Source organism: Gymnodraco acuticeps, unplaced genomic scaffold (genome assembly GCF_902827175.1).
Source record: "Gymnodraco acuticeps unplaced genomic scaffold, fGymAcu1.1, whole genome shotgun sequence".
In the NCBI taxonomy this organism is placed as follows: Eukaryota; Metazoa; Chordata; class Actinopteri; order Perciformes; family Bathydraconidae; genus Gymnodraco; species Gymnodraco acuticeps.
Window position 1 is genome coordinate 333,533 of NW_022991348.1, and position 72,089 is coordinate 405,621.

The 72,089-nt window shown below is 42.5% G+C and overlaps 3 protein-coding genes across 7 annotated transcripts in view; 2 read left to right on the plus strand and 1 right to left on the minus strand.

Annotated features, from left to right (window-relative positions):
• Positions 1 to 10,810: 10,810 nt before the first annotated feature.
• Positions 10,811 to 20,655, minus strand: LOC117562718 (cyclin-T2-like). Of its 4 annotated transcripts, XM_034240600.1 has the most exons (9): positions 20,436 to 20,653; positions 19,550 to 19,631; positions 19,333 to 19,461; positions 18,397 to 18,457; positions 18,233 to 18,295; positions 18,011 to 18,056; positions 16,411 to 16,574; positions 12,820 to 12,890; positions 10,811 to 12,730 (listed from the first exon to the last, which is right to left on the minus strand). In XM_034240600.1, exons 1-9 carry the CDS (start codon positions 20,591 to 20,593, stop codon positions 11,735 to 11,737), a joined length of 1,770 nt encoding a protein of 589 aa, XP_034096491.1. In that variant the 5' UTR covers positions 20,594 to 20,653; the 3' UTR covers positions 10,811 to 11,734. The 4 variants fall into 4 exon arrangements, 2 of the variants coding, with proteins under 2 accessions (XP_034096491.1, XP_034096493.1); XR_004571607.1 differs by having other exon boundaries at positions 12,666 to 12,730; positions 16,411 to 18,056; positions 20,436 to 20,655; XR_004571608.1 differs by lacking the exon at positions 10,811 to 12,730 and having other exon boundaries at positions 17,680 to 18,056; positions 20,436 to 20,655.
• A 1,547-nt stretch (positions 20,656 to 22,202) lies between these two features.
• On the plus strand, positions 22,203 to 51,047 carry LOC117562719 (transmembrane protein 163-like). The gene is made up of 8 exons (XM_034240603.1): positions 22,203 to 22,510; positions 23,710 to 23,829; positions 34,088 to 34,131; positions 34,237 to 34,328; positions 39,163 to 39,259; positions 44,712 to 44,823; positions 48,191 to 48,332; positions 48,820 to 51,047. Exons 1-8 carry the CDS (start codon positions 22,330 to 22,332, stop codon positions 48,878 to 48,880), a joined length of 849 nt encoding a protein of 282 aa, XP_034096494.1. The 5' UTR covers positions 22,203 to 22,329; the 3' UTR covers positions 48,881 to 51,047.
• Positions 51,048 to 61,871: 10,824 nt separating this feature from the next.
• Positions 61,872 to 72,089, plus strand: part of LOC117562712 (chloride intracellular channel protein 5-like) — a 15,422-nt gene continuing 5,204 nt past the window's right edge. The window contains exons 1-5 of one of the 2 annotated variants that reach the window (XM_034240594.1): positions 61,872 to 62,391; positions 69,297 to 69,406; positions 69,808 to 69,933; positions 70,003 to 70,109; positions 71,287 to 71,468. In XM_034240594.1, coding sequence (XP_034096485.1) covers positions 61,912 to 62,391; positions 69,297 to 69,406; positions 69,808 to 69,933; positions 70,003 to 70,109; positions 71,287 to 71,468 — 1,005 coding nt within the window. In that variant the 5' untranslated portion in view covers positions 61,872 to 61,911. Of the gene's footprint in view, positions 62,392 to 67,509; positions 67,680 to 69,296; positions 69,407 to 69,807; positions 69,934 to 70,002; positions 70,110 to 71,286; positions 71,469 to 72,089 lie in introns of those variants that run through there. The other variant, XM_034240595.1, reaches the window with a different exon arrangement.

Genomic DNA, 72,089 nt, shown 5'->3' on the forward strand with positions numbered 1-72,089 from the left:
GATTGGCTGTTCAGCTTAGCGAATCAGTGCATGAGAAGCGAAACGGAAGTGAGGGACCCAAAGAAACGATTAAGAAGGCAAATCTGAGATTTCATTGAACTCCAGCTCTCGACAGGTTCTGGAAAGCCCCGTGAGCTTCTCGCTGTAGAGTGAAAATGGAACGCACATGCTATTTGTTGTTTGTTTATCCAATCCAACTTTATTTATATAGCACTTTAAAACCTTCAGACCAAAGTGCTGTACAGAGATAAGCTCACAAAACATAAAATAAATACATTTAAAATACAAGATACAAACACAAAACAAACCAGAATAAACGTAATAATTAAAAATATATATATATATCACGCAGTCTGTTCTTCTTCTCTCGGTTATCACGCAGTCTGTTCTTCTTCTTCTCTCGGTTATCACGCAGTCTGTTCTTCTTCTTCTCTCGGTTATCACGCAGTCTGTTCTTCTTCTTCTCTCGGTTATCACGCAGTCTGTTCTTCTTCTCTCGGTTATCACGCAGTCTGTTCTTCTTCTCTCGGTTATCACGCAGTCTGTTCTTCTCTCGGTTATCACGCAGTCTGTTCTTCTTCTTCTCTCGGTTATCACGCAGTCTGTTCTTCTTCTCTCGGTTATCACAGAGGCCCAATCCCAAACCACTCCCTCGACCCTACCCCTCCGTGATGGAGTGAACTCCGTCTGTAGCCACACTCGCAGCTCAACGAGGCTCCCTCCTGTCAGATGGAGGGAGTAAATACAGCAGCAAGCTTTGGGACGGCCTCCCCTCTCTCCGGCAGAAACAGGAAATGCCGTAACTGTATGTAACAACGGTTTCAAATCAGCATCTCTTAGACAAAAAGTTTAAATGAATAACTCAAATAAAACTCCAAACATCTTTCATTGTGTTTCAAAGCTCTTTTAGTTTTAAACCTGATGTTTATAAGCTTCTTAGTTTTTGCAACGGTCTGTAAATATACACAACTTTATAATAAAATGCACACATTTACCTTTTTCTAGACTAAACACAGGTATGATCATAAGTTAAAAACATATGAGGTCATCATGAGGTTGTTAACACCGCAGTTTATCAGTGGATGTTTGCTGGAACTAGGCTACTTGTAAACAGCGTGTTTCCTGACGGACGGACACAGCGTGACTCCGGTCAGGTAGAGACCGGTCTCAAGTCAGCACCGCTGCAGACTCGCTGTTTGAGGGCTTGATAGCCCACTCCCCCTCCACACTCGTTGCTTTGGAACAGCCCTCAATATGGCGGACCCTCCGCGTGAACGCGCAAACGGAGGGGTAGGGTGTAGGGGGCGGTTTGGGAATGGGCCGCAGTCTGTTTTTCTTCTTCTCTCGGTTATCACGCAGTCTGTCTTCCGGTTGTTGCCTCTTTTGAATGACGAATACACACTACCGCCGCCTGCTGGTAAGGAGAGTTATTGCCACTCACGCATGCGCAGTTCGTACGTGCAACGTGCCGTCGGCTGAAGTCTTTGCGGTGTGTTCCAGTGCGACTGTTGGCCAAGACGCAGAGACGTGAGGCGACGTTCCATCGTGTTCTTTGTTGTCAGTTTGGTGTGTAAGGACTTTAAAACAGCTCACCTTCTTGCACATGTTGCAAATCACCGTACATCTACAGATGAACCGGCTTTTAAAGCATGTAAGAGTGGAGCAAAATTAGCTCTTCCATCCACCTTGAAAGGTTGTGTCCAACCTGGTTGAATGTCCCTCGGTGGATAGTGGTGGACAGATTGGCTTTGGACTCGGCAACAATTGATCTGCTTCTTGGTGGTGATCCAGATCTGGGATTTCTGCCACTAGATGATTAACACCTTGTAGTTGTTATAATAAAAACGAGCAACAACAAAGACTTTATTCCAAAAGTTTGGGATAAGTTTGTAGAGGCCAAGATAAACTTGAGTGAGAGATTTCTTTGTAACTCGGAGTTGTTCAGCGTTGGCGGAGGTTCTCGTGTTGTTATACTTAGACAATTAGCCCGACCAATTGAGGAAGTAAGGAGACACTTTTTCTTTCGTCAAAGTTGTGTTGGCATTTACATTCAGCCAAGGCTTTTTAAAGCTGTATAGTAAGGGGTTCACTCCATTTCATTAACTATTAATACACTGATGAGTTGGGGTAATTACTGACCACAAAGAAGGTGCCATGTCCTTCCTTTTGGATATTATTAAGTGTATGGTGGCAAAGAAATCTCCAATTGATGAAGGTCATCCTCAAATTAGTTTGGAAATCTTCTCCCTAGATGTTGGTAATGAACATTTAATCAGTCTTTCATCATATATGTAAATCTAACCTCATGCTAAACCAATTATACCTGTGTCACAAGTATCCATTTAAATGTATTGATAAGTACAATTGGCTTTTTGAGTGGGTTGCATTTGGCCACTCAACCATGGGCATCTTCACGCCCACACCATCTTTCTCGTATATTCAGTTATGCCAGTTTCTCAATTACTGTGCGAGTGGGCTGGTGCAAGTTGGCTATAAAAAAATTCACCATCATCCCACACAGAATAATTCTATGTGATGATATAAATCTGGTTTAATTATGCGATGGCGGGCGGGTTTGCCAGGCGTGATGAAAGGAGCGAGGTGTTCAGATATACCTGGAGAAGCGAGTTGGATGATTTAACACACGGCAGGAGCTTCAGAGTTAATCCTTAGAGTGTCAAAACTGAGTCAATTCGGAGCCAGTGTTTATATAATTCAACTTTTCTACCCAGGTAGTTTTGAACTCATGATGTCCTAGATTCATATCAGGTGTTTCAGGGAACAAGCAGCACTGCTAGCTGCACATAACTCATATATGATGGGATGTTCAGTGTGTGATAGCAGCTGGAAGTTATGATCCGTTTTGTCATGGGACAAATGAGGGTCTCACTTTAGGATTTATGGCCCCTTGAGAGGTAAATACAGTCTGAATGTGGCAATTCTCGGGAACATAACCCCCGTATACCTATAACTTGTGCTTTTTATGCTTTATTTGTTGTACAGATCTATGAAACGTAGTATTTTTACACTTAGAGGACATCAGGGCTGCAGAAACCATGGATATAGACTGGAAACCCACGTGGTTTGACTGCACCTTGTGAATAAAATGCAACAAAATGGTGTGTACTTAAAGGATTGGCACCTTGCTCAAATCGTTATGATTTCTTGTAGGCCACTTAGGATAAAAGCGTCAGCCAATTGAAATGAAATTAGATATAACATTGTGGGTTTTTGGCCTATGTTTGCAGCCGTTTCTCTCTTTTTCGGACATATTTGGTGCTAATTTGAGACGAAAAGGCAAAAGAGCATAATATCCAACGTCAATAACTATTCCTTTAACCCCAATTTATTTCCCACACATCGTTAACCATACTGCCGTTGCCTTGAGCAGATTTTGTAGGACGCGTTCACATAACTAATACTTCCTTTTTTTACACAAAGATAAAATATCCAATATATTTTTCTCCTGAAAGAGATTAATTTGTGTACTTTTCTTGTTTAATTAGTCAACAGCTGCACATTGTTCTCCGACAACAATGGAGAAACAAACAGTCTATTATTTGATCCATTCATAGTTCACTGTTCACACATTTTAATAACGTCTCCAGGGAACTCATCAACATAAATAATGATAAGGCATCCTTTATAAACAGGTTTAAATTAGTGTACGACACACACACAGAGGTGTTCCAGGCACGTCCAGCTGGGAAGAGACCAAGGGGTAGACCTAGGACCAGGTGGAGGGATGATATCTCTTCGCTGGCCTGGGAGCGCCTTGGGATCCCCCAGTCAGAGCTGGTTGATGAGGGCGAAAGGAACGTTTGGGGCTCTCTGCTGGAACTGATACCCCGAGACCCGACCACGGATAAGCGGGAGAAGATGGATGGACACACACACACACACACACACACATTTGTTTCTTAAGCTATTCCCAGTGTCACATGTACCGTATCGTGTACTGGAGCGAGGTATTGATTATTTGTCAAATTAATGAGATTCAAAGAGAGCAAATGAAGATAATACCATGACAGGTACTCTTTGATATTTCTCTCACACACGAACACACATACACAGGATTAGCTTTGTTACACCCCCAAAAGCACACACACCTCCGCTGTTGAGGACATCTCGATAGAAGATTACAGATGTTTGGCTTCATTATCTCACTGTCGGTGCTTTAATGCTTGTCATCGCGTTAAGGTACCGCAGATGAAGAATGAAAACATTATATAAGGGCAGTCATACATATGAACCCATTTAGTATTTGGACTGATTTTGATACGTCCTGCGCTCGTCTGGCGTTTCAAATACATCGTTTTTAATGTCCATTTAACCATTGTGTAACATATTTCATGAATCTGCAGTAGTTCTCGAAGCATTATCAAATCTTACAACACTATTTTCATCTGTGCTTCTTCACCTTAAGATATCAATAAACCCTTGGCAGCACCCCCGCCGCTTCACCCTGCCGCTGCGAACACAGAAAACCAGATTTATATGCTCTGTCGACCCAAATCCAGCTTTGGAAAGCCTCGACTCCTACCTTTCCAATTCAGCTTTCTATATAACCAACTCATCCTCCTCCTCAAACTCCCACTCGGCCGCATAATCCATAACGTTTTGTTTCGCTGTTACGCCGATGACACCCCGCTGTATCTCCCACAGAAACCTGGTGATCTAAATAGCTGTTTCTATGATGTTAGAGTACAGGACATCCTAGAGCTTGGGGGTATTAAGTTGTTTCGACTCGCAGTCCTTCCATAAGAGCATCGTTGTAAGCACACGGGGAAAGTTCAGGTCAAGAAAATCAGTTTGAAAGGACGAACCAACTAGTCATTTTCATGAGTGGAAAAGCTTTGGAAAGTGAATCACCAGCAGGTTAACCTAGCTTAGCTTAAAGTCTGTCAACGAGTAAAAAGCTAGTTGTTTTACTTGGGTTTCTCTTATATAACATGATAGTTATTGACACTACGAGGTGCTTGTTGGCAGCTGTTCTAGACGTGATAGTGAAGCTAACTTTCTATATCAGTTTAACACATTTGTGTCGGCATTTGACCAAAACATTTTGGACACGATAAGGATGATTAATATTAATCTAATAATCCAAATTCAATTCGCTGATGGCCAAAGCTATAGCCGAGTATAAATCCATTAGGGGCCGAAAATAATTATTAGGGCAGGTATTTCCTTGGTGTTGTGATTGCGGGGTCATTATGCTCAGCCTAATGAAACAAACCAGCAGAGAGCCTCCATCTCCACTGTAGCCGTTATCATCGCCCTTCAGAGAATATGAAAAGGAAAACACTTCAGCGGTGGGCTAATTAAAACCGGAGAGGTCTGGATGAGAAGGCCAAACAACCCACACAGGTGGCGGCGTGTGTGTGTGTGTGTGTGTTGTGTGTGTGTGTGTGTGTGTGTGTGTGTGTGTGTGTGTGTGTGTGTGTGTGTGTGTGTGTGTGTGTGTGTGTGTGTGTGTGTGTGTGTGTGTGTGTGTGTGTGTGTGTGTGTGTGTGTGTGTGTGTGTGTGTGTGTGTGTGTGTGTGTGGGGGTATACGATTGTTAGAGGTGCTTTCCATTCATTTTAATGGCTTCAGCCTCCACTGCTGTCGCTTCTTTCTGCAGACCGCTGACATCAGCTCTCATCTGACAGGACCCTACTCAAATAGGCCATCGGTGCACCATAATTAGTTCAAATGTCGAAGCCGGTGAATTATTGATGATTGGGGACGAGCTGGGAGGAAGACATTTCACATCAACTGTGTGTGTGTGTTCTTTTAGCCGTTTCTTTTTAAAGGACAGCTGGTGCTCTGCAGTTCCCGCCACAAACACGAGTCTCTGGTGTTCAGGCCGCGAGAGGATGCATTTGAATCAGGGCGGAGAGATATACTGGGGTAATAAAGGGAATAATTACTGAGAGAAACTGAGATATAATGTCTTGTTTTTCACAGAGAACAGCTGGGTAAAGAGAGCACTACAGCTTCTTGTTTTTACCATGTGAAAAAGGGATATCTTAGCACTTGTTAGGAACAAAAAGTCAACCCAAGCACGAAGACAGAGGCTAATTTATGCTCCTGCCAGTCATTGGAGATAATTGCGCCACCATGGCATAATAGCAGCCGAGGCCCAGTCATTTCCCCCCTCCGGCTCTATCTCAGGTACTTCGAGGGCTTTGCATCAGCTCCCGATTTTTCAAGAGAGACCTCTCAGACAGGAATGACAATGGACTTTCAATGGCTTATAATTATGCCACTTTCCTGCACAATTTCCTGGGCATCATTTGCATTAAGACTCATAAGTGTCCCATATGCTGCTGCTCTGCAAAGGCCTTTTTGATCAACCCCAGCACTGTGACATTTCCTGCGATGTCTCCAAACCCCTCGTTGTCCAACAGTTATCCAAAACTGTTAATTAGATGGATCAAGTCCAGAGTGTGTGGCGAGACGTGTGGTTTTGGTGACTGAGGTTCACAGAGTGCTGAGAGGCACCTTGGATTCATGGCATAACCTTTTTTTTTCAAGGTTATTCAACACGGCGTCCTGTTTGTTTTTAGAAAAAAAAAATCATCCTAAAAGCAGAGAAAGGATGCTGGATGTTTGTGTAGCTGCTGGTCTGATTGGCTGGCATTAAACGGCCAAAGGTAATACTGCCATCTAGTGTCCATAAGGTGCTAAACAGCTGGTAATCAGAGCATCATGATATGAAAAGGGCTGCATTTAGAAACCTGTAATTCTGTGACAAACGGCTGAAAATACTCTCTTCCCAAACTGAAAACATCTCTCCTTGTTGTGCATCCTTGATGGAAAAATAAGTCATGAGTCATGATTTTAAAGTTAATTATGTACTTTAACTCGCTGCCTTATCCGCTGAAACAACAGCCTTTGTGTCTTGGACCTTTGCATTTGCACGTCTATATATATGTTCCTGTCTTTTGATTTGTAATTAGAGCTTGGCTGGTGTTTTCCTTTCAGATGGCTCTTAATTCTGGGATTTGTTGCTCACAAAAGCCCCGCACATATCTCTTCCCCTCTGCGGATTTTGCGAGCAGTAGGCGTCTCTTATTCAGCTCGAGAGGTTGCTGAAAATAAATCATCACCCTCCCACCAGTGTGCGAGAATGTCCAGATGGTTGCATTTTCACTGACGTTCTCCCGCTGAATTTCCCCATTGTATTCCACGCTAAAATTAGAAGGTAATACTTGGTGAAAGCGCTGCGTTTGCTCTGAGGGTGCTAGTTAATTATCAGGAACGGGATTTATGTTCTACCCACGAATGAACCACCAATGCTGCATTGTGTGAGAGAGTATAAAGTTAAAAGATGAACCTTGAAAAGCCACTTGAGGTTTGGTAGAGGGACCGAACGGCAGGTTTCACTGGCAAACATCTTCGCCGCGTGTTTGTTCATTAAGCAAGAAGAAAGTGCCCTCGAGGTACGTTCGCTAATAAATGAAAAGGATTACGTAATTGCTGCAATTATCAAGACACAAAGGAAGCTGGGATGCAGTGGTGGAAGTAGAAAAACTAGACTGTTAAAATACTCTGTTACAAGTAAGACCTGTACCCTGCATATCTCACCTTTAATTATATTTGAATTTGTGTTTACTCGTTGATTTCCGAGGTGAGAGAAGTACTCAGATCTTGTAGTAAAAGGGAGAAGTACTCAGATCTTGTAGTAAAGTGAGAAGTACTCAGATCTTGTAGTAAAAGTGAGAAGTACTCAGATCTTGTAGTAAAAGTGAGAAGTACTCAGATCTTGTACTTGAGTAAAGTAGAAGTACTCAGATCTTGTACTTGAGTAAAAGTAGAAATACTCAGATCTTGTACTTGAGTAAAAGTAGAAGTACTCAGATCTTGTACTTGAGTAAAAGTAGCAAGTACTCAGATCTTGTACTTGAGTAAAAGTAGAAATACTCAGATCTTGTACTTGAGTAAAAGTAGAAAGTACTCAGATCTTCGTACTTGAGTAAAAGTAGAAATACTCAGATCTTGTACTTGAGTAAAAGTACTCAGATCTTGTACTTGAGTAAAAGTAGAAGTACTCAGATCTTGTTCTTGAGTAAAAGTAGAAGTACTCAGATCTTACTTGAGTAAAAGTAGAAGTACTCAGATCTTGTACTTGAGTAAAAGTAGAAGTACCAGAGTGTAGGAATACTCTGTTACAGTAAAAGTCCTGCATTCAAAATGTTCCTCAAGTAAAAGTAGAAAAGTATTCTCATCAAAATATCGTGAAAGTAGCGACAGTAAAAGTATTCGTTGTGCAGATTGGTCCATTTCAGAATAATATATATGATATGTTTTATAATGATTGATCATGAAAGTGTTCTCAAAGCTGGTGAAGGTGCAGCTAGTTTGAATGGCTTTGTATACTGCAGGGTAGCTGGTGGATTTACTCCAGGTGGAACTAAAGTCTGATTCAACACTTGATTATATTTCACATCATTCATCCACATCTGTAAAGTAACTAAAAGTCACTATTAACCTCTGAATTGTAGTGGGGTACAAGTACCTCAAAATTGTACAGTACTTGAGTAAATGTACTTAGTTACTTCACACCACTGGTTAATATATATTGTGTATTACCTAACAATCAGACTCTGAGAAGATGTCAAATAAATATATTAGAGTATAAAGTAGCATAAAATGAAAATACTCAATTAATGTAGCCTCGAAGTTTTCTTACACACATTTCTAGAGTAAATGTACATTATACGACTAACCCAAACTAAATTAAGTATTCTGCTCACGCCAAAGCCCAATGTATGCCTCATTACTCCCATTAACGTTAGGGACACAGCAGCACCGCCTCCATTCACACTCCATTAGAGCTGTTTTAAGCATGGCCTGCACTGAAAGCTGGACATGTAATGTAATCATCATTGTTAGTATCCTAAACAATGACTATATGTAAGCATAGAGGCGGCAGGGATTGACCAGTGTGTGTTCAGTCTTGAGGAGAATTTTCTGTGGCGGCGTTTGACAAGTGATTGTTTTATCTTAAAACGCAGCGAGGGCTTACATTCAACGGGGAATACATCCAATGTTATGAGGCTGGGATTAAACCATCTGCATGATTTGGCACTTATTTTCATTTCTGCTTGCGACGTGAGCTTTCCAGGCCAAAATTAAGGGCTTAAGGTTTTATTTTTTTGCACTGAGGAATGCGTTTTTTTAAGGGGAAACTCGAGTGGAGTACTTCATGAGATCTGACAGGCATGCAAATCGGTAGCTTTTTGAGGCAACAAAATATAAATAAAACCCCCCAGGGATGAGGGATATCTTCTTGTAGATATGATATGGAGGATCATACTGTACCAGGGACTTGTTTGGCATGTTTAGGTTAATTGTCTCATCGCTGTGTTAAAAGCAGAATAATATTATGTAAGAAATGTCAGTTTGCTTTGACAAAAAACTAACAAACTCAAGGTCCCATGTCATGGCCATTTCTACTGATCATATCTCCGTTGTTGAGGTCAACTAGAATACATTTAAATTGTGCAATGTTCCAAAATCACATTGGTTCCTCACAGCATCTCTGTATAGCATGTGTATTCACTCTCTGTCCTAAACGGCTTGTTGGAGCTCCTGCCCCCCCCCCCCCCTCCCTGTGAGCCCAGTGTGCTCTGATTGGTCGGGACGTTGCGAGGCTCGTTGCTGCTGCGAGGAGCGGACAGGTTTTCGGGTCGGCGATACAGCGAGAACAAGCGAAACTCATCCTGAGCACACAAACACTCACAGCCGAAGTAAAAACAATAAGTGTGGCTTGATATTGAGAAAGAAAAGGTTTCTAACGCTGTGAGAATAGAACTGCGGAGAGCATTCCTCCATCATCCCAACTCGTCTATTACCAACCAGGGAGCTCTATGCAAGTCAATGGGACTCCCTGTTAGTTAGCCAAGGGACCCTGGTGTGGGAGGTGCTCCAAGGATTGGTCCATTTGAGCCAATCCGGTCATTTGTTGTTGATCTGGGAGTTCACACGTCACAGAACCCAGGAAGCAAACAATGGAAGAAGATAAATGTCCAACGAGGCGTTCTGGGGCAGCACAGACAGGTCTTCTCTGTGTTAGAGTTTTACTCGCTACAGGGTGCACTTTGAGGGTTTGTGACTGCAGACCGTTTACATGCAGAAACACCTTCATAACAACAAGGGGACGGGTGATAACAGGAACAGCATGACATGGGACCGTTAACTAGCTTTTTGGAGCTTTACACGACTTCCCCTGCACATGGTATGCATTGGAAAAAGCTCAGTTGTCATCTCAGGTTTTATTTATCTATTGTGATCTTACAGAGGAAGAAAACAGGTTGTAGTTCAAAGCCCTGGGAAAAGCTAGTATGTAGACATTGAGTGTTGTCTTAAAGCTATAACGCCTGAAAACAGGTCAGCAACCATGTTGACGCTTTTAATAAGAATACAAATAAAATGAGGTTATTGGTTCCAGCTTATAGCATGGTACACTGAATATCTAAGGGTTTTTAAGAGATGTTTCCTAATTGTTGGACATTTTACAGATTTATTTGATCTTAATCCATTAATGGAGTATAATCTGTGGGTCATTAGAGAATTAAATTAACCGTCATTTGCAGCCCTATAACTTTAAACCGAGACAAAATATATAAAAGCAATAAAAAACAAATTCTCCCATTGTCTACAGGCGGTGTGTGGCGCAGTGGATGTGCGTGTAGGTGGTCACAGGTTCAAACCCCGATTGTACACAGTATTGAGTATGTAAGTCTAACAAGTATCATGTAATGTCTACAAGTGTTTTGTTTGCCCTCCCCAAACAGACAGAATCCATGTTTTTGAAACAGAAGTCACTTTTACACCTTTATTTGGGCTCCCAATACACAAATCGAGGATATGTTCATCAATACAGAGTCTGCTTTAGATCCCGTGACACACTGAATGAGGAAGGTCTGGACTGATGCAATAACTAGTCCTATTTACACATTCTTATTTTAGAGATTTTCTGGAAGTTAATAACATTTATCATACTGTATAGCGATTGACAAGGTACAATCACAAGGCCCTTTCTGTCATTTTTAGTCTGTATATCTTAAATGCACTTTCACAGCAGCTGTAACGTAAACTTCATTTGTGGCTCTATAATGAGTCTGCACATTAAGTTCAGGTGCGGCCTTAGGAGTCCCGATAAACAGCAAATAGACATGTTTGTTTTTCGTTTATTTTTTTGAGCTATTGATGCACTCTTTGAAAAGTAAGCAGACCATGTTTTCGCAGACGGTGGAAACTGGGGGAGAGACAGACACACGAGGTGCTGCCGCCGTCGTCAGCAAACGGACGAGGAGATACATCTCCACAGGTACAGGGAACAAACCCAAACAGAGGAAGATTCGTTCTTATATCAAAAAAGTTCAAGACCTGAGATTTTCAGTGGAACAAAACGTCTTCAACATACGGGAAAGGAAAGAAAGGACCGTTTGTAAACTGTCACGATGGCTGCGAACACTAGCTTCCCTTGTGTGACTTAGAAACATGCACGAAAATCATAATGTCAGCTCGCGTTAAAAGAATGTTTAAAATTTCAGCCGTAATTCTTTAAAACTTTTTTTTTTTGCAAGCTAGTAGTACACAGCTCTATGCATAAGATTTTACTTTTTCATCAGTGTGTAGACACGACTGAGGGAGATGCAGATAACTTAAGACAAATAAATTCTTTAAAATTTCTATTAAACATGGCAATACCTTATTCTAGACAACACTGCGGACTCCGAGGGTTACAAGTTCATTCCTTGGGCACTTAGTAAAGAGTCCAGCATGTCGAAAGTGTCTTTGTAGTCGGTGTGTTGGCCGTTTGTGGTCAGCATGCCGTTGGTGCCGTCGTGGCCGTGATGCTCCATCATCCTCTGGCCTCCTTCTGACGAGAAATGGGCCGAACCTGCTTTGGAGCTCCGGCTCTTGGACGAATGGTGGTGGTGGTTTCCGGCTTCAGAGTGAGGTCTTTTACGGGAGGAAGAGGAGGCCCCGTCAGGAGCTCTTATCGATAACGAGGCGCTGTCTATTGTCCCCCGGGCGTTCCCACTGAGGGCGTAAGGATTCGAGTGGCCGTGTTTCGAGTGGCGGTGATGCTCTTTGTGCTTGTCTTTACCGCCTGGCTCCGAGCCGCCGTGACGCTCCGACGAAACTTTGATTCTCATCTTGAGCTCTTCGCCCGTTGCCGAGCCGTTTTCCGCTAAAGAGTGAGGCAGCCGAGCCTTTTTCGAGCTGCTCTTCTCTCTCCTGCCGTCGCCCGACTGCCCCGCCTGCTGGGAGCGCTTCTTGTGGTGGTGCGAGGAGGTTTGGGGAGGTATGTACATGTCCGTGTTCGACTCGTCCTTTACGCCGTTCTGCGAGGTCACGTCCGTCGCCGCGTGTTTCTCTCGGTACTTTTCCAGAGTCAACACTTTCTGCGGCCGTGAAAAAGTGGCAGCGTTTGCATTGAGCGGCTGCTGTTTGCTGCTGGAGCCGCCGGCAGCTTTGTGTTCGTGTTTCACCAGCGTGAAGTCCGGCTCGGGGAAGTTGTCGTATCCGCAGCTCTTTGACTCGTCGCTCAGCGGCTGGTAGGAGGCGTAGGAGGCTGCGATGTTGTTGAGGGACGGCATGTCTGAAGAGTCTGAGGAAGTGGAGGGGAAGAAGGAGTTGCTGACCCCGGGAAGGCCATCTAAGGACGTCCCCTGGTACACACTGTCCACAGAAGAGCCATCCGACTTTGGCTTCTTAGCTGCTTGAATAGCCTGTAAAAAAACAAAGAATTCAACATGAGATACTGAAGGTAAATACTCCAAGCCGTCAAATGGCGTTACGTTAAGTATTAATGGCGCACCCTCCAGTTTCGTATCCTCTTCAGTTTGCTGGGCGTCTTTTCAAGGATCTGAAGAAACTCGTGTGTGAGCTCTGGAAAAGAAGAAATAAGACATGTCATGTCTCCTTGATGCAACACATGAACCTTTGGGGCCTCAGTCGTAGTGTGTCTATTAAAATGCTGTCTTTTTGGCCTTTGTATTGATTCAGTTTGAAGTATCCGGTATTTTTTGCACAGCTAAATAAACCTGCACTAATATGATTATATTACAATAATATCTCAATCTTTATTTGTTTTATACAATAGGAGTAAAATAATAAAACAATAATTAAGATAAAAAGCACAATAACTAGAAACATAGAAATGTCATGTTCAACTAGTATTAAAAGCAGAGGTGGGAACTAGTGGAGTACAAATACTTTGTTACTGTACTTAAGTACATGTTTCTGGTATCAGTACTTTACTCCGCGATGACTTTTTACTTTTACTTAGATTTTGAACTCAAATACCTGTACTTTCTACTTCTTACATGTTGAACCCAAATACCTGTACTTTCTACTTCTTACATGTTGAACCCAAATACCTGTACTTTCTACTTCTTACATGTTGAATACAAATACCTGTACTTTCTACTTCTTACATGTTGAACTCAAATACCTGTACTTTCTACTTCTCACATGTTGAACTCAAATACCTGTACTTTCTACTTCTCACATGTTGAACTCAAATACCTGTACTTTCTACTTCTTACATGTTGAACCCAAATAGCTGTACTTTCTACTTCTCACATGTTGAACCCAAATACCTGTACTTTCTACTTCTCACATGTTGAACCCAAATACCTGTACTTTCTACTTCTTACATGTTGAACTCAAATACCTGTACTTTCTACTTCTCACATGTTGAACCCAAATACCTGTACTTTCTACTTCTCACATGTTGAACTCAAATACCTGTACTTTCTACTTCTTACATGTTGAACACAAATACCTGTACTTTCTACTTCTTACATGTTGAATACAAATACCTGTACTTTCTACTTCTTACATGTTGAACTCAAATACCTGTACTTTCTACTTCTTACATGTTGAACTCAAATACCTGTACTTTCTACTTCTTACATGTTGAACCCAAATAGCTGTACTTTCTACTTCTCACATGTTGAACCCAAATACCTGTACTTTCTACTTCTTACATGTTGAACACAAATACCTGTACTTTCTACTTCTTACATGTTGAACACAAATACCTGTACTTTCTACTTCTTACATGTTGAACTCAAATACCTGTACTTTCTACTTCTTACATGTTGAACTCAAATACCTGTACTTTCTACTTCTCACATGTTGAACTCAAATACCTGTACTTTCTACTTCTCACATGTTGAACTCAAATACCTGTACTTTCTACTTCTCACATGTTGAACTCAAATACCTGTACTTTCTACTTCTTACATGTTGAACCCAAATACCTGTACTTTCTACTTCTCACATGTTGAACCCAAATACCTGTACTTTCTACTTCTTACATGTTGAACTCAAATACCTGTACTTTCTACTTCTTACATGTTGAACCCAAATACCTGTACTTTCTACTTCTCACATGTTGAACTCAAATACCTGTACTTTCTACTTCTTACATGTTGAACACAAATACCTGTACTTTCTACTTCTCACATGTTGAACACAAATACCTGTACTTTCTACTTCTCACATGTTGAACTCAAATACCTGTACTTTATACTTCTTACATGTTGAACTCAAATACCTGTACTTTCTACTTCTTACATGTTGAACCCAAATACCTGTACTTTATACTTCTTACATGTTGAACTCAAATACCTGTACTTTCTACTTCTCACATGTTGAACTCAAATACCTGTACTTTATACTTCTTACATGTTGAACTCAAATACCTGTACTTTATACTTCTCACATGTTGAACTCAAATACCTGTACTTTCTACTTCTTACATGTTGAACTCAAATACCTGTACTTTCTACTTCTTACATGTTGAACTCAAATACCTGTACTTTATACTTCTCACATGTTGAACTCAAATACCTGTACTTTCTACTTCTTACATGTTGAACTCAAATACCTGTACTTTCTACTTCTCACATGTTGAACTCAAATACCTGTACTTTATACTTCTCACATGTTGAACTCAAATACCTGTACTTTCTACTTCTCACATGTTGAACTCAAATACCTGTACTTTCTACTTCTTACATGTTGAACTCAAATACCTGTACTTTCTACTTCTCACATGTTGAACTCAAATACCTGTACTTTCTACTTCTTACATGTTGAACTCAAATACCTGTACTTTCTACTTCTCACATGTTGAACACAAATACCTGTACTTTCTACTTCTTACATGTTGAACTCAAATACCTGTACTTTCTACTTCTTACATGTTAAACACAAATACCTGTACTTTCTACTTCTTACATGTTGAACTCAAATACCTGTACTTTCTACTTCTCACATGTTAAACACAAATACCTGTACTTTCTACTTCTTACATGTTGAACCCAAATACCTGTACTTTCTACTTCTTACATGTTGAACTCAAATACCTGTACTTTCTACTTCTCACATGTTGAACACAAATACCTGTACTTTCTACTTCTCACATGTTGAACCCAAATACCTGTACTTTCTACTTCTCACACTTTGAACCCAAATACCTGTACTTTCTACTTCTCACATGTTGAACTCAAATACCTGTACTTTCTACTTCTTACATGTTGAACTCAAATACCTGTACTTTCTACTTCTTACATGTTGAACCCAAATACCTGTACTTTCTACTTCTCACATGTTGAACCCAAATACCTGTACTTTCTACTTCTTACATGTTGAACACAAATACCTGTACTTTCTACTTCTTACATGTTGAACCCAAATACCTGTACTTTCTACTTCTTACATGTTGAACTCAAATACCTGTACTTTCTACTTCTTACATGTTGAACTCAAATACTTGTACTTTCTACTTCTTACATGTTGAACTCAAATACCTGTACTTTCTACTTCTCACATGTTGAACACAAATACCTGTACTTTCTACTTCTTACATGTTGAACACAAATACCTGTACTTTCTACTTCTTACATGTTGAACACAAATACCTGTACTTTCTACTTCTTACATGTTGAACACTAATACCTGTACTTTCTACTTCTCTCATTTTCCAAACAGCTGGTTCCTTTAGTCTGAATGTGTGTTTGATGCGTGATCATTATTCTTTAGAGTCATTGCGTGCCTATTGATTTGAACACGATCCGTGTATCCATCATTTCCTGGTCTTCTCTAAAGAAGAGGGACCAATGGAAACGTTGTCATGTTGCCGTTGTTCAGCATGGAAACATTCATTAGCTAACAATGACATTATTGTTCTATTAATATAAAGGGAGGTCAGGTACTCTTTAAAACAGCTGCTAGTTATGGGTACTTTTTACTGAAGTACATTTCAAAGTTCTTTACTTTCACCAGAGTATTTTTAAACACGAGTATCTGTACTTCTACTTGAGTAAAGGATGTGTGTACTTCTGCCAGCTCTGATTAAAAGCCAGTGCAAAGATAATGCACATCATGCGGCTCTTACCGTCCAGCAGCTGGAGCGTGACGCTGCGATCCACGTACTCCCACCAGTGTTTGCTGTCTGTGGACACGGGGATCTCCCAGTTGGACCACTTGCAGGCCAGGTGGATGCAGACGCAGGCGACCACAGTGGGTCTGTACTGCAGGCAGAAGGTGGTGAGATGCAAACTGCAGAGGAGACAAAGACACGAGAGAGATGTACGACCGTCAGCTGCTGGTATTTCACACTAAACACACTTCATACATTCAAATAGAAGTTTAAAGCATACTGGCCATCTTATGTTCACGTCTCATACACACACCCTTACCTTATAGTACTGGAACATAAGATATTTCTATTTTTGCTAAGATATGTTCTTAAATGTAAGTATAAGACATCATATTTTGAAACTGTATAAATTGTGTTTTAAAAACAGTGTTTCTCAATCTCTTAATGAGCAACTATTACATGAAATCTCTAATGACATCAACGGGACTTCACAACAACACACACCAAGACTGAGAAACACTGACGTTGGAAGCCAAAGACAAACGATTAAGGCTTTTAAAGTTTTCTACGGTTAATTTTCTCTGCACCCTGAATCCCAAACGAGACTGCAAACCGGCTCGTATGTACTGAAGCGAAACCAGTGACAAAGGAAGTTAAAATAAGACTTAAAAACGCCCGATTTCTTGCTCTTATTACCAACAAGACGGCATCCGCCTAAGCAAAAGTGCACTCTTTGCCGCAATGCAGAAATGATATGTAATTATAGGATGTGAAATAGTGTTATAACTCAAAAGTTAAGAATCATATTCAATGGTTTTCTCTTATTGCATAGCTTAGTCGTAGATCTCGTTTACTTTGAAGCAATTTGGCTTTGTATAATTGGCCATAATTCCATTGTTGTTAATAATACACAATATAATGTCCCCCAATTACCGATAACTATCATGCATCCTTTACTTTAATACTGTCATTATCAACTATTTGGGGTTATTACAATCACTGCCACTTAGTCTAGACTTCAGTATCTGTGCATGAACTAAAGGATTCTTTCTACCCTCATCTGTGGGGGGAACCTCAGAGCAGCTAACCCCTCGTTAGTCACCAAAATATCCAAATATTTCTGCCTCTTCAAAAGACAACAACCCTACGTTACACATGCACACCTATGTTAGATCTGGTCATACAAACCGCACAGTTTGCAGTATAGTTTGGTGTTAGCGCTTTTAGGGTAGGGTAAAAAAATGTGCACAAAACATGTATAAAGAACTGTAAAACTATACTTACCAAAGCACTCTATAAGTTTAAGAATCTTTAGTGGCAATCTATATTCAGGCTACCACTTGAGAGTTCTCTTTTAGACATATGCACTCCGTACCAAACAACCTTGAGAGGTAGACAGCACCACTACACTCCACATTGTGCATTCAACCCCTATGTGCCAACACGGAGCCCTCGTACAATACACCGCACACAGCAGCCCGGACAGGTACTTCCCCACATTGGGGTTTCCCGAAATCCAGGCGCAAAAAGGGCGTTGGACACAGGAAGGGGGGCCCTGCAGGACAGGAAGCTATAGTGTGCCATTACAGTGCAATAATGGGAACAGGATAATAACCTGTTGGTAGCCATGAAATAGGAAGTCTGTGCCAAATCCTTGCTTGCTGTAAGACAAGAAGAAAGTGTGTTTTTAGAAAATGAGACGATACTTTGAGATAGCATTTTAAATTAGCATTCATTTAACCGAGCTCAGAAAAAGTGGCACCAAGTCACAACATGGTGTTAAAACAGAAGACAATGTACAGGTATTTTAAACAGGGATACATATGAGAAGGTTTACCTCGCACTAGCTGGGAACACCTCACAACATCAGTGTGTGGATGATCAACTGTTATTTCAAAACCTGCAATGAATAAAAGATGTTTAATGAGGAGGATCAGCACAACGTCAGCACAAATGTGCAACTAAAAGAATATTTCATGTCGAATATAAGCTAGCACTCACCCAGGGTTTGCAGCACTATTGTTTCCAGTGCTACAAGCTCTTGTGTCTGTTGCTGGAATGCCTAAAAAAGACCAATCGATGCACAATTTTAAATCTGTTTACCGCCACATTTATACTGATGATTCAACCTGAGATCAGCATTCCTATCAAATGAAAGCACTGCAGGCGGCCGGTAACTGTAGAGCACATGTGTCAAACTCAAGGCCCGGGGGCCAAATCAGGCCCGTGGTGGATTTAATTTCGGCCCACAAGATAATGTCTAATTCCTATTAGATCTGGCCCGCCGGTATATTGCTCTCACACCTTCACTCCATCCTGAGGGTCTCCTCAGCTCAGAGCCTGACCCCAAACATTGATGACCTTGCACCCAAGATGAGATGCCAAGTATCTGAGCTAGCATCACAGAGCAGCTCACTGAGTTCAATGGATGTTTCCTTCTGCACTTTCTCTCAGGACAACAGGGCATGTTTGGTTTTTTCCAAATAGTTTTGTTGAAGCTGTTGGCCTGTGGAAAAATGTACTCATAAGATATGACTCTGGAAAAGCTGCAGATAGAGCCATGAGAAATGAATGCAACTGATTATTTAATGTTGTTTTTATAGGCAATCATTGAAGCTTCGTTAGTTCCAGGTTGAATATGTGCAATAAGTTCATTTCAATACGTTCTGCAACATTGAACCAGTCCGGCCCTCGACTAGTCCGGCCCCACTGTGTATTTGAGTTCGACACCCCTGCTGTAAAGGGTGGAGGAAGGGTGCTTAAAGAGCGATATTTAATACTGATTATTATATAAAACGCAGCAACGTGAAGCTTGAAAATGATAATCTATACAGATAATGATGTTGTTACTGCTCGACTGAAGCTTTCCAAAGCTTCACAAAAACACTTTACGAGTTACTAACAATTGCATGAATGTTTACTCCGTGGTTTACTTACGTTGCTCTTAGGGTCTAGGGCAGGCTCTTGAGGGTTAATGTAGGCATGGGCTATTTTAATGACATGCTCCAGCTTTCTGGGCTGTTCCTCAACTTTAGCTGCCAGGAACAGCGTAGTCTGAGAAATAACCTAAACAGAAGAAGAAAGAAAAACCTCAGTTTTCATCGGCGGCACCAGCAGTATCTATAGCATCAGCAAACACTGCAGTCGTACTTACATTTCTATGGAATTTGCTGAAGGAGTGAATCATATAAAATCTGTGCATATATACTATAGCAGTGTTGATAATCAATTGGGAGCTGGGTGTGCGGTTAAGGAATGACACATGGATGATAATAAGGGCTACCAGTATTAGTAATCATGCAATATCACTTATGTGCAATATATATATATGACTTTATAATTATGATGTGTACTGCCGGTTATCTCTTAGTTAAGACTATTCAACTTCTGTAACACAATCTGTAATAACTGTGTAATATTATGTTCTCTATCAGACTACTTCTACGTGCTAATTTTAATTTAAAATACTGTTACTTGCTGGTGTCCACCTGGATTGTTAGTTTTGTAAATTGTGTTCATACCTCTTAATTAATATTGTGCCTTTTTACTTTTGCTGAAATAATTGTCTACATCTTGACGAATAACAGCTTTTTTCTATATAAATGGTTGTTTTCTTACTTACTTGAAATCCTCTTTACCTGTGTGTGTGTGTATGTGTGTGTGTGTGTGTGTGTGCATCATATACACCAAAACAAATCCCTTGTATGTAAAGCTACTTGGCATTAAAGCTCATTCTGATTAAAGATACCATAAGACACAAAGCTAACAATGGACTGCAGTAAGAAGAGACACAACAATAGCTAAGCTAACTAGCAGGCAGGCCTTCACGTTTCCTGCAGGCTGAATATAAACACATTGCAATCCGATGTAAACAACCCTTAAGACATCTGTAAGTAAAAGATTTTCCGTCTGTTCTGGTTGTCAAAAAAAGCGACTTTTAACACGTGTTGCGGTTTGGGTGTTTCTTGAAGCTAATGCTAACAGGAGCTAACACCAGTGGGCCGGTTAGCCTGGAGGTTTTTTTTTTTTTGGAAGGATACACGTTGAGTCTCTGGCCGATATCTTGGATTAAATTGGCCGCTTGTTGCCGGTAAGAGAGCTCCCGGTCGCCCTCGATTCCGGTGCGTCGGGACGGCGTGTTGTCCAGCTGCTCCCGGGAGAAGATCCATTTGGTGGAGGGTCCCCGGTGCACCGCCATTACGCTCCCGCAGCCAAGACGGTGCTAGCATCGGGAGGGAGTGAGGGGGCACCGGAAAGACGAGATGGGTTTTACCGGTGGACTGCTTTCTGCACAGCGCACCCCGGATGCTGGAGGTGCAAAGAGCATCGAGTGTTTTTATTCAAGAACAACAGAAATCAGAACCAAAAACAGCAGTAAAGTGCACAGTGATGTTTAGTGATACATCTGACATTATGTCCACTAACAACAGTATAAGGCAGTATAGATATTACAAACAGCAGTGTAGAACATTAAAGCCAGGTGAGATCCGGTGTAGTATAATGCAGAATAAAAGTTGTGGACAGTTTTAGTCATTTTCACTATAGCAATAAGAGCTGAAATATCTAGTTTAGCGACTAGAGTTCACTAGTGCTCGGCCCCTTAGAAATAAGAGGTTATTCTAATCATATTGCATTCTTATCTTATTATTAACAGTGCATGTTTATTGTTGGCACACCGTCTCTCTATAATTGCAGATTGCGTGTTGACATATATTGCAAATATTTGAACAATATAATTAAGACTATCCAGCCCCAAGTTGTGATTTTTATGCATTACAGTATGTTGTTGGATAAGGCTTCCTAAACACGTCTTTATTAATCTCATCATATTTGACCTATGCAAGCATGTACAATGTGTTGCCTCATGGTGGAGCATCTTCTGCTCTGCATTGCTCTCTTTCTGCCACTAAAGGGAAGCAGAGAACACAAATCAAGTACACTCTGCAACAAGTGATCTAACAAAACAAGGAACCTGTTAAGTTTACATAGTGTATAAGCAGTCTAAATGAACTACATGCAACCAATAGTCTGTCATTAAATAAATAGATCTAAGTAAATGCATTGGGAGAAGTCATTTTTACGCAGAGAAAACAAATGTCTGCTTATAAATGAGTTATTCCTCTTAGAAACCCTTTATGGTGAACACATCAATGCAGGACTGTTGTGTGATGATGAGGAGGAGGAGGATGATGATAACTCCTCTTCACCCTCTGGGGTCAACAGGTAATTAGAGTCCAGGTGTTGGTATTTCACGACATCTCGAATTTACCCAGAAGGGACGCTTTGGAATTGTTGTGAATATTTTTCTATGGCGTTTCCAAACAGAGAGCATCAGGGTTGTCAGCACAACGCCTTCAAAATAAACAGATGGATAATGACTGTAATACAAATAAGGCATAATTGAATGTAAACACATCGCATTAGCTATAAACATGTCTTAACCTGTATTTCAGCCCACCAATACAAATAATGGCTATTAAATAAAAATGACTTACAAGTTAAAGTTATGCATTTAAAATATGCAGCATCAGCCTAAATGACTGTTGTTGTAATGTAATGAAAAAGGAGGTGGATACTTTAGTGAAGTTCCCAATTTGCAGCCTACAACCGCGTTTTCGGTTAAATGAAAATAAAAGTCTGCACTTTTTGTCTCATAAATACGGTGCTGACAATGCAAGCCTTTACATTATGTCCAAATCCAAAGAGCATGAACGCTTTAAATTCCTTCAGGTGCACAACACTGCTTTGTTTTGAAACAACCATCTGTTAATTTCCGGTTTTGCTTCACCTCACAGTATGCAGTTTTTGCGCATCTGGACCTGGCGTCTCCCTCCCCTCTCTGTCTCTGAGTGTCTCCCCCGTTGAAAGCCTGTACTTCTCGCCAAGGTGAAACATTTTTGGCGTGCGTAATTGGAACCGCAACGTGCCCAGAAGATGACGGACTCCACACCGGCAGAATCCACTGCCGTTTCGGACCCGGTTGTTGTGGAGAACGGGCAGTGCGAGAAGGAGGAATCCCCGGAGCAGCAGCAGCCGCAGACAGACACTGAAAGTCGGGGAGAGGGTCTCAAGATGGACCAGGAGATGAAGATAACAGACAGCTTGGACGACGGAGGTAGGCGGTGGGATACATGTTAAAAAATAATGGTGGAAGAAGTAATATTATTATTGTCAAAATACTTCTGTGAAGCTGACCGTTGAGCGGCCCGACCAAGCAAGGAGGCAGAGGCAGAGAATTCAAATATAACCCGGTGTGGGCATTTATTCGTCGCTGTGGTACAGGATACACAGCCTCAATATTGATGCCCAGGTGAACACAGTCACCAGCCACAAGGATCTCACCCACACTACCAGCCTTCACCAAACACAGAGCCTAAATACACACCCACTAATCAGCTATTAGACACAGGTGAGGGGGGGGGGGGGGGGGGGGGGAGACAACACAGGGCACCAGGTGAACATAATCAGGAGTAACAGAAAGAACGGGAGGGGGAACTATTTTCAAAAGTTAAAGTCGTGTACTCAAAATCTTACTCAAGTAAAAGTATTAGCATCAATATATTTGTATTTGTGGCAATTCTAGATCATATTTTTGCATCAATAGCTTTTTACTGTTGTAGAAAAACACAGTTGGGATTGATTTTGTATGAATTAATTACAATTATTTTGTGACTTAAATAGTTAGTCCACTAGTTACATTTTTTAGAGGTAACATTATAGGACATAGTTACTGGATTTTCTCTGGAAAAAGGAAAATAACTTGTGTTTTACTTGCACACAAATCATTTAGTAGTGTAATAAAATAATAATTATCGACTGATTTGGCTGTTACCCCTTGCACCAAAATCAATGTTTAGCTGAGGAATGTGATATGTCTTGACAACTTTTGAATGCATTGCCACGAAGTCTGGTTCAGATATTTCCCTCGGGGTGTTTATGATCCCGTAACTTAATGACAGTACCATCATCTCCTGCTGTACTTTGTGTTAAGTGCAGATTAGCTAAATCATAGCATAGCATATAAACTCTATAGTGATATATATTTCATAAATATATGATGACTCACAATCCCTCTTACATATGATTTAAGTCAGTTTAATGCTTATCAGTTCGGTATTAGGGAAGAGGAAAATATTATGTGATGACGTTGAATATTGTCATAATGATATTACCTGTGATAAACTATATATTAACGTTTACTACCAATACTGCTTTCTGCAAAAATACAACACTCTTTCATAATATTAAATACATGTGTTTATTGCACAAGTAGACGTCGTAATCCCTCTCTGAGTTATGTGTTGTTGTCTGCAGGTCTTCTGGAGAGCAGCATGCGTCTGAAGCCTCATGAAGCTCAGAGTTATCGTAAGAAAGCTCTCTGGGTGTCCTGGGTCTCCATCGTGATCACACTCATCCTGGCCGTCGTCTCTTTCAGTGAGTAACGCTCCCTCAGGTCAAACACTGAGGCCTGCTGCTCGGTTCTTCAGCTGAAGGTCAGGTTTGTTATTTACCGTGGCATCTGAAAGGCTGATTAAACAACTGCACTTAAAACACGCTGCTTTGACGTCCTTCAAACTCCCATGGCTTCCACTTCAAATGACAACTTCTCTCAGTCAACAAAGCCACAGGAAGCGTTGGTGCCATAGGCGGATTTTGCGGGGGGCAGGGGGGGCATTGCCCCCCTAATGGCTGAAATATGTTACAGCATTACTACTTCTAAAACTGTTCCAATACAAATATTTCATATATCAATATTTTAATAGATGTAATATAATGATTGTTACAATACAAATCTGAATAATATCATATTTTGTTTGAAATAATTTCATTTTTGAGCAGTCGCATTGTTGGGGATTTGGAGGGATAACTGGTCCGCTTTTCAAATCTCCGCGCGTTCCTATCAAGCTGGTTATAATACAGGAAGGAATCCATATCTACAAAGTAACCGTTAACAATAATCTACTTTAATGGCAATATGACAATGCAATACAATCATTACAATACAACATGATATATTACAGTTATATTGTAATGCTTAAGGAGTAATGCCGGCTTACTCCTGCCCTGGTTCGCGTGCTGCGGAGATTCTTTCGCTCGGGGCAGCATGTGAAGAGAGACCGAACGCCAGGGATCCACCGGATATATACCAGAGTAAGAAGGAGGGGTTTGGTGTTAGGTCAGCTGGTCATCTTTTCAGGTCTTCTCATTGGGAGACGCAACGCTGGCCAGCAGGAAACCAAACAGGCTCACCTTACAACCAAAAGTCTCAAGGCCTGCATACCTACACCTCCCCCACATCTTCCTTTGTCCTCAAAAACACATGTCAAAAGGCCCCAAATGCAGCTCACAGTTGTACCCAAATTATTCTCATTTTAAGCTTATCCATAGTTTGCTAACATGAATAAATACAAATATAACTCTACAGCATGTTGTGACGTGTGTGTGTGTGTGTGTGTGTGACGTATGAGGTTAAGGACACAAGTCCCCTCGCTTTTTCTTTTACATACAAGTGATTCAGCTATTGTATTACAATTAGATATGCAGCGATTTTTAAAACGTCCAATTTCTGGGACGTTTAAGGCGTCAACTTCTCCACTAAGTAGGACACTGGTTAATAATATTGTAGCGTGTTCAAGTAACCAAGGGATATAGTAGTTATCAAATAAGTATAAGATGTGCACAGTTATGATACGTTTTACAGATGTAATGCACTGTTGTTGGGGGGAGAGACCGCCCCTTCCATATGAGTGTGTGTGTACGGCGGGCATGAGGCGTACATGAGGCGTGCATGACGAGACGAGTTGTGTTCGTATGTGGAAAAGTCATACTCAGTGCGGTGAACGCTGGTTGTATTGATACTGTATCCGTAGCACCCCACGCAATAGTTGGGACTGTGTACTGACGTCAGTAAAAAAGGTTTGCCCCCCCAAGCGCACATGTCAAACTCCACCTATGGACTTGGTGCTGTTCAAGAGTGTGAACTTGACCTTGAGTTTTATTTCTGTCGGAGGAAGAAGAAGTCCTGGTTTCTGCATAGATAAGATGAGTCATTCATTGAGAGGAGAAAGGGAAGAATTGTGACGTTTTTCTTTTTCATATCTCTGCATGTCAAAGGCTTGAAGTAGATCAAACTCAGGCTACATGTTGTTTTTCCCTTTGTTGACACTTGACACACTTGAATCTGTGTCAGATATCTTTGATAAATAGGCAAAATGTTACTTTGGATGAGGATTATTTTACGATATTCTCTAGGCCTTGTCTTGTTTATTCACATGACGATGCTTCTTCCTCTGCAGGGAATACTGAGCAGGGCTTTGACAGATGGATTTGCTCAGAGTAGCTGCAGTGAAGCCTCACTATTTTGCAGAGATTCCTGTAAAGATAGCATGTCAATCAATCAATCAATCAATCAATCAATCAATCAATCACTCAATCAATCAATCAATGTTTATTTATAGCCCAATATCACAAATGTTACATTTGTCTCAGTGGACTTCACAGTTTGTACAGAATATCAGTATGACAATACGACACCCTCTGTCCTTAGACCCTCTGTCCTCAGACCCTCTGTCCTTAGACCCTCTGTCCTTAGACCCTCTGTCCTCAGACCCTCTGTCCTTAGACCCTCTGTCCTTAGACCCTCTGTCCTCAGACCCTCTGTCCTTAGACCCTCTGTCCTTAGACCCTCTGTCCTCAGACCCTCTGTCCTCAGACCCTCTGTCTGTAGACCCTCTGTCCTTTGACCCTCTGTCTGTAGACCCTCTATCCTCAGACCCTTTGTCCTTAGACCCTCTGTCCTTTGACCCTCTGTCCTCAGACCCTCTGTCCTCAGACCCTCTGTCCTTAGCCCCTCTGTCCTCATACCCTCTGTCCTTTGACCCTCTGTCTGTAGACCCTCTGTCCTCAGACCCTCTGTCCTTAGCCCCTCTGTCCTCAGACCCTCTGTCCTTTGACCCTTGCATGTTGTTCTTCATATGGACTAATATATAGATTGCAAACATGTCTCTTTTCTGAACATATTTGTATGCATCAGAGTCAGACATTTATATCCACATCATGCCCGCTCTCACTCATAAATGAAACATGGCACTGCTTGCAAATGAGCTGCAGAAATAAGCAGAGGTAGAGTTGAACGAGGCTGAGGAAGCAGCAGCAGCAGTTCTAGTTAACAGTGTCTTTACTCAACACACACACAGTTGTTTCACTTCGATTCTGACACTCGGGAGAAAAACAGTTAGTGAGAAATACCAGTGGTTCAATAAATGAATCAGAGGCTTGTTTGAGAAGGAAATTAAGAATAGGAATTGGATTGGTTGACCTGGTGGGTTAGAGTCAGTGCAGCGAGTTGTTGGAGTGAAGTCATCTTGTTTTTAGAAATCAGCCCCTCTTCCTGAGTTCAGTACATGTTGTTTCAAACGTTTTGCCCACTTCCTGTCTCTGATAAAGTCGAAGCAGGTCTGTCTCAGCTTCCTTTTCTGTATGTATGTTCAACTGTGTGTTTAATTAACCCCTTAAGACCCAAGGCTTTTGGCAGGACCCTCCTACATGCAACTTACTAGACATACAATAGTGGAAGAGACTTAATGGTGCAAATATACAGTTGTGTGTACTTCACAGAGCTATAAGTAGACCTACAAAAATATATTGGTTAGTTGTTGAACATTAGAATTACCTCCAACTATTTTAATAATCAATTAATTGGTTTGGTTCATTTTTAAGAAGGAAAAACTCAATATTCTCTGATTTCAGCTTCTCTAATGTAAATGTAATGTTTTTTCTGTACTCAATTATAACATTAAACTGGATGTCTTAATGTTGTGGACTAAAAAAGGTGTTTGGACGGTAATTGACATGTTTCTATACCCAACAACTTGTCAACTAGATGACCTTATCGTTGCTGTGCAGATTCTACTTCTTATTCACTTCCTGTGTAATATTGTAGTGAGCAATATTTATTAGCAAACAAGCAACGACAAACCTCCTGTTTGGCAACATGCTAGCGAATCCCATTGCAAATAAGAACATTTCAATGTGCACAGAGTGTGAGAGTCCTGTTGTGAACCAGCTGTTGGCACACTGTAAGGAGCTTTTGCATTAGGGGACATTGTAAACTGAGTAAACACAGTAAGACATCATTCAAAGGAAGAAACGAATGGACTCAGGCGGTAGAAAGTACACAGAGAAGGCAAAGATTAAAACCATTACTCCGTCATTGATGTCCTGAATAAAAACAAGGTATGGGTTTGACTCTTAATGGCTATATATGTGTTAAAAAGAATATGAAAAGTGCCTTTATGCTATCTAGAGCAGAGCAGTAGAAGAAAATCACCAGCATCTATTTTCATAATGGGTTAATCGTTCATTTTTCTAGCACAAACATCAGAAAATGCCTTAATATATGATATTAAAGGGAGTAATGTTGGGACAATCCAAGATAATTAAAGACCTTGTATTTTGAAAAACAGATGTGGACATTTTCTACAATTTTCTGACCAAACGATTAGTTTAGAATATAATTAACAGGTTAATCAGCAATGACAATAAGTGCTATGTGTAGCCCTAATGGCCTCATTAAACTATCAAAAAGGACAAGCCGGAAATGTTCTATCTATAAATCACTGATCACTTTCATTTTATTATTAAAGGAAATGGAGCATTATTTGCCTTCTTGCTGAGAGTTAGATAAGAACATTGATACCACTCTCATGTCTCTACACTACAAGCTATCAACGTCAAAACAACAAGTTATGAAACATATCTTCATGATGAATTATCTTAAGCTGCTCCCTGTTCGCTCTGCATGATGCCAGCATTAAAGCTACACATCTTGTAGAACATCTGCATTACTCAAACATGGCAAAGATGCCTTCTTTAGCACACACAGAGAGAGAGAGTGTGTGTGTGTGTGTGAATGGGATTGAGGGCAGGCAGGTGCAGCTTATCACATAGATGTTACAGTGGGAAAAATAGCATGTGTATGTCACAGGAGAGAGAGGTGATACTGTTGCTTTGAAAGAGCCCTGGTCTGGATAGGCAGCACATTCACTGTTGCTTTGAGTTAGAGGATAGGATCAACACTTTTCTCTAAGCTTTAGCTGTTTGATGTCCTTTAATTCAGCCTGAACTGGACAGTCTATTTGTATCAGGAGGCTGTGGCTAAGTGGATAGTACGATGGACTTTGAATCAGGGGATAGCAAGTTTGAATCCCACTGCATGTCGTTGTGTCCCTGAGACACTTCACCCCAAATTGCTCCTGTGGGGATTGTCAACAGTACTGAATGTATGTAAGTCCATCCATCCATCCATCTTCTCAGTTCCAGCAGAGAGCCCCAAACGTTCCTTTCCCTGGCCACATCAACCAGCTCTGACTGGGGGGTCCCAAGGCGCCCAGATATAATCCCTCCACCTGGTCCTAGGTCTACCCCTTGGTCTCTTCCCAGCTGGACGTTCCTGGAACAACTCCCTAGGGAGGTGCCCAGGTGGCATCCTAACTAGGTGCCCGAACCACCTCAACTGGCTCCTTTCGACGCGGAGGAGGTTCAACTCCGAGTCCCTCCCTGATGACCGAACTTCTCACCTTATCCCTAAGGGAGACGCCAGCCACCCTGCGGAGAAAACCCATCTCGGCCGCTTGTATCCGCGTTCTCGTTCTTTCGGTCATGACCCATCCTTCATGACCATAGGTCGGGGCTTTTACTTTCAATATCATTTGATGCCAATACTTTTGTACTTTTACTTAAGTAACATTTTGAATGCAGGACTTTTACTGTAACAGAGTATTCCTACACTCTGGTACTTCTTCTTTTACTCAAGTACAATATCTGAGTACTTCTAAAAAAAAAAAAACATCTCGGCCGTCATGATCCATCCTTCATGACCATAGGTGAGGGGAGGAAGGAAAATGGCCCGGTAGACAGAGAGCTTTGCCTTCTGGCTCAGCTCTCTTTTCGTCACAACGGTGCGGTAAAGCAACTGCAGTACCGCTCCCGCTGCTCCGATTCTCCGGCCCATCTCACGCTCCATTGTTCCCTCACTCGAGAACAAGACCCCGAGATACTTGAACTCCTTCACTTGGGGTAAGGACTCATTCCCTACTTGGAGTGGACAGTCCATCGGTTTCCTGCTGAGAACCATGGCCTCAGATTTGGAGGTGCTGATCCTCATCCCAGCCGCTTCACACTCGGTTGCGAACCGATCCAGTGAGTGCTGAAGGTCGCAGACCGATGAAGCCATTAGAACCACATCATCTGCAAAAAGCAGTGGTGCAATCCTTATACAACTTGAAGTGGTTACCTGTTACAAATACTTGGGTATCTGGCTTGATGACTGTCTCACTTTTAAACTTCATGTCAATAACCTGCTTAAAAAGCTGAGGGTTAGACTAGGTTTCTTCTACAGGAATAAGTCCTGTTTCTCGCTTGAGGCCAGGAAAAGGCTAGTCACTGTGACCTTTTTACCTGTGCTGGATTATGGTGATTTGTTATATATGAATGCACCTGCCAATTACCTGAGCAAGTTAGATGCTGCGTATCACAGTGCACTGAGATTTTTGACAAATTGTAAAGCACTTACGCATCACTGTACCCTGTATACCAAGGCGGTTATGCCATCACTTACTGTACGGAGGCTCAGTCACTGGTACTTTTTCATTTACAAAGCCATGTTGGATAAACTACCATCTTATATCTGCTCCCTGATCTCTCTGCGAATTGAAAGTACTTATTGCCTGAGATCGCATGCTGTGGTTTTATTAAATGTGCCAAGTGCTAGGACTGTCTTAGGGAAGAAAGCTTTTAGATGTGCAGCTCCACTAACATGGAACAGTCTGCAAAAAGAATGGAGAATTACCAAGCTAGTACCACTACATGTTTTTAAAGCTCGGTTGGATGCTACTCAATCAGATGCTGTTGGTACCTGTACTTGTGGTTAAATATGTCAATTGTAATCCCTGTACATTTTGCTGTATGATGTCCTTTTGTTGTTCTGTTGTTTATGTCTTCTTGTGGAACCTACTGCTGCAGGTCTCCCTTGAAAAAGAGATCATTGATCTCAATGGGATTTTACCTGGATAAATAAAGGTTTTGAATTGAATTAGTCCACCGAACTGCAGACCCCCTCCCCCACGACTACGCCTCGAAATCCGATCCATGTATATTACAAACAGGATTGGTGACAAAGCGCAGCCCTGGCGGAGGCCAACCCTCACTGTATGTTAGTCACTTTGGATAAAAGTAATGTAATGTACCAAATTGAAGCAGATTAGACTTTGCCTTTATGTGACCCACAGTGTCACCTCCATCCAGCTCATGATCATTTGTCTGCAGAGTAGAATCAAATCAAATCAAGTTTTAATTATATAGCACATTTATAAACGATTTTTGGTGGAGCCAAAGTGCTGTACATATAATAAAAAATAGCCTACAGTAGAGACACTTTACAGCAAATACAACAGCACAGATTGTTCAGAATATCAGTATGAGAAAAACGACACCCTCTGTCCTTAGACCCTCTGTCCTTAGACCCTCACATCGTACAAGGAAAAACTTCCAGAGAAAACCCACAGTTTAAAGGGAACATGGGAGAAACCTCAGGGAGAGCAACAGAGGAGGGATCCCTCTCCCAGGACGGACAGAAGTGCATTAGATGCCGTGTGTAAATCTAAATAATACATTTGACAGCATATAGACCGAATGTTAGGAAATGCATGTGTCTGTAATAAGAAGATGAATCCACGAGGATGTCAGCTACAATCCTGAGGAAGCCATCAGGGAAGCAGCATGACGAGACCCAAGGCAGGACCGCAGAGACAGGTTCAGCCACGACCCGAAGTCCACGACTTAATCCAGAACTCAGGATAGAGGATCCAAGACACAGGACTACAGCAAGAGGATCAGCCTCGACTCCGGATCTCGGCGTAGATATAGACACAAAACAAGACAACATTTGGCTGGGTTAATCGGAACAAGAGAATACACAGACACAGACAGAGAGACGGAAGAACAAGCACTCCCTTAGGATAGGTTGAGGGCAAAGGGTAGCCAGTAAGAGAGTAAGAAACATAGGTGGAGAGGCACACTCAGGGAACAAGGTCCCCACTGGAGCCTTAGTTGGAAATTGATGCGAGATAGAGGTACGCTGTGTCTAGAAAGTTGTTATGTATGTAATTCAGCCCCCTCTCTGCAGCTTACAAAACAAGGTGTTGTTACAGCAGCAGAGTGAGACCAACAGCATCCGTCCACCAAGTGTACAAAAAAATATGGTTGACAGTGATTTGCATAATGCAGCTCCAGAAACAGCCAATGAACAGGCAGAGCTCAGATGGTGTTTTATCTTCTGTACTCCTGCGTTTCTTGTCAGATGAGACAAGGAGGGGAGACGGAGGAGATCTCATGTGTGTGTGTGTGTGTGTGTGTGTGTGTGTGTGTGTGTGTGTGTGTGTGTGTGTGTGTGTGTGTGTGTGTGTGTGTGTGTGTGTGTGTGTGTGTGTGTGTGTGTGTGTGTGTGTGTGTGTGTGTGTGTGTGTGTGTGTGTGTGTGTGTGTGTGTGTGTGTGTGTGTGTGTGTGTGTGTGTGTGTGTGAGATAGCCCGCTGCGATGCTAGAGCGTCTCTGCTGACACCCACCAAGCTTTCTTGGGAGCCAATTAGCCGTCGCTGGGCTCCGCTTTGAAGAGCCGCAGCAGATTCATTTACACACAACTTCTTGTCTCTGCTCCTAATGAAGGAGCTAGGAGAAAGGGGAAGGAAAGAGGGGATGAGAGAGGAGCAGCATACATTTCTAGATTATCTAACCACCAGCTTATGATGTTTACGTGCAGATCGGTGAGGTTTCCATGCAAAATTGGACCTCTAACAACGGAAACGTTTCATAACATTGCATGAAATAACTTCCAAAATAAAAGCTATCAAGTCACTGTGTGGCTCTCAGATGATTATAGCAGATAGTTTTGTATTTTACTTTGAAATGTCATCCTTTTTTACCTTTCTGTAAGGTCTATATACATACATACATGCTCAGTTAATGACGTGTCAAAGCCCTTCATGTGTGAACAGAAAAAGAGAGCCTCATCGCGTCACGCAGCATCCTTGTTATGTCAACGTAGCCGATGCGTGAGATCTGGTTCCTCCCTTGTCTGTTACCGCACTGAAATAACGTCTTGTATGTTAAAGCAGGGATCAACTGTGCCTCGATGTGTCAGACTTATTGCTTTCTCTGCAGATCTCTCATATTACAAAACAAAGCTCACAATCTCATCTGTATTCAAGGGTTGTTCATGTGAGCTGGAGTGTTCTCGAAAGCACGAGCAGAGGCAGCATTCATCTGTTTTCATTTTGGTCTGGGGAAGTGGATGATTGCACCTTGGCTGATTGTCGGTAAAACAATAAAGAAAGAAGAGGGAAAGGAGATATTGGGAGGCTTGAGAAGGAGGGGAAATGAGCTAGGAAGTGGATACAGCTATGATGCTGCTATTGTTGCATCTGAAATAATATTGAGAAGTGAAAGGGAAGTGTTTGTGCATGCAGGCTGAGGCGAGTCTCTGGCCCCTAGTGAGCGCCGCTAAAAATAAACCCGTGAGGAGAGGATTCCTCCCCTCCATCTATGCATGCTCAGTGTTTGCTTTCATCATATTATCACTTAGCCACAATTAAAACACTCAGTCAATAAAATGCATCCTCTTCAGCCTGTCTGATTGGCAGGTTTGCAGCAATAACGATATGATCTGATCCATCACTGCAGTATGAATGAGGGGTCTGTCAGCTGTACCATGACATCCTGATCCTGGTGTCAGTACTAGTATCTTATATCTTAAAGGTGGGGTAGGTAAGTTTGAGAAACCGGCTCGAGAAACACTTTTTGTTATATGGAATGCTCTTAACATCCCGATAGCAATGAATATCTGAAGTGCTTTGACAATAATCCATAAAGAAATGTCATCGGCTAAAGTAACTGGACGGCCTATCTGCCTGTCAGCCTGCCATCTGGGCACAAATGTATCTCGTGCCCTCATTGATCATGTGCGCGTTCGTGTGTGTTGGAGGAGGGGCTCTGTAAGGAAGTGGCAGATTTTCTCCGGTCGTGTATTTTCAAATTCTAGCGATCTCGAGCCGGTGTTCCGGATTAACTGGTTCCCCGATCAACTGGTTTACAGAGGTGGGGGGCGTGGCCTTCGACTGAAATACACATTTCGATCGCTTCTTCTGTCGTTTACATAAATCTTTTGGTATATTTGGCTCGGTAGGACGCGTCCGGATATCTCCATCGTAACCACAACCTCACACACTGGTACTGAATGTGCATCAAAGTCTTCCTACCGAGCCAAATATACCAAAAGATTTATGTAAACGACAGAAGAAGCGATCGAAATGTGTATTTCAGTCGAAGGCCACGCCCCCCACCTCTGTAAACCAGTTGATCGGGGAACCAGTTAATCCGGAACACCGGTTTCTCAAATTTACATACCCCACCTTTAATGTCTGCATGTGGGGATATATACCTGGGACCAGACTACAGTTTGTAACATAAAAAGATGACTGAAAATGCATGACTTTTTATAGGAAGAAGTGGTGATTAAAGTTGGGAAGATGTGTATATGTTCCCCCTCTTAAAATGCAGCTTTTTCTACTATTAATATGTTTTGATTGAACCCAAACTGCCTACTTTTGTTTAACAGTGTGTCTTTATTTTCTTCCCAGCTGTGTCCATCATGCGCCACAGTGCTTCTGCTTTTGCATTTGCTGTAAGTCAACTTTAAATTCTCCTCTTCACTTTAGTTACTCACACTTTAAGTTGTAGGGTAAAATAAGATAATCTGAAACGGTTTTATTTTGTTTTCTCTCTGCAGTTTGATGCCTCCCTGGATGTGTTGTCCTCTGCTATAGTACTGTGGCGGTACAGCAACCCGTCAGCGGTCCACTCTGCACACCGCGAATACCTGTGAGTCCAAAATAATACCTGTTACTATTTTGTGTATCCTTCATAGACTGTCCAGGTAACCCATCGGTTTGCTAACTACCATTTGTACATGTATGTCTAAAATGTTGCGTTTTCGCCGTCAACTCCTTGTTTTCTGTAATCTAGGGTCGAGCTAAGACCCTATGACCCTGACATTATCAGGCAGCCAAAAGCTTAAATTGATTTCGTTTTTCGGCACTGGACATAACTGGTACCTACATAATTTGTATTTGAGGGATAAAACCCCGTTGTAATAAAGAGTTAATTACTTAATGGCTTGCCTGCACCGGCACCTACATCAAAACTGACTAAATATGTAATTCATCTTGCAGAATGTCATACAAATATATTTTAAATACATGTCCAAGGAGTAAATATATTGTGTTGACAGCTGTCTTTCTGTATATTGTGAATTCTGTGTCTTAAAATCCAATTTAAAGACTACTTGCAGACCATGCAGTTGTTTTAGGCTTGACCATATGGTTTCATTACACCTGTGATGATAATACATCCGATATACGTGATGTAATAGTGTGTGTGTGTGTGTGTGTGTGTGTGTGTGTGTGTGTGTGTGTGTGTGTGTGTGTGTGTGTGTGTGTGTGTGTGTGTGTGTGTGTGTGTGTTGTGTGTGTGTGTGTGTGTGTGATGCTGTAGAGGGGTGTATTACTGCAAGCAGGCGAAGCAGATGAAGGAAAGCACTTCACTTTTGTTTTTGGCAATTTTTTTATAACTGAAATTACTTTGACAGCAATAAAAAAAACAACAGCATCTGTTACTGAATGAATCACATGAAACTTACTGTCAGAGCATCTGGTAGATTCAAACAGTGAGTCACACACACACACACACACACACACACACACACACACACACACACACACACACACACACACAATAGCGTCATCTGTGTGTTTGTCCTACAGCTAGTGAGAGGAGTACTGACAACCAGAGAATCAATATTATTTTTATTTTTTTTGTCTGCATTTGATGGGGGGGGGGGATATGGCTCAATATGGATGCTCAGGTACAGAACGGTTGCCATGGTAACAAGCTCAAGGTTGTCAAAAGAAGAAGAATTGGGAACGAGTGAACCCAATTAAACCTTTCGAAACAAAAGCACCGTGATACAAAAGGTGGCATTTAAATATAAAGGGGCTCTATTCTGCATATGTTAAGGTATATCATTATGTAGTGTCTCTACTTTAAAGAGTCCTCTCCTGCTGATGTTCAGGTGTATATCAGTATGTAGAGTCTCTACTTTAAAGAGTCCTCTCCTGCTGATGTTCAGGTGTATATCAGTATGGAGAGTCTCAACTTTAAAGAGTCCTCTCCTGCTGATGTTCAGGTGTATATCAGTATGTAGTGTCTCTACTTTAAAGAGTCCTCTCCTGCTGATGTTCAGGTGTATATCAGTATGTAGTGTCTCTACTTTAAAGAGTCCTCTCCTGCTGATGTTCAGGTGTATATCAGTATGTAGTGTCTCTACTTTAAAGAGTCCTCTCCTGCTGATGTTCAGGTGTATATCAGTATGTAGTGTCTCTACTTTAAAGAGTCCTCTCCTGCTGATGTTCAGGTGTATATCAGTATGTAGTGTCTCTACTTTAAAGAGTCCTCTCCTGCTGATGTTCAGGTGTATATCAGTATGTAGTGTCTCTACTTTAAAGAGTCCTCTCCTGCTGATGTTCAGGTGTATATCATTATGTAGAGTCTCTACTTTAAAGAGTCCTCTCCTGCTGATGTTCAGGTGTATATCAGTATGTAGAGTCTCTACTTTAAAGAGTCCTCTCCTGCTGATGTTCAGGTGTATATCAGTATGGAGAGTCTCAACTTTAAAGAGTCCTCTCCTGCTGATGTTCAGGTGTATATCAGTATGTAGTGTCTCTACTTTAAAGAGTCCTCTCCTGCTGATGTTCAGGTGTATATCATTATGTAGAGTCTCTGCTTTAAAGAGTCCTCTCCTGCTGATGTCCAGGTGTATATCATTATGTAGAGTCTCTACTTTAAAGAGTCCTCTCCTGCTGATGTTCAGGTGTATATCATTATGTAGAGTCTCTACTTTAAAGAGTCCTCTCCTGCTGATGTTCAGGTGTATATCAGTATGTAGTGTCTCTGCTTTAAAGAGTCCTCTCCTGCTGATGTTCAGGTGTATATCAGTATGTAGAGTCTCTACTTTAAAGAGTCCTCTCCTGCTGATGTTCAGGTGTATATCAGTATGTAGAGTCTCTACTTTAAAGAGTCCTCTCCTGCTGATGTTCAGGTGTATATCATTATGTAGAGTCTCTACTTTAAAGAGTCCTCTCCTATTGATGTTCAGGTGTATATCATTATGTAGAGTCTCTACTTTAAAGAGTCCTCTCCTGCTGATGTCCAGGTGTATATCATTATGTAGAGTCTCTACTTTAAAGAGTCCTCTCCTATTGATGTTCAGAGGTGTATATCATTATGTAGAGTCTCTACTTTAAAGAGTCCTCTCCTGCTGATGTCCAGGTGTATATCATTATGTAGAGTCTCTACTTTAAAGAGTCCTCTCCTGCTGATGTTCAGGGTGTATATCATTATGTAGAGTCTCTACTTTAAAGAGTCCTCTCCTGCTGATGTTCAGGTGTATATCAGTATGTAGTGTCTCTGCTTTAAAGAGTCCTCTCCTGCTGATGTTCAGGTGTATATCAGTATGTAGTGTCTCTACTTTAAAGAGTCCTCTCCTGCTGATGTTCAGGTGTATATCATTATGTAGAGTCTCTACTTTAAAGAGTCCTCTCCTGCTGATGTCCAGGTGTATATCATTATGTAGAGTCTCTACTTTAAAGAGTCCTCTCCTGCTGATGTTCAGGTGTATATCATTATGTAGAGTCTCTACTTTAAAGAGTCCTCTCCTGCTGATGTTCAGGTGTATATCAGTATGTAGTGTCTCTGCTTTAAAGAGTCCTCTCCTGCTGATGTTCAGGTGTATATCAGTATGTAGAGTCTCTACTTTAAAGAGTCCTCTCCTGCTGATGTTCAGGTGTATATCATTATGTAGAGTCTCTACTTTAAAGAGTCCTCTCCTATTGATGTTCAGGTGTATATCAGTATGTAGTGTCTCTGCTTTAAAGAGTCCTCTCCTGCTGATGTTCAGGTGTATATCAGTATGTAGTGTCTCTGCTTTAAAGAGTCCTCTCCTGCTGATGTTCAGGTGTATATCAGTATGTATTGTCTCTACTTTAAAGAGTCCTCTCCTGCTGATGTTCAGGTGTATATCAGTATGTAGTGTCTCTACTTTAAAGAGTCCTCTCACTGATTAGTTGGCCGGCTCTGTTGTGATTGGTCAACCGCTTAGAGATGTCCCGCCCCTTAGCATGTAACGTACAATGTGTTGGAGCGCTAGCCAGTGGCGGTTCTAGACCAATTTGACTGGGGGGCCAGTTATTTTCTGAGGGGGGCACAATAAATGCAGGACGAAAAAGAGAACTAGACAGTATGAAGTAATTGCGCATAAGAAAACAATGCAATACAGTTATTGGTATTTGTTTCAGTACACTTATTTATTTCAGATAGATCTTATAGTTATTACTGTTAGCTTCAGCTTAAGTTAGCACTAACACATTTAACATTTTAAAAAAAATGTCATTGTTAGGGGGGCCACAGGGGGGTCAGAGGTCAGTGTTAGGGGGGCACTGGCCCCCCCTGCCCCCCCTAGAACCGCCCCTGGCGCTAGCCAATAGAAGCGTGAGTGTTACATAGTGATTTAATCTGGAAATGTTAGGTGTTTCCTTAGTTACTTCATCCGGTCAAAAACAACGACCCGGACTTCTGCTCCAGCTGTTTTAAGTCGTGTGTGTGTGTGTGTGTGTGTGTGTGTGTGTGTGTGTGTGTGTGTGTGTGTGTGTGTGTGTGTGTGTGTGTGTGTGTGTGTGTGTGTGTGTGTGTGTGTGTGTGTGTGTGTGTGTGTGTGTGTGTGTGTGTGTGTGTGTGTGTGTGTGTGTGTGTGTGTGTGTGTGTGTGTGTGTGTGTGTGTGTGTGTGTGTGTGTGTGTCCTCGGGATCTGGTTAATTGGGCAAAGGTTTTTAAAAGGACATCTGCTGTTTCCCAGTAAATCAGTCACAGTGTGTATCTTACATTGACAGTGATGGAAACAGCAGGCACTGATTTTCTACCCCCCTTAGAATAAGAATAAGAGTGACTTACAATAATAATCCTTATATTTATTATAGCGCTTTATCAATGAATCTCAAAGCGCTTTACAAATACACATTACACATACAGATCATACATACATGTAATGGTCATCTACTGTGGACAATACCCACAGGAGCAAGTTCAGGTGACGTGTCTTGCCCAAGGACACATACGTGTAGGACAGTGCTTCTCAAAGTGTGTTCGCCCCCTAGTGGTCCGTGAGTATATTGGTAAAATTTCACATTTGAAATAAATAAATAAATGTAAGTTTTCCGCACTCTCGCGGGAATATTTCCGCAATGGAGTGAGGTTAAGTTTCACTTTAAATTGCATGATATAGCCCAGATAAACACCGTCATCACACATGTTGGTACCATTTTCAGGCGATTTGTAATCTGTTCTAGAAAAACGATGTGTTTTTTTATATTTGTGGAGTTAGGTGGTCCACGAGTGTTTTTTTTATTGGTTAAGTGGTCCTTGGTATGAAAACGTTTGAGAAACCCTGGTGTAGGACATACAACATCTGTCCAGAGGAAAAATAGCTTACTCAGGCGCATTTGCAGAACATTTTACGTGGTATTTGGTTTATTATTACATTATATAAAACCTCCATCAGACTCCATTGACAGAAATGGTAAATGTACCTCTTTTTCCTCCACAGAGCCTGCATTATCCTTGGAGTTGTTTTCATCCTGTCCTCCCTGTGCATTATTGGTAAAGCCATCCACGCATTGGCCACCAAGGTGCTACCTGAAGTGGTAAGAACTTATGGACTACTAACACACACCTGTGCTATACATTTACGTTGTATTTGGCTTCTATTATCCTGTTATCCCACCATCTTCTAGATCTCCACCATTTCTATCTCGATAAAAACACACTTTTTTCGGATGTGAAATTGCTACGTTTGCTTTGATGAGGAGGAGAATTACGCATTTATTTTGGCTCCAGATAAACGCTCCTGAAATATGAACAATTAGGGAATCCTATGAAGGAAAAGCTCACTTCAATGATGTCAATTGTGGTGAAAAAAACTACATTTCCCAGGATTCAACACTTCTTAGCAATGCCAACAAAGTCTGTCTTTCCTTATTGTTTTGATGGAGAGTCCCCTTTTGACAGAAATGTACATATTGTGGGTTCAAACATTGCTAAAAAAGCCAGTATGACAATTCAAGATTGAGAAAATATTTAATAGTTTCAATTTTTACTCACGAAAACACTAGATAATGACTAACATCGCATAGTAGACATCATAAATTAGGAAATATCTCTGACCGTGGTGCAGAGGTCGGATTTGAGTTCAAACTGGGGTCGCCAGAGTTTTGGATTATAGCACGCACCATATGGGACAGATTATATTATCCATTTAACCCCAAACACATTAACATAGTACTCTGGCTTTATTACTCAAATAGGGTCACGACACAGCTTTGTCGTCCCAAGCTGCCGAATGTAAGCCAAACTTTTGGTGTATAATCAGATTTTTTGGTTTGATCTGTGGCTATTTTTACATATGTTTTGGCCAGATAGTAACGACCACTCAGTCCAGCCTTCTGCTCTCCGTGCTGTCTGCCAGGGACGAGGATTTTTATCCAAATCCCCCCCCCCAAAAAAAGCCCTGTTGACTTAGTGCCTAATAATATCTTCTCCAAATCTGCGTGTACTCCTCAGCGTCCAAAGCAAACACCATGCAGGCAGTTATGTGATTTGCAGCTGATTTTGTCCCCGTCTTGCCTTTTGAACTGAAGTTCATCTAATGAGACGTGGTCACATGGTGCAGGTCTCTGAGGAAAAGCTGTGCTACTGAACAGATGGGAAGTTTTGGCTCTCAAAAATCTCCTGAAAGTTTTAAGTATTTAGTGTTATGTGTCCTGGCAGAAGTGGTGCATTGAGGTACCTTTAATTGGGCCTCGTTATGCTCATTTCAGTATAGTTCATATAACTTCCTGGTGATATGTTGATCTACTAATATAACTCTAATAATATAAAAACAGTGTTAATAAAGCCCCTTACAATTTGTATTATGTATTGTATTGCCCTCATTAGTAGTTTCCACTTTATATTCAACAACAAAATGTTACGTTTGGAAGAATAATCCTCATTAGCTTTAATTTATTTTCACCTAAAAACTGTGGTTTAATCAGATTTGATTGACAGTGACCAAACAAACCCCACATACACTGTACTATCTCTCACAATGAGACATATATGTTCACAGACGAACACCAGCTATGATCGATGTTCATCTCGAGACAAATTGGGACAGAAAACAACTTTAATTGGTTTTCACAAAAACAAGAGTTTTCTATTAGATCAGGTTTGTTTTCCCCCATCAACATCGTGTGTGTGTGTGTGTGTGTGTGTGTGTGTGTGTGTGTGTGTGTGTGTGTGTGTGTGTGTGTGTGTGTGTGTGTGTGTGTGTGTGTGTGTGTGGTGTGTGTTGTTGTGTGGTGTGTTGTGTGTGTGTGTGTGTGTGTGTGTGCGAGAATAATGTCACAAATCTCAGTTGTGATGACTTCCTAGTTTTATTACGCTGTTGCCAGGCGATAATCATCACGTGGTTTCAGTGTTGTGTCTCTCAGCGTGATGGTGATGAGTAAACATGGGAACATCGTGCTTAGCTGAGCTGAATTACTGCAGAGAGGATATTCAGGATCTTCCCCGGCCTCTTTCCACTTTACATCTACGATTCAATCCACACTGGTATCGTTTTAAACATGAGAGGAAAAACAGGTGTCTGGTTTTGCTTATTAGGCATTTTACAGGCTTTAAAAATACGCTTTTTTAAGCATTTTATGAAATTTAGGAGATAATAGCAGAAAACAAGTTCTTAAAAGCCATATATTTGAAAAGTATCACACCAGTACAACTTATTCCACAGAAAAAGCAAAAAATGTATGTGTACTCCTCAGAAAACTCCAATTAATCTGCTTTACTTATCTCTGAAATATGCTTGGATCTAACTTTGATATGTTAATAAAAACTAAGATTTACTTTACATTCACACCAAAAAACTACATATTTGGTTGCTTCACACGACGTAATGGTTATATTTGGGAATATAAAGCATACATTCACCACTTAAATCAAATTCTGTATATACTTGGTTTCAGCTGCAGAACTAAAACATAGTGAGATATCCTCATTTCAAGAGTTTCAAAAAGACACACTCAGGCTCAACAATCCTTTTATTGACGTTTCTGACCTGTTGTATTTTCTTCACTGTGGCTGCAGCGAGGGAAGGACACACACACACACACACACACACACACACACACACACACACACACACACACACACACACACACACACACAGAACATAATACATATGAAAATGAAAACAAAGGCAGCCTGAGGCGCGGGAGGCAGACAGATTGTGTTTTTGTGAGTCGACCTGCTCCTCTTCTGTCTCACAGTCGGCTGCTAACACACTGCATCACACTCTGAGTTATATTTAGCGTTCCTCACTGCCCTCTTCAGTATGCAGATGCTGCTTTATTTCCTCCCTCTCTCTTCCTCCATGAAATGTTAATAAGGTGAGCAGCTGCCTCGGTATGCAGCAGTGAGAAAGAGGAGGGACATTTCACAAACTCTGTGCTGCTCATGAAATCCAATCAAAAGCTGCCAGAAAACCTTAAAAGTGTCCTTTTAACTCAAGATGAGGCAGATATTAGTTTCTAAATCACGGGACGAAATGTGAATTAGGGCCAGGATTGTTTGGATCAATATTGAGATCACAATTATTCATCACAATTGATTTTAGGGACACAATACTTTTTTATTGCACTTTTATATCTAAGAGACCAAAACAGCTTTGAGTTGTTTCCATGTTGTGCAATGTTTGTGCTAATTAACACATACTTGCATTCATTTAACCTGAAATAACTTTAATTTACTGCATCACTTAGTCCTTACCCCTTCATTTTGCTAAATATATTGCACATCTACTGAGCTTCCAGACATGCAACATCTGCATCGCTTCTCCACATCTAACCCTGATTCATTCATTCAATATTCTGCTCAGGGATCTCTGGAAGTCAAATGTAAATGTCAGGCACTGTGTTTACATTCTAGTCTGATCTCTCCTGCCAATGTGTGTTTGTATTTTTCGTGACGACCGAAATGCCATCTCATCCTCTTCAAATGGATTCCCCACGAATGTACACAAGTCAGTTTTAATATTGCATTTTGAGGAATTAAATGGCAAAGAAATATGCAGTATGGAGTCAAAGAAGAGTCAATCAATCAATCAATGTTTATTCATATAGCCCAATATCACAAATGTTACATTTGTCTCAGTGGACTTCACAGTTTGTACAGAATATCAGTATGACAATACGACACCCTCTGTCCTTAGACCCTCTGACCTTAGACCCTCTGTCCTTAGACCCACTGTCCTTACACCCTCTGTCCTTAGACCCTCTGACCTTAGACCCACTGTCCTTAGACCCTCTGTCCTCAGACCCTCTGTCCTCAGACCCTCTGTCCTTAGACCCTCTGAACTTAGACCCTCTGTCCTTAGACCCTCTGTCCTCAGACCCTCTGTCCTCAGACCCTCTGTCCTTAGACCCTCTGTCCTTAGACCCTCTGTCCTTAGACACTCTGTCCTCAGACCCTCTGTCCTTAGACCCTCTGACCTTAGACCCTCTGTCCTCAGACCCTCTGTCCTCTCACCCTCTGTCCTTAGACCCTCTGTCCTTAGACCCTCTGTCCTTAGACACTCTGTCCTCAGACCCTCTGACCTTAGACCCTCTGTCCTTAGACCCTCACATCGTACAAGGAAAAACTTCCAGAGAAAACCCACAGTTTAAAGGGAACATGGGAGAAACCTCAGGGAGAGCAACAGAGGAGGGATCCCTCTCCCAGGACGGACAGACGTGCAATAGATGCCGTGTGTAAATCTAAAAGATAATACATTTTACAGCATAGGTAGACCAAATGTTTGGAAATGCATGTGTCTATAATAAGAAGGTAAATCCACGAGGATGTGGGAGCCATCAGGGAAGTAGTATGATGAGAGTCAAGCAGGACCGCAGAGACAGGTTCAGCCATGACTCGAAATCCAGGACTCAGATCAGGACTCAGGATCCACGACTCAGGATCCCGGCGTAGATAGACACCAAAAAGAAATGTGGGGAAGCTGGGTTAATCGGAACATGAGAGTACACAGGTACAGACAGACAGAAGGAAGAAGTAAGGTGTCCCCCCCGACAGTCTAAGCCTATAGCAGCTAAACTAGGGGCTGAATCTAATCAGTCCTAACTATAAGCTTTATCAAAAAGGAAGGTCTTAAGCGCACTCTTAAAAACGGATAGTCTCGTAGCAAGTTATGCACAGCTCTCATTAAAAAATAAGTGTGTGACAAACGTGTCCTTGTTGCTGTTGAGGTGATATTGTCTCAGATCCTTGCTGAGGTTTTTCTCTCCGTCTTTAAAGTCTGCACGCTTGCCATCAGTAGCTTTTCATGGCTCCAGGGCCGTAGTGCAATATTAATGCTGCCGCAGAGGCACCGAGGCTCTGCAGCTACCTCCTCCATCTCTCCTTCTCTCCTTCATTCATTTACATTTCAGCCATTTAGCTGTGAGACTCACTACTGGAGCAACAAGAGACACATGTTCAAATGCTTTAAAACCAAAAGGACAGGTGAGAAAATGACAGAATATTTGATAGAGATGGAGAGAATTTGTGGAGTTTGAGTGAATGGTCGAGAGGAGAATTATGTGATTGAGTGGGGATGCAGTGCATGATGGTTACAAAAATCTTAGTGCAGTTTAATTCTCTTTTCAAAAGGAAACTCAAATTGTTGGACACTCTTCATAACCCTGGATTCTGACAACTACACTTACTTACATCTATGTTGCACATAATGCAGTATGTTTTAAATGGTTTCTTCTCAATAGAAAGTTCTTCAAATGTTGTAACGGTTATCTTATTATTAGTCAACTCATGTTTAGTTGCCTTGAATCTTAACGTGACGACATACTGAACAAAACACAGTTCTTAAGTGACTTATATTTGAATGATGAGGCATCTTTCTACAGGATATTACTTTAAAGAGATTTCAGTGAGTGAATCAAGTTTAAAAAAAAGTATCAAAGTCAAAAAAGTTGTATTTCTTTAGATGGATAAACCAGTAGTGAACTTTTAGGGAGGTTCCAGTATTAAACACCAGGAACTCTAAACCATGACCCCCTCTTTCTCTCTCAGGATAGCTTCCTGTTCTCCGTGTCCATCGTCAGCGGCTCGTTGTGCATCATCCTGGCTGTCATCAAGTTTATGCTCGGCAAAAAGCTCACGAGCCGGGCCCTCATCACTGATGGTGGGTATACACACACACACACACACACACACACACACACACACACACACTTTAAAGATCCTATAGTGTGCAAATGCAGCGTGAATTTACTCAACGGGAATTTGAAAGCGAAAACTGATCTGCTGTCGGTATGTGATGATCTCACACACACACACACACACACACACACACACACACACACACACTAAGATAGACAGACACACACACACAGACACACACACTAAGATAGACAGACACACACAGACAGACAGACAGACAGACGCGCACACACACACACACACACACACACACACACACACACACACACACACACACACACACACACACACACACACACACACACACACACACACACACACACACACACAACACACACACACACACACACACACACACACACACACACACACACACCTCCTATATGAGTCTTTGGCTCATAACCAGGGGGGCGGACTGGCCATCGGGACGTGGGCCGGCGGTACCGAAGTGGGCCGGTTGAGAGTCCCGGGCTGATTTGTAGTCCCAGTCCGCCCCTGCTCATAACGCTGCACATTTCCCCGATGCAGGACTAACAAAGGAATTCTGATTCTGACACATCCCTACTAGGAAGGGTTTTCTACTCATTAAGTATTTTCCTAGTAGCAGCATCCCAGTTTAACTTCCAGTGTGACACATATTCTGTATGAAGGCACACGTATATTCCTGCCATGGAGTAACACGTAGGCTGCAAACCATCACCGAAACACGAGATGATTAACGAGATGACCTCCGAGCATCTGACTGACATTAGAGGCATGTTGCCGCTACGCTCTGTACGCTGTTAGAGGAGATGTCACGTGTTACTGGGCCGAATTCCAACACTTATCCTACAAAATGCACTCATCAGGTGACTTTATAGGCAAGTTTATTTATATAGCACCTTTCAACACAAGGCAATTCAAAGTGCTTTACAAAAATGAAAAACATTAAGAGCATAAAACACATTAAAAAGCAAAGATAATAAAACATGGTACATGAATAAAAGTTACAGTGCAGTGTGAGATGTGAATAGTTCAATTAAAAGCAGCGGCGAAAAGAAAAGTCGTCAGCCTGGATTTCAAAGTAGTCAGAGTTGCAGCGGACCGGCAGGTTTCTGGGAGTTTGTTCCAGATATTTGGAAATATCCCAAACCAAATTCTCACATTCCTCTACCCCTAGTCTTCCAGTGAAATTATAGTTATTTTGACACTTTTCTATCCTTTTTATATTCCTGGCTTTCATCCATTTTGCATTCCCAGACAACACATTTTACTTTTACTGTCACCCGATAGGGCTGCACGATTTGGGGAAATAATCTAATTGCGATTTTTCTGACAGAGATTGCGATTCGATTTGCGATATTTGTTTTTAAGCGACCCAACGGAAGTTTATTGTAAAATGCGGCCATATCAACAGCTAGGAAGGTCGCATCAACGTGCTCCCGTCTCTAGCACCCCCGCAGCCCGAGCTACGAGTGAAAGAACTAAACGTACATGAAACTTCCGTTGGGTTGCTTAAAGTCAAGCTTCAGTTTAAGATTCACCCTGTAATAGAAACATGTGATTTTTGATGTGACATGTGAAATACAATTCAAGACTGCCTTAAGGACTTAAAAACGTGGATGACCTTAAACTTTTTGATGTTAAACACGACCAAAACTGAAGTTATTGTACTTGGCCCGAAGAATCTACGAAACAAATTATCTAAGGATATACTAACTATGGATGGCATTAATTTGGCCTCCAGTGAGACTGTAAGGAATCTTGGTGTTATATTTGATCAGGATTTATCCTTTAACGCCCACATAAAATCAATTTCACAAGGACCGCCTACTTCCATCTACGTAACATTGCAAAAATCAGGCATATCTTGCCTCAAAACGATGCAGAGAAACTAGTCCATGCATTTGTTACTTCAAGGCTGGATTATTGTAACTCTTTATTATCAGGGTGTACCAAGAAGTCAGTCAAGTCGCTTCAGCTGATTCAAAATGCTGCGGCTCGTGTACTAACCAGAGTTAGGAAAAGGGACCACATTACTCCTGTTCTGGCTGCCTTACACTGGCTGCCTATAGAACACAGGATAGAATTTAAAATTCTTCTTCTCGCCTACAAAGCCCTTAATGGGCAGGCGCCATCTTACCTTAAAGAACTCATTATACCCTACTGTCCTACTAGGGCATTGCGTTCCAAGAATGCAGGGTTGTTGGTTGTTCCTAGAGTCTCTAAAAGTACAATGGGAGCCAGAGCCTTTTCTTATCAGCTCCACATTTGTGGAATCAGCTTCCAGTTTGTGTTCGGGCGGCAGACACCCTATCCGTTTTTAAGAGTGCGCTTAAGACCTTCCTTTTTGATAAAGCTTATAGTTAGGGCTGATTAGATTCAGCCCCTAGTTTTGCTGATATAGGCTTAGTTTGTCGGGGGACATCTTACTTCTTCCTTCTCTCTGTCTATACCTGTGTACTCTCATGTTCCGATTAACCCAGCTTCCCCAAATGTCTTTCTTTCTGGTGTCTATATACGCCGGGATCCGGAGTCATGGATGATCCTGCGCTCCTCTGTCCTGGATCGCGAGCCCTGGATCTTGAGTCGTGGCTGTGGTCCTGGATCATAGGTCCTGGATGGATATCCTCGTGGATTCATCTTCCTATTATACACACATGCATTTCCAAACATTTGGACTACCTATGTTGCAAATGTATTATCTTTTCAATTTACACACGGCATCTATTGCACGTCTGTCCGTCCTGGGAGAGGGATCCCTCCTCTGTTGCTCTCCCTGAGGTTTCTCCCATTTTTCCCTTTAAACTGTGGGTTTTCTCCGGAAGTTTTTCCTTGTACGATGTGAGGGTCTAAGGACAGAGGGTGTCGTATTGTCATACTGATATTTTGTACAAACTGTAAAGTCCACTGAGACAAATGTAACATTTGTGATATTGGGCTATATAAATAAACATTGATTGATTGATTGATGTGATGGAGCATTACTGACCTGACTCTGAAACCATCTAGGAAAGCTCCATTGGAAGCCATTTGGAAAGGGCAGGCACTTTGAAAAGTACTTGGCAGGTGATTGGATCAATCTGTCTATCACCTTCTATCATGGGCCACTTCTGATTGGTTAACAATGGCTGGTACATGTGGAGCACAGCACTTCTGATTGGTTAACAATGGCTGGTACATGTGGAGCACAGCACTTCTGATTGGTTAACAATGGCTGGTACATGTGGAACACAGCACTTCTGACACAAGAAGAATTTTTTTTTTCTCGCGATTAATCGATTAATCGTTCAGCCCTACCGAACACATCTTTGACCTTTAAACCACTTTGTAACTGTCTCTCTTTCCAGGATTCAACTCCCTCGTGGGGGGGGTGATGGGGTTCTCCATCCTCATCAGTGCCGAAGTGTTCAAGCATGAGCCCCAGGTGTGGTACCTGGACGCGACAATAGGTGTCCTCATAGGACTCATCATCCTCGCATACGGAGTCAAGTGAGTTTATTCTACAGGTTATTTACACTGGAAAAAATGCAATGTAAAAAGATCTGCCAATAGAACATTTGCTTGGTTCGATTTCTTGAAATAAGACGGGATATTTAGATAAAAGAGAACTTGTGATTAGCTGATAACTTATTTTGAACTATATCTTACCAGGATCAGTAAAAAGTTTTCAGTTTTCTGATGTTAAAACAAGATGAACCATCTTTTACAAAAACCACAGGAGCTTAAAAAACTTGTTTCATTTGAGATTTTGAGTTTTTACAGTGTAGTGAAGTATTTTGATAAAAGACAACATTATGTACAGATTAGACTAGTTTAAATGTACATTATTTTTGTTACAGGAGCACCTAATCCTGTTATTGAACTCAAGCCGGTGACGAGTGATATTTTTCTAACAGATGAGAACGTTTTTTATTGGGATCTAAGTGTTTTAATCATCTCTTCCATTACTAAAAAGTATCCTCTTGTATCTCCGCAGGCTGCTGGTCGACATGGTTCCCCGGGTCCGACAAACTAGGAACTACGAGCGCTTTGAGTGACGAAGAGGAGGGTTAGTAGGGGCTGAAGGACAGACTGACTGACAGACATTCAGTCCTGGAGGTGCGTTCAGGCTACAGTGTCTGTACTCCAACCATTCACACATCTGAGCCCAGGAGGACGCTGCGGCACATTTTAAGTGTTTTAAAATTTGGTGTACATCTAATATATTTATGTGTCTTTTAACAGCCGTCTGTTTTCCAACGCCTCGTGTTTAAACTAAGGGGTTAAAGAGCTCCTTAGCAGCAACACATTTTTGTACAGAGTAAATAATGTTCAGTACCTCAGTAAGTCAACACAGCAGCTTATTTTCCCCATGGTTCCTAGAGGCCTTTGCTGTAAATATGAAAACGCGTGGCAGGTGAGAGAGATGGATGTAGCTGATGTAGCACGGGAGGGTTCATGCTGTCTCTTTTATGACGAGAGAGAAGGTTAAAAAGCACAGAGGCTGAGCAACATGTGAACCGAGACAGAGGCACTGTGTCAGAAACCCAGTGCCAGCGCCAGCTTTCAGTCCTGCAGGATAACAATCATAAGAGGGTCATGGCTTACAATTCACTGAGGGAACATATCAGAAACTAGCTTAGTAGCTTCGTGTTGCAACCTCTTTTTATTTATTTGTGGTGACAAAGTACTTTTACATTTAGCGCCATCTACTGGGCAAAAGAGGTACCTGCCACACACAGGGATACATGTGAATCTGCATCTAGCCTAACAGCCTGATTTGAGAGTAACTGCATCAATAAACGACTAAGGACGTCCTTAAAATAGGGAAGTAAAGTAAAATAAAATAAAAAAATCTCATTTGTTGACTCCAACACAACCACAGTGCTATATTTCTCTCTTTGCCAATTCATGTTTTGCTTCTTCATGCAAAAATACCAATTTTGCAGGAAGCTATCTTTGGGTAACAGATTTAGTTAAGCTTTTGCAGGATTGATCTGGAGAAACTTTACAGATCTCTTGATTCAATTGATTACTTTCTTTATTTAAGGACTGTCCCAGTACGTTGTTGTTGTTGCAGTTTTCCACTTCCAGTTGTTTACTCTCGTTAAGCTCAATACAATAATTAATGTTTGAAGAGTCCAGCTGTCACATCAGGTGGTTTGTGACAAACAGAGGCTTGTCTTCACATGTTGGGTCTACTCCGTTTTTTAAATTGGTTTGTCCGCTTTCAATAATTTGGTTTGTTTGTGCGATTAAGTTAATAATAATATAGGCAACCATCACGCAGAGTCTCAGTGCTTTCATAGATATTTGCATTTTTATGCTACATATATTTATGTATTGTGTCTTTAAGTTAATTATTTAGAAGGTCCTAAATGTAATTTGGAGTCTTCTCGTCTTTATTCCTGATGGACTGTGACAGAAACGTATCTATGACAAGCTGACATTGTGCAGGTCGTAATTCATTTCAATACATTTGACACAGCTGTGAATTACTCAATCTTTAAATTCAAGATGATACTGTGAAGGATTCCACTTTCCAGCTACTTCACTCGCTCCGATTGGATCTTATTGATGAGAAGAAGCTTGTTTTGAAGTTTGCGCTGAATTAGACGTCTGTTAAACTGTACTTTTTGTATTCTGTTCTATATGATAAATGATACTACTGATAGCATGGACTCATACTGCAGCGATGGTTTTAGACAACAGTCTTTATCTGGCGTCAAGAGTAGAAACATGTCCTCTTATCTGGAGCTGCTGTTTGTTGGGGATTTAAAAGGGATTTTGCTGATTAAAGTACATTGACTTGTGGAGTAATCGCAATACATTGGATTAATGTTGTGGATAACTTTGTAATAGTGTGTAAAGGATTAAATCCCAGCGTGAATCTGTATTAAAGCAAACCACTTTAGAGTTTACTGAAGCACAGTGGCTAATCTACTCCCAGGCATTATTGAGTAAAGTGACCATCATGTAAAAACCCCTGACTCACTAACCGTGTTTGTTCCTGTGTGAATCCAGAGCCTTAATGTTACTGCTCAGTGTTTGCTGACTGTTGAACATGAATGTAATTATCCGCTGTTTTGATTGTCATGAACGGGAGTGTGTTTCTGCAGTGGCTGTAACTGAATGTACACGCTGTGAGCATAATATGTTCAGCCAATTACTGTGTACACTTAACGGTATAACATGTAACATTAAAATGTCTACAATCAACTAAAACCATGGTATATATTGTGTTAATATACCCACAGTATTGAGTATGTAAGTCGCTAAAAGTGTCTAACAAGTGACATGTAATGTTAAGTGGGGTACTTTTATTTTACAACCTATCTGCAGTGTTGGGAGAAATACTTAGATCCTTTACATAAGTAAAAGAACAAATACTATGGTCTTCAAATACTCCACAAATCCATAAAACAAACAAATAGTAGCGGTTCCTGACAAGAAGAATAACTCAGTATAATTTTAAGAAACGCTATTATTATTATCCTTTTTACGTACCAGGGGCAAACTAAACTAATACATACAACAAGTATGTGTAACTATCAATCATTAGAAATTAGACCTTCAAACCCTCTCACAAAGCGAACAGTGACCGAGCAGGGGGCTCTGATGGTGGTGGAGGCGGGGAGGGAGCGGATCAACAGCTTGAGCAGCTGTCAACTCAACATTGTAAATAACCAAGCAAAAACGATCACCGGTTCATCTTGTTTTGGGCGTGAGAATAGTTTGGGCCGCGTGAGAGCTTGAGAGTGAAAGAGTGTGTCACACGCCAGATACGTGAGAGTTAGCAACCCTGGTTTACCTGCTGCAGGTGGGGCCGACCAGTTATACAAGAGGGAGATAATAGCTGTACTTATTTTTTAATGAGCCACATGCCATGATGCACCAACTTCAGACTTCCTCACAGAGCCACTCCTCCAACACACACAAACGCGCACATGACCAATGAGGGCACGAGATAAGTTTGTGCCCAGATGGAAGGCTGACAGGCAGGTAGGCCAACCCAAGTTCCCATCAGCAAAAACACGTGGGTTTGCTATCCTGGCTCCAAAATGGTGGAATGAGCTCCCCATTGAAATCAGGACAGCAGATAGCTTACACACCTTCCAGACTGAAAACTCATCTCTTTCGACTCCACTTTGAGCGATATAATTACTAACAAAGCACTTATATACTAATAAAGGACTGGCTTATCTAAAGCCAGTTGAGTAGCACTTGAAATGTTTAGCTCTATGAAACCTGATGTACTTATGATTCTGTTTTCTTCAAGGTTGTGTCTTCCTGGTGGAACGGACTTATTGTAAGTCGCCTTGGATAAAAGCCTCAGCTAAATGTAATGTAATGTAATGTCTGGGGGGGTATGCCCCCCCCCCCCCCCAGAAGAAAAGTTTTAAAAATAACCCCTTAAATGATGACTTCTAGTGAATTTAGGGGGGGGGGACCCTATAGTGCCCTGCCTCCCCTTTCTATGACAACACAATAGAGATAGGACCAGATGAGTCTTCAGGATGAGTCGACGGCATCTTGTCTTGGGCTTGTTTCTCCCACAGATTGACCCTCTGATATGACTCCCTGATAAACACTGCTATGTCATTGATTAGGTTGAAAAGTGTTCCACATTCGATGACAGTTTGGGTAGTTTCAGCCAGGACAAGATTAAGAACATGAGCATAGCACCACACATGGACATGAGTGGGTGACTGGGAGGTCATCAGTGCAGAAAATCCTTTGTACCGGCCTTGCATATTGGATGCTCCATCTGTTGCATTACCTATACACATGCCCTTGTCCAGTTTCAGATGCTCTAAGACCTCTGAGAGCAAGTTCACAAAGTATTGTCCGGTGGATGCATGGCACTTCACTAAAGCCACAAGCCTCTCTTGCACAGTCTCATTAGGCGCTTTCACACTGCGGTACTTTTCCCACAAAGGTTCATGTGAACTTAGTTCATGTGAACTCTTTTATCGCGTTCACACCAAAAAGAGCCGGTACTAAAATTAGTTCATGTGAACCTTTTTACCCCCTCGAAAGTCCCTTTCGAGCGGCTCTTTTGTGAGAAAAGAGCTACATTTCTGATTGGCTGGAAGGATTGCAAACCACGCCCCGCAAAACTCCCAAAAAGTTTTGTGAAGCCGCCATTTTATTATCCTCGCATTAGCATTATTAGCATTAGCATTAGCCCAGCGCAGAAACGCAGAGAGACTAACTTATGGCAACACAAAATAAAACATGGGAGTGGTGGAGATGAGGAGGTGTCGGCGTTCTGGTGATTTACTCGGAAGGCTTCAGTAGAAGCTGCTGGGAGTCCCAGCAGCTTCTACTGAAGCCAGTCCCCAACTCCGGGGACTTCCGGCCGGGGACTTTGGGCGGCAGTATACGCCGTGAAGTGGTTTGCGGCCTGCCAGTAAACCCAAAGCAGAAGAAGAAGAAGTGACGTCAGCGGCTTCATTTGCCTAATCCACCCCCAGGGACTTTTTCCAGTGTGAACGCGATCTGTACTTAGTTCATGCGAACTAAAGAGTTCACATGAACTAAGTTCACATGAACCTTTGTGGGAAAAGTACCGCAGTGTGAAAGCGCCTATTGACATATTTTAAGATTACTGAACACTGATCCTGAGAAGTTATGTCTTGTGTTGTGTCCAGCTGAACAGAAAACATTCCGGCCTTCTGGACATCACTGGAGATACTTTCTTTGATTAGACTACCAACAGTTTCTATTATGGAGTTAACAGTAGTTTTGGAGAGTAGGGTGATGAGAGACCCTCTACCTTTTGTTCCACTGGATTGGTGCAATTTCTTGCTCTTCTCTACGCAATCATCCAGATGCTCTTTTAAGCAGACATCATACTTTCCTAATAAAAGGATGAGCTCCAAAAAGTTACTGTGGTCCACGGTGTTGTCAACTAGCATATATGCTCCCTCATTCTCCACCTGCCTGCACTTTCACCACACGCTCCAAAACCTGACGTCTCTTTCGGACTTGTTCCCTATGAGCAGACATCTGACTGCCAGCAAACATGCTTTCAATGTCTGCTTTAGAGCACCGAAAGAAAAAAGCTTCAGCACAGGTTGAATGTGTAATGCTCTTTTCGTGCTCCTCTGTACGCTGGTGTGCGTGCCTCCAATCTGACATTCCAGTTATAAATGTGCCAGTGTCAGGCAAAGTAATCTATGTCCTCCTGCTCTTTGCTCTCCTCACTCTGGGGATGCTACCTGGCTCAACACAATGATACAGAATGAATGGATTCCCTGATAGAGGTCCATACAAATAGGCATTGACATAACAATACCACACAGTTAATGGTCAAAACTACATGTGTGCCTCAATTTTTTATCTATTTCTATATTATTCATTCTATATATTGTCAATCAAAACTACCACAAAAAGCTGAATATACAAATATTTTTCAGGTCCCAAAAGTCCACTGTTGCCCTTATAACCAAATAAGTAAATAAACTAAAAAAAACAAGCTGCCAGCTGACAGTAATTGTTCATGAATGTTGGTTAACTTTCAATGAGACAACGTATCAGAGTCCCATTAAGCTATATTTTAACTTGCCAGGGAAAACCTAAAAAAGACAGCTTACTAGCTTGTAGGCTAACGAATGTTTCTCTTATAATATTTGTCTTATTAGTGCTTCATCAAAGGGATATTAATGGGTTCCAGAACTACAGAGTATCATAACCTTAATAATAATAATTTTCTTAGCTTCTGCTTATCGCGAGTTCTCCTCCCTCTCCCCACTCGCGCTGATCTCTCTCCCTCATCTTCTTCACCACCAATATCGGCCACGGGTTAGAAGAAGATGGACCTGCACCTGTACTAAACATGTCGGTTATTTTGACACAAGCGGCAGCATCAGCACGAAGGGCCTGCTTTTTTCTTGCCCGCAATTTTTCTGCTCCCCCTTTTCGCTTGGCCTTCGCCTTCGCCTTCATCATTTCTAACTCCAACTTTTTTTTTTCTCGAAAAAAAAGGCAGTTTGGCTTCAACGGCCGGCTCACCTCCTGGGGGCGTGATTTAATGATGCACACCGAGCGGCCAAAGGGGGAGGTGATTAAAGATTTGATTGGGCCGGCCCAGTGTCAATTACTAAAAACATTTAAACAGAGGGCCAATCTACCCGTCTTATGGGCCGGGACTTCAGAAAAAAAATGACGTGTCGGCCCAAAAGGCACGTCGGCCCACCGGGAAAATGCCCGGTATGCCAGATGGCCAGTCCAGCCCTGCCCTCCGGTATCATTCTATTGGACTACGCAAATTAGTCATTCGGGACAAAAATGTCCACTGCAAAAGACTGATAAAAACATTATATTCAAATGCTTTTTTCACCACTTTTTTGGGTTTAATCTTTAAAGCAACTTCAGCCCTAATCAAAAATACCAAATTTTAACCCTTTAAATGCTATTTTGAATACATGAAACCACTGTTGATTCTCATGATAAAAACAGAGAAAATGAGTTATTTCCATATAATACATATCTGGGGACTGGCTTTTTTTTATCACAGTCTTAGTTATGTCAAAGAAAATTGATTTGTGTGCATTATTAGTTTTTGCACAAAATCAGATTAAACAAAGACAGTTCGGGCAGATCCACCAGATTCTCCTTCTCAGGGTGTTTCCGTTTCAGAGGATGAGTCCTGCAGCTGAAGTTACGGGCTGCATGAGCAGAGACCTCTCGTCCCACATCTCGTCCTCTCGTCCCCCAGCAGCTTACGGACCTTGTAAACCTCACCCCCTTCAAAGAACTGGGGCGGTGGAGGGGGCTTGGAGGCGGGAACAAGTGTGCTCTCACACACTGGCTTGATCTTACTGACGTGAAACGTCGGATGCACTCTCATAGTCCTGGGGAGTTGCAAGCAGGCCCGGACTGGCCATCGGGAGGACCGGGAGGTTTCCCGATGGCCTGGCCTGTTAAGTGGCCTGCTGGCCTGAGGATTTTTTTTTAATGTATGTATTGTGAACGCAACGCTGCGCAAATGTGGGTCTGACTCTGCCTCACAGTCACAGAGTGTGACTGTCTGTATACATGATGTGGCCTGCCCACATGGCCACTTTCATACAGATCGTACTAATGCCCTCGATTGGTCTCTGTGTGTCATTCAAGCTCGGGAGGGTGTGTGTTAGTGTATGTGTGGCGTGAGCGAATGAGATAAAGCACGCGCACCGGTTACGTGTATTGTTGTTGTTAGCATCTGGTGCTAGCTGCGCTAACGGATATAAGGAGCTTTTTCAACAACAAGGTGGAGGGAGAGTCCTCTCCAGTCAGACTGAGAGACTGATAACTACAGCTCAGGTGAGGTAAAGGACTCTCTGAGTGTTTAGATAGTTAACTTAGTCTAAGTTATCTCTGTGGATCTCAAACGGTTTGGTCACCATTTATGTAACACATATTTCCATTTGAGGGGGGAGTGATTAGTAAAATATGCATGAATAATAAAAAAAAAACGTTAACTAGGTGAAAAAAGGCAAGATAAACTATTAAAACTTGTTGAGATAAAAACAAAATCTTACCGGGGGAGCATGCCCCCGGACCCCCCTATAGGATTTGAGGTCCACCCCCACTTAAAATATGTTCACATAGGTTCCTAAATAGATTTGCAATTTTTTTTAAATAGTAACCCATGTCCATATGTTTATTTTTGAGTAGTAGATTTAGAGGGCTATCACTACGGGCAGCAACGCTGTAAAAATTGACAAATAAATCCAGCAAAATGGCACAAAAAACTGGTAGTGGCCTGGCTGGGTGTATAATTCCCGGCCTGACTTATTGTCCCAGTCCGGCCCTGGTTGCAAGCGTACAGAGACCGGGTTGATGACTCTGGACACCGGGAAAGGACCCACAAATCTCGGAGCCAGTTTCTTTGAGGCGACATGGAGTGGTAAGTCCTTAGTGGAAAGCCAAACCTTTTGGCCTGAACTGTAGGAGGGAGCGACCTGCGATGGACGTCTGCAACAGCCTTCATCCGAGCTGAACTTCGGAGAAGAGACTGACGAGCGGAGCACCAGCCCAAACTCGGCGACAACGTCTGATTATGGCATGAGCCGATTAAACCATCACCTCTTCCTCGTTGTTAGGGAAAAGCGGAGGCTGGAAACCATTGACACAATGGAATGGAGAGAATGAAAGAGAATGGCGCCTCTGCGGTGTGAACAGGAAAAACCGGTACTTTTCAGCTCCAGCTCTGAGCCGGAGCTGAAAACGCGTTGGTGTGAAAGGGTCAGACGAGAGGGGTGGCGACGAGAGTGTCACGTTACTTCTCTCACGGCATAGTTCACGGCATGGTATGCGACGATCGACACGACTGTCTGCTCAGTGAGTTCGTTATTTGGCATAAATCCCACAGTAGACTAGAGTGCTGACGGAGAGCACCGGAACGCCGCTCCAGCTCATCAAATATTGCAGTACCCATAAGGAGCCGTACACATGCCGCAGTGTTTGCGTGGCTGTGTCTTTAGTTGTAAGCACAGTGGCGATCTGTTATTAGCATCTGGTTAGCTAGCTATGCTAACGAATTTAAAGAGAGCTCTCTCCTGAGAGGCTCAAATAACCTCAGCTCAGTGAGGTTACGGCACACCTTGATATGATAATTATAGTTATTAATGAGACATTAGAGACTACATTAAAAACAGGTGTAAAATACTATATGACAGTAACAAAAAAGTTGTTAAAAATAACAAGAATACAGTTTTATTACAGTAGCGTACAGTGATTTGTAAAATATCCAAAAAGACAAATCTGCTTACAGTTCTGTTTTCATATGGGTGTTGAGAGATGTATCCATAGATCTCTTCATTTTGCTCTCAAAGTGCACCAGATTTATGCTTTTAACTTCCCCCACACACACACTTAAATCATGTCCACATGGATACGATACTAATACATTTGCACACATCTTGTGTCCATATCTTTCTGTTGTGGTGGTCATGCCACAACCGCGCACGTGCATGCATGCGCGAGTCATGGTAAAATAGCTTCAGAGGTTGCTTTTTCTTTGCACAGCATGAAAGAAAGAAGAAATGAATGGGCTGTGATTTTAGTTTTTTTAAGCCGAGGTTGAGTTCAATCATTTGTACGACCCTCGGAGGATGTTGTAAAAATGGAAAGGAAAAAGGTTCCCCACCCATGCTGTAAATAATAATAAAAACCCTTGATTTTTAACTTAACATCTCTGTCTCATTGATCTGAGTATATTATAAAGAATAACCAGTTAATTGAAGCATTATAGCACAGGCCTTTGTCAGATGGTATATTACGCTGTTTTTGTTCTGCTTCGAATAGTTCTCTCTTTTTTCACCATACCTGTGTTTGCATCCCTGTACTTAACATAAACAAAACCGTGGAGCACGACAGACTGTCTAAGAACTCTGAGGCATGAACTCAATTGCACGACTTAAACTCAGACTCGGATAGTGTTTCAAAATAAGACTTTACTGGGATTTGCACAGTAATGAAAACAAGGAAAACAAAAACACTCTTTCGAGGAAAACTAGAACAGTGATCAATAACATAGATCCGTGAGATGTCCGTGAGGTAAGCGGGAACGTAGGTCATAGAGAGACAACGAACTGACAATGAACAGGAGGGAGCTAACACAATATATACACAGGTAAAGGGGACACAGGTGGAAACAATCAGGGCGGGGAAAACAATCAAGTACGCGGGGAGCGTGGAGGCCTGAAATGAGAGGGAGAATTAATTAAGGGAATAAACATAAAGCACAGGACAAAGGGACATGACAAAACTAACATAAAGAATACACTTTCACTATAAGTTTCTTGGACATGACACAGACAGGAACACACTTACGGACGGGAACAGGCAGGTGACATGGACGAGCATGGAACATGGACATGAAGAGACGACAGGTAGCATGGACATTAAACAACGACAAACAGACATGGAGCACAGGATTAAAGATTAAACCCAAAAAACTGGTGAGAATTATTTTTTTTATAGAATGTTTTTATCAAAGTCTTTTGCAGTGGACATTTTTTTCCCGAATGGTCAATTAGTCGATTTGTTACACAGGGAATTAAAGACCCATTTGAAATGTTTAAATTGGAATTCCAAAATAGAGAAAATGGCCTTGTTCCAAAAAAAATCAGGCCATTTGCACAAACGGTAAATGGACTGTACTTATATAGCGCTTTATCCAGTCTTTAAGACCCCTCAAAGCGCTTTACATACTACATGTCATTCACCCATTCAAACCCATTCATACAGAGCAGTGTATGTTACTCTAGGACCTAACATTCACACACATGCACACACCGTTGGCCATCGGGAGCATCCATCCATCCATCTTCTCCCGCTTATCCGTGGTCGGGTCGCGGGGGTAGCAGTTCCAGCAGAGAGCCCCAAACTTTCTTTTCCCTGGCGACATCAACCAGCTCTGACTGGGGGATCCCAAGGCGCTCCCAGGCCAGCGAAGAGATATAATCCCTCCACCTGGTCCTAGGTCTACCCCTTGGTCTCTTCCCAGCTGGACGTGCCTGGAACACCTCCCTAGGGAGGCGCCCAGGTGGCATTCATAGGTGCCCGAACCACCTCAACTGGCTCCTTTCGACGCGAAGGAGGAGCGGCTCAACTCCGAGTCCCTCCCTGATGACCGAACTTCTCACCTTATCCCTAAGGGAGACACCAGCCACCCTGCGGAGAAAACCCATCTCGGCCGCTTGTATCCGCGATCTCGTTCTTTCGGTCATGACCCATCCTTCATGACCATAGGTGAGGGTAGGAACGAAAATGGCCCGGAAGACCGAGAGCTTTGCCTTCTGGCTCAGCTCCCTTTTCGTCACAACGGTGCGGTAAAGCGACTGCAGTACCGCTCCCGCTGCTCCGATTCTCCGGCCCATCTCACGCTCCATTGTTCCCTCACTCGAGAACAAGACCCCGAGATACTTGAACTCCTTCACTTGGGGTAAGGACTCATTCCCTACCTGGAGTGGACAGTCCATCGGTTTCCTGCTGAGAACCATGGCCTCAGATTTGGAGGTGCTGATCCTCATCCCAGCCGCTTCACACTCGGTTGCGAACCGATCCAGTGAGTGCTGAAGGTCGCAGACCGATGAAGCCATTAGAACCACATCATCTGCAAAAAGCAGTGGTGCAATCCTTAGTCCACCGAACTGCAGACCCCCTCCCCCATGACTACGCCTCGAAATCCGATCCATGTATATTACAAACAGGATTGGTGACAAAGCGCAGCCCTGGCGGAGGCCAACCCTCACCGGAAATGGGTCCGACTTACTGCCGAGGACCCGGACACAGCTCTCGCTTTGGGAGTACAGAGATTGGATGGCCCTGAGTAGAGACCCCCTCACCCCATACTCCCGCAGCACCTCCCACAGTAAACTCCCTGGGAACTCGGTCATACGCCTTCTCCAAGTCTACAAAACACATGTAGACCGGATAAGCGTACTCCCAGGCCCCCTCCAGGATCCTTGCGAGAGTAAAAAGCTGATCCGTCGTTCCACGACCAGGACGGAATCCGCATTGTTCCTCCTCAATCTGAGGTTCGACAATCGGCCTGACCCTCCTTTCGAGTACCTTAGAGTAAACTTTCCCGGGGAGGCTGAGTAGTGTGATGCCTCTGTAATTGGCACACACCCTCTGATCCCCCTTTTTAAATAGGGGAACCACACCCCGGTCTGCCACTCCTTCGGTACTGTTTCCGACTTCCACGCAACGTTGATGAGACGTGTCAACCATGACAGTCCCTCAACACCCAGAGCCTTCAGCATTTCCGGGCGGATCTCATCCACCCCCGGGGCTTTGCCACTGTGGAGTTGTTTGACGACCTCAGTGACCTCCCCCCGGGAGATTGGTGTTGATCCCCCGTCATACTCCAGCTCTGCCTCTAACATAGAGGGCGGAGTTGTCGGGTTCAGGAGTTCCTCAAAGTGTTCCTTCCAACGCCCTAACACTCCATCAGTTGAGGTCAACAACGTCCCATCCTTACTGTACACAGCTTGGATGGTTCCCTGCTCCATCGGGAGCAATTCAGGATTAAGTATCTTGCCCAAGGATACATCGACATGTTTACTGCATGGGCTGGGATCGAACCCACAACCTTCTGGTTGAAAGACGACCGCCCGCCCTCACAGCCACAGTCGCCCCACACAACCAAAGTTATTGCCAAATGAAATGTGAAAAATGACCCATTTGGACAAACGTCCACAGTGATACCGGAGGGTTAAAATAAATGTAGTGGAGTAAAAAGAATAATATTAGCCTCTGAGTAGAAGTATTAAGTAGCATTACATGGAACTACTTTTGTACTAAGTACAATACTTGAGTAAATGTACTTACTTTTCACGTTTTTTAATCAAGGTTAAGGTGCGCGTAATTTGCCGTTCTATCCACGTTGGATGAAGGCAAGGCAAGTTTATTTATATAGCACCTTTCAACACATTCAAGGTGAAGCTTTCATACATTGACTTTTATCCCTTTTTAATCCACAGTTTTGCTGCAGAATTGGACTAAATCATAGTTTACCTACATGTTGTTTACAGTGCGATGCATTCAGCAGCTGGAAAGAGTCACTAGGAAAGAGTCTCTCTGCAGGAATCACCCCGGCAGTCATCGTGCAGAAAGCAGCATGGTTGTCTCATCTCTCAGGTTAGATTTTAAGCACATAGCTGATCAGATCTTTTTTGGCAGATGTCGGACCTACATAATAATATCTGTCCCTACTCACATATTTATTAGCCTACTTTGCTTAAAAGCAACGGAAGCATTATCAGATTGCTTGCCTAAGTTAAACTACACTACGTACAAATCAGTGCTGCTTAAACATGTTGAAGATGGCCCTTTTTAAAAGATCTTCATAGGTAATAAATGATTCACTTTGTTAAGGTACTTTAGCTCCCACCAACAAAAGCAATAACATGTCTGTTAAAGTGGTTTCGCCTTTAAGGATCGCCGCGCTGTCATCGTCGCCTTTATGCCTTCCCTGTTCAAAGTCCTGGGGTGTTTTTTGATAAGGTAGGCACTGCTGGTATTAACCTCACTTTGCTCCACACCTTGACACGGTCCCTGAACGTCTCCTGAAGACCCTCTTTCCCCCAGAATGGATCCCGTGTACGAGACCCCCGAGGTCATCTACGATAACCAGTCGCCAGGTATTTATGACGTGACATACGAGACGCCATACGCAGAGCCTTCTGACGTGATGGCAGAGTACGAAAACATCGAAAGGGCCAGAGAAGCACCAGCTGCCCCTTCTCTACCTCCATCAGCCAAGAGGAGAGGCAGTTCCTCCTCTTCCTCCTCTTCCTCCTCATCCTCCTCATCTTCCTCACATTCTGGAGATGAAAAGAAAGGGGAAGGAACAGTGAAAAGGAAGGAGGAATCGGAGAAAGAAGAGGTGGAGGAGAGCAACATAGAGCTGAATTTGGAGAGGAGATCTCCAGAAGAAGCGAAGAAGGCGAACTCATCACGCAAATCCTCATCTTCCTCATCATCATCTTCATCTGCCTCTGAGAAGGAGGAACCAGAGGAGAAGCCAGAGCCTGAAAAGGATGGACCTAAAATACAACTTTATGTTAAGGTAAGGGAACATTCACTTAAAAAATTATTCCAAATTGACTTCATTTCAATTTAAAGTGTGTGTGTGCTCATGCAGAAACACAAGCAGAGACCTTTCTTTGGACCAAGTCATAAATCTCAGTCGTTATCCCATCATATCAGTTGCTCACGAACAACTTTGAGTGTGCAAGGTCAATGAGCGTCTCCTAAAGTGTGTGTGTGTGTGTGTGTGGTCCATAGTTCGACAGTAGTCCTATTGTTTGGGCCCTCTACCTCCATGTGCTATTCACACACACACACACACACACACACACACACATATACACACACACACACGCGCACACACACACACACACACACACACACACACTTCTATTCATAGGTCGTCATGTTTAGTCATTTCTGTGTGTGTGTGACTGTGTTCTAAATATAAGTTGAACTCCCAAGAATGTTCTGCACGGCCAATTGATTTCATAAGAAGTGTGTGTGTGTATCTATTTATCTAAACTGCACATTGTACCTCCACACCTAAACACACACACACACACAATATATTGCGTACCATGCACATCCCCCACTAAAGTCCACTTGCTCTGGAGCATCATAAATATGACACTTTGAAACTACAACTGTAAAAATGATAGCAATTGAACGACTGAGATCACTCTTGGCCGCACCTACACACTATTTTAATGCCAACTGACTCCTGAAATGTTAGCAAAGCATTAGAATTGGAGACTATCTTTTATTAGTTATAGTAAAAGCTTACTCATTTATATAAAAACAAATCATTTAACATCATCAAAAGTCAACAAGAAGCCACCTTATCTTGACTTTTGTTCTGCATCTTAACATAAATTCATTTATAAACAACTTAACATTAACAACTACATTCTTGATGGATAACTAACATTTAATTAATGATTTATCAACACTTATTAGGTGACACGCCTAGAGAAGGAATTTCTACAACCTGGCAACCCAAAAATCTTTCCTCTTGTTATTAAAGAATTTCTAAATTATTTATATACCATTATAACTCATTAGCTACGGCTCCTAACCCCGTTGTTAATGTGGCTTTATAACAAAGTGCTACTGATATACTTAACTCTTTACAAACTCAGCAATACATCCTAAATTTCCCTTCAAAGATGCATCACAAATATCTAGTTTCATTATCAAATCAAGAAGAACCAGCTCCTTACCGTGGTAGAGAGGTTTGTGTGCCCTGATGAACCTGGGGGCTGTGTTGTCTGGAACCTTGTGTTCCTGGTAGGCTCTCCCATGGCAAATTGGTCTCAGGCAAGGGGCCAGACTAAGATTGGTTCAAAAGACCTCATGAAAGAAAAACCAGGAAGTGAGGATACCCGGCCCGGAACTACTCACAAGTTCCCGGTTGGGTGCTTCGTTGTTGGAGTTTACCCCAGTGGACGAGAGGGTCGCCTCCCTACGCCTGCGGGTTATGGGGGGGAAAACTCTGACTGTTGTGTGTGCTTATGCACCCAACAGCAGTTCAGAGTATACGGCCTTCTTGGAGACCCTGGAAAGAGTCCTGTATGGGGCTCCTGAAGGGGACTCTTTAATCTTGCTGGGAGACTTCAACGCACATGTGGGCAATGATGGAGACACTTGGAGGGGCGTGATTGGGAGGAACGGCCCCCCCTGATCTGAACCGGAGTGGTGGTTTGTTACTGGACTTCTGTGCTAGTCATGGATTGGCCATAACAAACACCATGTTCGAACATAAGGATGCTCATAAGTGTACGTGGTACCAGAGCACCCTAGGCAGAAGGTCCATGATCGATTTCGTTATTGTATCATCGGACCTGAGGCCGTATGTTTTGGACACTCGGGTAAAGAGAGGGGCGGAGTTGTCAACTGATCACCATCTGGTGGTGAGTTGGGTCGAGTGGCGGGGGAAGCCTCTGGATAGACCTGGTAAGCCCAAACGTGTCGTTTGGGTGAACTGGGAACGTCTGGAGGAGGCCCAAGTTCAGGAGGCCTTCAACTCACACCTCCGGCGGAGCTTTTCGGGCATTCCTGTGGAGGTTGGGGACATTGAACCAGAGTGGTCGGTGTTCAAAGCCTCTATTGCCGAAGCCGCGGCGGGGAGCTGTGGTCTCAAGGTCTTAGGTGCCTCAAGGGGCGGTAACCCTCAAACCTCCTGGTGGACACCGGTGGTCAGGGAAGCCGTCCGACTGAAGAAGGAGGCCTTCAGGGATTTGTTATCCCGGGGGACTCCCGAGGCAGTTGCAAGATACCGACAGGCCCGAAGGGCAGCAGCCTCAGCCGTGGCCGAGGCAAAGCAGCGGGTGTGGGAGAAGTTTGGAGAAGACATGGAAAAGGACTTTCGGGCGGCACCAAAGTTGTTCTGGAAAACTGTCCGACACCTCAGGAGGGGGAAGCAGGGGACCATCCAAGCTGTGTACAGTAAGGATGGGACGTTGTTGACCTCAACTGATGGAGTGTTAGGGCGTTGGAAGGAACACTTTGAGGAACTCCTGAACCTGACAACTCCGCCCTCTATGTTAGAGGCAGAGCTGGAGTATGACGGGGGATCAACACCAATCTACCGGGGGGAGGTCACTGAGGTCGTCAAACAACTCCACAGTGGCAAAGCCCCGGGGTTGGATGAGATCCGCCCAGAAGTGCTGAAGGCTCTGGGTGTTGAGGGACTGTCATGGTTGACACGTCTCATCAACGTTGCGTGGAAGTCGGAAACAGTACCGAAGGAGTGGCAGACCGGGGTGGTGGTTCCCCTTTTCAAAAAGGGGGATCAGAGGGTGTGTGCCAATTATAGAGGCATCACACTACTCAGCCTCCCCGGGAAAGTTTACTCTAAGGTACTCGAAAGGAGGGTCAGGCCGATTGTCGAACCTCAGATTGAGGAGGAACAATGCGGATTCCGTCCTGGTCGTGGAACGACGGATCAGCTTTTTACTCTCGCAAGGATCCTGGAGGCGGCCTGGAAGTACGCTTATCCGATCTACATGTGTTTTGTAGACTTGGAGAAGGCGTATGACCGAGTTCCCAGGGAGTTACTGTGGGAGGTGCTGCGGGAGTATGGGGTGAGGGGGTCTCTACTCAGGGTCATCCAATCTCTGTACTCCCAAAGCGAGAGCTGTGTCCGGGTCCTCGGCAGTAAGTCGGACTTATTTCCGGTGAGGGTTGGCCTCCGCCAGGGCTGTGCTTTGTCACCAATCCTGTTTGTAATATACATGGATCGGATTTCGAGGCATAGTCGTGGAGGAGGGGGTCTGCAGTTCGGTAGACTAAGGATTGCACCACTGCTTTTTGCAGATGATGTGGTTCTAATGACTTCATCGGTCTGCGACCTTCAGCACTCACTGGATCGGTTCGCAACCGAGTGTGAAGCGGCTGGGATGAGGATCAGCACCTCCAAATCTGAGGCCATGGTTCTCAGCAGGAAACCGATGGACTGTCCACTCCAAGTAGGGAATGAGTCCTTACCCCAAGTGAAGGAGTTCAAGTATCTCGGGGTCTTGTTCTCGAGTGAGGGAACAATGGAGCGTGAGATGGGCTGGAGAATCGGAGCAGCGGGAGCGGTACTGCAGTCGCTTTACCGCACCGTTGTGACGAAAAGGGAGCTGAGCCAGAAGGCAAAGCTCTCTGTCTACCGGGCCATTTCCGTTCCTACCCTCACCTATGGTCATGAAGGATGGGTCATGACCGAAAGAACGAGATCGCGGATACAAGCGGCGGAGATGTGTTTTCTCCGCAGGGTGGCTGGCGTCTCCCTTAGGGATAAGGTGAGAAGTTCGGTCATCCGGGAGGGACTCGGAGTTGAACCGCTCCTCCTTCGCGTCGAAAGGAGCCAGTTGAGGTGGTTCGGGCACCTAGTTAGGATGCCACCTGGGCGCCTCCCTAGGGAGGTGTTCCAGGCACGTCCAGCTGGGAAGAGACCAAGGGGTAGACCTAGGACCAGGTGGAGGGATTATATCGGGACGGGTGGCACAGTGGTCTGTGCATCCGATCATCAGATCAAGGGGGAGTGCTGGGGAACTCCAGTTCGAAACCCGCTCCTGCCGCCACTGCGTCAGGCCGTTGTGTCCTTGGGCAAGACACTTCACCCGGATTTGCTCCTGTGGGTATTGTCCACAGTACATGTATAATACCAATGTGTACCTGTAAAAGCGCCTCGATGTCTTCGAGGCGTGAAGATGGACGGTGTGGCGCAGTGCGCTGTGCAATGATCATCAGATCAAGGGGTGAAACCCGCCGCTGCTGCGTCTGTAAAGCCGGTGTGTCCTTGGGCAAGACACTTCACCTGAACTTGCTCCTGTGGGTATTGTCCACAGTATCTGACCATTGCATGTATCATATATGTGTAATGTGTGTATATGTAAAGCGCTTTGAGTCATTGATAAAGTGCTATAATAAATGTAAGGAATTATTATTATTATATCTCTTCGCTGGCCTGGGAGCGCCTTGGGATCCCCAGTCAGAGCTGGTTGATGTCGCCAGGGAAAAGAAAGTGTGGGGCTCTCTGCTGGAACTGCTACTCCCGCGACCCGACCACGGATAAGCGGGAGAAGATGGATGGATGGATTATCAAATCAAGACATGGTAAAACATAGAGATATAAACATGAAACATCAATCACTTTAGGTACAAGTTACCTTTTTCATTCGGTTCTCGTTTTAATTGAGTTCAAAGCTTTTGTGGGGATAAAACCACAATATACTACAAATACAGAACACATTACACATACTGCAATAAAGCAAAACACAAAAAAACACCTTATTAATGATAGTAAATATGTAAACAATAGGTACAGCTCTGGGTCAGCTTAGCTAGCATATCATATTTGTTTGGAAGGATCGTTATACCTGTAAATTATTTAATTGGAGTTGATAATGTGTGTCAGAGTTGACAGCCTGATACCCCCATGGGTGCTGATGAGTGTGTGAAAACTCCAGATGATTCAAAGTCACCCGGTGTGTGTTCTCACAGTCAGAGCTGTGCACCCTGGGGTGACTCTTCTTTTCCAGTGACACCCCCTCCCCACGAAAAGGGGTCTATTTTTGTCCAGCACTGTAACGCCCCACTGCTGAGGCCTTGGGTACAAATTGAAACACACACACACACACAGTTAGTTTGACAGAGCTGCTATGGGACTAGGCGGACTTCACTTCGTGAACCTGGAGTAGAATCTGCTGTAAACTGACACGACACACACACACACACTTGCGGAAACAAAACACATATGCAAAGCGTGTTTTTTTTTGGACCATGACGGATACAGCAGCCGAGGAGGACAAGGACCCTGATATTGAGCTATTTGTCAAGGTGGGGAGTGTGTGTGTGTGTGTGTGTGTGTGTGTGTGTGTGTGTGTGTGTGTGTGTGTGTGTGTGTGTGTGTGTGTGTGTGTGTGTGTGTGTGTGTGTGTGTGTGTGTGTGTGTGTGTGTGTGTGTGTTTGAGATCATCACATGCCGACAACAGATCCGTTTTCGCTTTCAAATTCTGGAACAACTTGACTTTCATTCCCTGCATTCTGCCTGTTAAGTAGATTCAAGCTGAATGTGCACCCTACTGTATAGGATCTTTAAAGTGTGTGTGGGGGTGGATCCATTAAGCGTGTGCATGCCATGTTGTTGTTGTTGTTTTTGTGTGCTGATTTTCCATGTGTTAACCTGACACCCACGTGCGTCGACAATCTCTCTCTTTCTCTCTTCTCATGAATTATTCCTGGAGTCCTTTCAGTTCAGAACTGAGAGCTGAAGCTTTATAATGCTCTGAAGTTATGATACATTATGTGCTGGTATGTGTGTGTAGGTGTGTGTGTATTTAGAAATATATATAATAGTAACATTATTTTTCTCCGCACAGCACTTTCCTAAACATATAGACATGAGTGGTATTCATTTCCTCATCTAAGTATTGATAGATAATAAGTGTATTTATACATTGGTGCTGATTATTTTGAATACGTGCTACACATTAACGTAAAGCCATTACATTAGAACTGATTTCAAATGTCCTGAATGCATATTTAACAATGACTATTTTGCTAATGAACTTTCCGTAAAGTTTGTAATGCATCAACTGTAATGGCTGCATGGGGAGTATTGGAGTCATGTTTTAAAACACAAACAACAGCATGATTCACACAGTGGTTAGAATGTTTTTCTGTGGAGGTGTGTGTGTCCCTGCGGAGGTGTGTGTCCCTGCGGAGGTGTGTGTGTCCCTGCGGAGGTGTGTGTGTCCCTGCGGATTGATAATATTATTTCCATATCTGATAACTGCTGCTGTATGGTACAGTAGGAACTGAGCAGGCAGTGAGGCGGTTAATGGAAGCAGTGTGGATTATTCATGCTGGACTCAGTGTCTCGTTACAGTGTCCTATTGCACACACACAGATGTAGGTCCCCACAAGGATAGTAATGCTAGGACACACACACACACACACACACACACACACACACACACACACACACACACACACACACACACACACACACACACACACACACACACACACTACTGTATGCGATCATATGCCAATTATACAGTATCAGCTTTTTCCTGCTTTTATTTTTGGGAGGTTTAGCATTGGAGGTTAGATAGTTTCATTAGTGATGAGGTAACAAAACTATTTCAATGCTATTGCAAATAAATGTGAATACAGAGGATACAAATCTGTACAAAATAGCAACAAAAACATTTGAAAACATTTGGTATTGGTGCCTTATTTCTCTTACATTTTAATATTTCCTCACATCAAATGCAGATAAAGTTATTACCCTGTGCTGCTATAACTCCTGGCTTAACTCCAGGTGTGTTTTAGTTTGCCTTGGTGTCACTGATTGTGAATGAGCGTGTGTGAGTCCTTGGACATGTGTGTGTGTCTGCGTTTCTGTAGCATCGTTGGCATCTTACCTTGTCTTCATGTGTGTGTTTACAGGCTGGGAGCGATGGGGAGAGCATCGGAAACTGTCCCTTCTCTCAGCGCCTCTTTATGATCCTCTGGCTGAAAGGAGTAGTCTTCAATGTCACCACTGTGGACCTCAAAAGGTAAGGAAACTATTGAATAAGTCTGCACAGGAGTAAAGCTCAAAAACTCAATTAAACCCACATTTTAATAGAAGGCAAAACATGCTTTCACTTTCTATATGTGCTTCAACAATCATACATTTACATCCCATTACTTGCCGTTTGATTACCACTAATAGATACAATTTTGTCCCACGCATTTAATTATGTCTCGCTCCAAGTGCTGCTCTGAGAAAAACTAGAAGTTAATGAACAAATCTCAAAGGGTCACTTTAAAGATTATTAGGAAATGAGGCCTGAGGTAGCAACCATTGCTAAATAAACACGGAAAGGAGGATCATTTGTTTACAGGTGGTTGTGATATTGAAATAGCGTTTCATTACAGATTTATGGAGGTTGTAAATTCCTTCCCGTCTGATTAGGAAACCGGCCGATCTCCACAACTTGGCTCCAGGGACGCACCCTCCTTTCCTCACCTTCCAGGGGGAGGTGCTCACCGACGTTAACAAAGTGGAGGAGTATCTGGAGGAGATGCTGGTTCCACCAAAGTAGGTTTCACACCCGTAAACACACGCAGGAAAAGGTGATAAACGTCCTAACTTTTTCCTGTGTGTTAGGTATCCCAAACTTGCAGCAAAGAATCGGGAATCAAACGCAGCGGGAAATGATATATTCGCCAAGTTCTCTGCTTACGTCAAGAACAAAAGACCGGATAATAATCGAGGTAAGTACTCGAGACCTATTAGTAAGTTTATTATTTATTTATTTAACAAATCAGACCTTTCTTAACTGTCAATGCTGCAAAGTCATACCTCCACTGTATGATTCTATCCCACATTGAATACTGTCTGACAAACTGGTCGTTTGCTTGAGCCACAAACCTGAAACCCATAGAACAGCTGTTCAAGAGAGCTATCCAGGTGTTTGACAGAAAGCCATATTCATACCACCACTGTACCATCCTTTAAAAACACAATTTCTTGAGTTTTGACAATTTAAAGTCTTTTAAAAGTATGTGTTTTATTTATAAATGTTTACATGGACTGCCCCCCCTCCCCCCCTTAGGGGAATTCATCCACAGAAAACACACTGGACGCTGCACTAGGTCAGGAACCAGAGGAGACGTTGAAGTCCACCGCAGACGGACCACTTTTTGACAAAATGTCCTCTCCGTTAAAGGCAGCTCGTTCTGGAATAGCCTCCCAACTGAGATACGGGATTGTCCCACTCTCAATAGCTTTAAAGGTCAACTCAGAGAATGGTTGAGAAACAACCAGACGGGCAATCACCGCTAAATGCACTTTAACACAGGGTATCTCCTCCTGCACTTTTATCTTTCTTGCACTTTATGTCGTTGCGGCTACATTGTACTACCATGTCATAAATACTTGTGAATGCTGCTCTTGCACTTTTTGCATATCATGTATTTTGTTTTTACTATGTTTGTAAAATGTAATTTTCTTAAATGTTTTTGTGATGGAAACTAGCTCAAAGCTAAAGCTGGCACTGTTACGCTTGACACATTTGAATGTTTTAAGTGTTCATTATTGTGCATTGTCCCTGCCAAATAAACGATTAAATAAAATAAATGTATCAAGTAAGCAGGGGCGTAATTTAGACCAATCTGAGGAGTGAAGCAATTTGACATTTAAATGTGATGCAAATTGATGTAGCTTTGATTTTTTGACATTTCCCAAATTGGGATCAATAAAGTATTATCGTATCTTATGACCTTTGTATTTGGTGTATATGTGTTTGTCCCAGGGCTAGAGAAGAGTCTGGAAAAAGCCCCTCAATGAGATAGTGATGCAATTTGACATTTTAAATGTGATGCACATTTTTGTAGCTTTGATTTGTTGACTCTTATGACCTTTTGACCTTGGTATGTGTGTGTGTCCCAGTGTTAGAGAAAAGTCTGGAAAAAGCCCTGGCCAAGCTGGACGAGTATCTTCTGAGTCCGACAGCTGACGAGGTTCAAAATGGACGTCACAGCGGAGATGGGGAATCCAAACGCAAATATCTAGACGGAGACGAATTGACGCTGGCGGACTGCAACCTGCTTCCTAAACTCCACGTCTTAAAGGTGACTTGATTGATTTAGTTTGACTCCTTTTTTGTTTTAAACTTCATTTGACTAGGGGTAGAAGAATGTGAGAATTTGGTTAGGGGTATTTCCAAATATCTGGAACAAACTCCCAGAAACCTGCAGGTCCGCTGCAACTCTGACTCTTAAATCCAGGCTGAAGACTTGCTTTTAATTGAACTATTCATATCTCACACTGCACTGTAAATTTTATTCATGTAGCTGTGCTATTCATGTTTTATTATCTTTGCTTTTTAATGTTTCTAATGTGTTTTATGCTCTTAATATCTTTCAATTTTGTAAAGCACTTTGAATTGCCTTGTGTTGAAAAGTGCTATATAAATAAACTTGCCTTGCCTTAATTTGTCTTTGGTGGGAAAAATGCGTCACGTAAACACTAGTGAAGATAATGAATGTATAGCTGAGTATTAATAATCTTTTATTAGTAATATTACTTTCTTTTCGGATTTGTCAACTCTTATGTAGTTAAAGGTGGGGTAGGTAAGTTTGAGAAACCGGCTCGAGATACACTTTTAGTTATATTCCATGGAATGCTCTTAACATCCCGATAGCAATGAATATCTGAAGTGCTTTGACAAAAAATACATAAAAAAATGTCAT

Excerpts from the sequence above, each read along its gene's own strand:
- LOC117562718 (XM_034240600.1), bottom strand. The coding sequence starts at position 20,593 with ATGGCGGTGCACCGGGGACCCTCCACCAAATGGATCTTCTCCCGGGAG. Across the intron at positions 19,632-20,435 it reads ATCGGCCAGAGACTCAACGT|CTCCCAATTGATTATCAACA; the intron begins GTATCCTTCCAA and ends CCGCACACCCAG. Across the intron at positions 18,458-19,332 it reads CCCTAGACCCTAAGAGCAAC|GCATTCCAGCAACAGACACA; the intron begins GTAAGTAAACCA and ends GGTCTTTTTTAG.
- LOC117562719 (XM_034240603.1), top strand. The coding sequence starts at position 22,330 with ATGACGGACTCCACACCGGCAGAATCCACTGCCGTTTCGGACCCGGTT. Across the intron at positions 34,132-34,236 it reads CTTCTGCTTTTGCATTTGCT|TTTGATGCCTCCCTGGATGT; the intron begins GTAAGTCAACTT and ends TTCTCTCTGCAG. Across the intron at positions 48,333-48,819 it reads ATCCTCGCATACGGAGTCAA|GCTGCTGGTCGACATGGTTC; the intron begins GTGAGTTTATTC and ends GTATCTCCGCAG.